Below are 72,089 nucleotides of genomic sequence, written 5' to 3'. Positions count from 1 at the left end.
ATGAAAATTTTTTATTTTAGTTCAGGCTGTAACCACTTACCTATATTTTAATAATCCGTTTGAATTTTTTGATTCCGTCTGTTCTGACTGGAGATATCATGTCAACCAGATTTTCGAGATTTTTTTTTACAGTCGCCATTTCTTCGCTATTAACAACAAAAAATATAGATAGAAATTTTTTTTATTTAGTCTAATATATGTGTAATAATATATAAAAATTTTAAAATGTTTAAATAAATTTCACTATGAAAAAGAAAATTCTTTAAAATACCTGCAAAAGACCCAGACTGCCCCCTTAAGGAGGAGTGACACCTTTGGGGTGTATTTTGAACCTGTTTTTCATGAATTTTTTTAAGACACAGGAATAAAGTAAACAAAATTTGGTTTCGAGGGCTTTATTTGTTAACTTTTTAAGTTTACGAAAAAAAAAATATATATATATATATATATATATATATACTTAAAAAAGTATCAATTTGTTGTCTATAGAGGGCGCTAAAGTTGGTCTCGCTTCTCTGCAGAGCAAATCGGTGGTCAAGATTCCGGCTAGACCGCTTAATCTAAATTAAAAATTCAAAGTTTTTCTGAATCTGTGATAGATTTAGCTTTACAGTACGTAGGATATTTTAAAAATATTAATTTTTGTGTATTTGGCAGCAGTTTGAAGAAAACAGTCGATTTTTAGGGCGAAAATTTTTCAAAAAATCTATGGCCAAAAATAAACAAACGATCCAAAAAAATATCCGCTACATACTCTAAAGCTTTAGTAAATGACGAACTAAAAACACTTTGGCCGAAGTCAATCCAATCAAAACTGTTAGAGCTACACTGTCCACCGATTTGAAAACGTTATTTCGAGAAAAACACATTTGAGGCTCCGGATCTTAAAAGGGGACTTTTACCATTTAAAATAAATGCTGAAAGTGTCTACGTAGAAATATAATTAAATACAGAATATATTATAATAATATATTACAATACAATTAGTATACTTACGGAGTGTCGACCGCAACAGTCTGATCCAAAAGTTATAGTGACATTAGAAGATTTTTTAAAATTAAAAAAAATGTTATCCCTGTAAAATATTTAACAATTATATCAAAATATTTTCAAAATGTCATGCAAAAAGTATAATTCATTCTATAAAATATATATATATATATATATATATATATATATATATATATATTACTAAAATTATTGAACAATATATGTTTATGTAATTAACTTTTGTCTGTTAGTATATGTACACCAACCTAAGAAAGTAAAATATATATATATATTAAAAATTACTTTTTAAAGGATGGAATATGAATGAATGTCAGTAAAATAATCATTAATCATTAATAGTGTTGAAAAATTATTCAAAAAACCTTTAAATTTGATGAAATTAACATTAATATCAGATATGAAAAAAACTACGAAAACGTAGCAACGCTGCATTTTCTTGTATAAAAGTTTCATTTTTCAAGTGTGTGCAGAACAATCTCTGCTTCCTAACCTCAAAAGTAAACAATTTAGAACAAGTTTTATAATCAAAAATCCTTCTGGAAATATTAGTTTATTTATTTATTATAGAAATTTTAATATTACATTTTCAATTAAGTTTACACTATGTAACTGTACAACATAACCATAACCATTTTAAATTTACGCGCGCTTCAGTGAAATAGAAAGAAATGCAGCATTGCTACAGTTCATGGTAGATTGTGAATATTACTGATTTTATTTCATTTTTTAAAAATAAATCAGCTTATAACATTAAATGAAATTTTGGGAATATCTTCTTCAAATGTTTAGGTACAACATGTTTAAAAATCAATAATTTTTGCTCATTATTCGCGTAAAAAAAAAGAAAATTGTGAACAAGTAGACGTCAAATTTTCAATAAAAATGCCTATTCACATTTATTTGTAAAGCCTATTGAAACTTCGGGAGGTTATTCATATTTACATTTTCTGTTGATTTTCAAAATTTGGTACAAATCCACTCACACGGAAAAAAAAGTTCCCAGATATTTCAGGAATTATTTCCTAACTCTTGGATACGTGGTAACAGCTCTGAACTAGCGACGAACATTCAATGGTAATCAATGAATGTTTGAAAGAAATTCGGGAACTGTATTAGAAAAAGCTGTAAATAGTCCAATAGTCTTTTTTTTTATTACTTACTCATGTAAAGTTCATGGCACTGGTCGCAACTGTTTCTAAAATTTTCGGGAACTCGTCAAGGAATTTGGTGCGCAGAAACCCAGTGCGCACCAGTCTCAACAAGTCTCACAGTCAGTAAGACTTGCGTGCCTTATATATTTATTTTATGCTGAGGTATTTAACGTTCCTGTTTAGCTCAGATGGATAAGACGCCGGACTTCTATTCCTCGGGTACGCGAGTTCTGTTCCAGCCGCCGTCGATTTTTCTCTCATATGGTTTTTTCTATTTCAGAAACTTAATAAAAAATAAAAATTGTATGTGACCTTCAAGGATAAATGTGTGTGTGTGTGTGTGCGGACGTGTCAAGGAGGGGAAGTGGGAGGGGGGAAGCAAAATCCAATTTTTTCTTGCATTCGCCTAACTTTTCGATTTTCTTGAACAGTTCCCGACTTTTTCAAGAACAGTTTGCCGAGAAGTGGTGAAATAGTTATAATTTGTAGAGAAATAGTAAATGACATATTTAAACGAGGCAACCTTTAGTTCTCTGTGAACTACCCGCCGTATCCAAGAGTTAAGAACGAAGTTCCCGAATAATCCTCGAACTTTTTTTTTCCGTGCATTTTTAATTTGTGGTCGACACTACTTAATATAATTTACAAAATATCCCGTGTAGAAATTACTTTTATTAATATTTATACTGAGGCTTTAGCATAGGCCTTATCAGAAACTAGGAAAACTGTTTGGGCCTTTGCTAAAACCCTATTTCAAGTGGGGCGAAGTTGGGAAATTTATGCACGGGAGTTAAATAATTCTGCTTTTCTAGTTATTTATTTGAATTAATTTTATATCATTATGTTTCGATTAATGAAACTAAAAATTCCTGTATGCTTAATTACCAAAAGTTTTGTTTCAAAAATTCTCGCAATTTTCATGAGGGTCTCTCCTTGTACATATGAGATTTTATCCGAACATTGATACAAGATGACTTCATTCTGAAAGGCAAAGAGTCGGTCGAAAAATTTATGACATCCTTCGCGGCTCCATTCAAGTTCCGCTTATACATACATAAACATATAGAGAAAGAAAAGAAACCGAAAATTGAATTCAGGTTTTAGAATTGATTCATTCTTGTATATATACTTTTGTCACAAACATTCTGTGGAATCCATATGTTCTTGTTTCGTATAAACAGGTTATAGGCAAAGTGATCTTATCGGCCCTTAGAAAAATGGTAGGCTTTAACATCTTAAGCTAATGGTTTCTTCCTAATATAGTAAATACAAAAAAGGAAAAAGAGAAAAAGTGGGGGGTGTGGGGAATACTAACCAAGCCATTAATAAATTAAGGAAACTATGACTAAATTAAAAAGAAACATAGCTTTTTACAGCTTCTTTCTTCTTCTTCTTTTTTATTTTTAGAAAAGTTCTTTAATGCTGATTGTTATATGAGAGAATCGGTTGAACGACCGTCTTCCTTCTTGTTTATCTCTATTTCATAAAAAGTCGGCATCTTAACTTTTGAAAATATCAAGTTCCTCTCTTAGGCTCTTAAATGTCTTTATGAGTTTCGGTTGTTAAACATGAGAACAGGTCGGAGTGTAAACGTATCAGTTGGATCTCGGTGGTCAAAGAGGGATAAAAATGTCATTGGCGGAAAAGTATCATTCCAAAACTGTGCAGAGATGTTGCCTTGTCTTTTGCTATGTAGAAGATTTAAACCATATGGCAAGATGGAACAAGAATGCTCCCAAGCTATATAATATGAACCAGAAGGAAACAACAGTTTTAAAGGCTTATCGTTTTTCTCCTTTACTCTTTGGCGAAATTCTCTTACATACTGTGTGTGTGTCTTCTATTTCTCTTTTGTGATAATATAATAAAATGTTCCTGAGGCAGGTGCAGGTAATGATCAACCATAAAATGCGTGCGGTTCGGAATCGACAAAAGAACGAAACTTTTATTGCGACCCTGAATTTAACTTAGGCTGCTGTAGAAAAGATTCGATTAACTGCATTCGACGTTGATAGTCCCATGATAATTTAGGGGAATAGCCTTTGCAGATTCTTTAAGGATTCACCCCTCGAGAAATTACTCTTTTTCTTTTCTATAATTTAATTTAAATTGTTTTACTTTTACTCAACTCTCTAAATTAGAATCAGTTAAAAATAATAGTTTTAACTGACAATCAGTGACTGACTTTTCGCTTCTGACTCAGTTAAAAGTAACTGATTTTTAGTGAAGAAATAACTGATTTTTCGTTAAAAATAACTGAAAATGAGTTAAACTTGACTAATTGAATCAGTCAAAAAAAAATCTACTGAAACATCAACAATTTTTAACTACCAAGCAGTTACTTCTAACTAAATATCAGTTGAAATATTACTATTTGAATTAGTGACCTACTTTTTTCTTTTAAATCAGTTATTTTTAACTGATTCTAATTGAGAGAGAATATAGTTTTAAGTATTTTTATTCAATTCAAATAAATCATATTTGACCTTAACTTCAATATTTGAAGCAAAATACAATTTTATTTTATATAAACTATAATTTTTCAAAATCTAAATTTTTTTTTAAATTATTAAGTAATAAATTGATATTAACTGTAGGGGAGAGGTACGCATGTTGAGACGGGTTCTGTTTTTCAGTTATAATTTTTAAAAAACAAAATTTAGCGAAAAATTCGAAATGCTTTCTTAAAAGTATTGTCCATACAACATTGCCAAAGAAAGTTATTTTTTTTGGACAAAATTAAAAAATTTATAGCTGATTTTTTAAACATGTTATTTTTGACCAAAAAAAAGTGGTACGCACGTTGAACACCCATAATAATTTATTTTAAATTGAAACAAAATGAATAATTACGTCAGATTCTAATTGTTTGTTGTTTATTTACTTATTTTGATGGTCTTAGCTCAAAGAAAAAAAAATTAAAACATTAAAAATTAACAAAAAAAAAATAATCAAAAAATAAAATTTTATTTTGCACAAAAATAATTAATCGAAATTTTTATATTCGCAATTTTTACAGGTGAAGAACATGTAAAACGCTTAAAAATTGTGGATTCAAAATCAATTTTAATGACAGTACTATTTTCAAACCGTGAGCGTTTTAACCTGCGTACCACAGTGTGTCTCAACGTGCAGACCTTGCCGTTATTTTTTTAAAGCTTTGAAATTATTTGTAGATGTTAACGTATGTCTAAATTTTCGTCGGAACTTTAAAGTAGAACCAAAATTGATAAGTAAATGTTATCCGCAATTTTTTCTGCCACTAAAAAATACAGTAAATACACTAAACAGAAATTCTAAAAAACACTTTTTTTAACTAAAAAATTGGTTCGCTCTAGTTCTACCGAAAAAACAGGAGTTATTGCGCTTTTTTTAAATAAAAAGTTACAATTTTTAATAAAATATCCTAATATTTTATGGGTAAAGTTCTCTCTTATAGTATTAAAGTTTGTGCAAAAATCAGCCCGATTTGAAGACTTTCGATTTTAAGTTAGGACAATTGAGGAATTTTGCCCCACGTGTTTATCCTTTGTCGTGCCAGCATGGAGATTTTTAAAGACACTTATATTTTAATAATTATCAATAACTATATTGATGTATTAAAAAATTTCATTGATAAAAATTTGAAGCTTTTGAGTTAATCTTTCATAATATTTATTAAATAATTAAAGATAGTTCTTTTTTTATAAGTAATAGTACTTTAAAGTTTGGTACTCAGAGGTAAAGACATATTGAATTGCTGTTTTCCAGCTGTTAAATGTTGTTTTCCACTAAATTTGTGTTAAAAAATTATCGTTTTTTATAAAGGGTATAATAAGTGATGTTTAAATAATATGTTTGTCCAATGTTAATATTTAAATGTTAAGTTTTTTAGAAGATATAATTCAAAGACATGAAATTGCCCACTTTCAGGAGAATCACCCATATACGTACATACATACGTACATACATATGTACATACATACGTACATACATTAAATTTTTTTAGAATATTTTTGGAATCTCTGATGTCCATAATAACTAATCATGTTAACATTTTGAAGTTTTAAGCAATGTACAGACAGACATCTGATTTTATTAATAAGGATTAAAAATTAAATATTCATTTTGTTTGTGAATTTGCACATTATTTATATGGAGTGCCGGAATAAAGCCTTTGAGAAAAAAGGCAGATGAAAAAGCATATAAAGATGACAAAAAATCTTTGACCGTGAATGGAAGCGTGGCGCTCACAGCTTGGTTAAGGGAAAAAAGATAAATATCAAGCCTCGTAAATGCTTCAGCAATTGCCTTATATAACCAAAACGGAAATAAAATAATTATGAAATGAAAACTTCATATAGAGAAAAATAGTAGTTCACGATTCAGTGAAATGTATGTATATTCATATTGTTTATATTGTTTATATTGTAAACATTAGCTAATGCTACTAATGTTAACTATAACGTTAGGCTCAAGATTTTATATATATATACGAGGGTTGGATTTCATGCCACATTTTTAAATGGTTCGCTCTACTAATAAAGATTTTTGAGATAAAATATAACACAGATCCTGATTCTTGTAGTTTGTTTATAAATAAAGTCTTGCAAACGAAGCATTTTTAAATTTAAAAATGTTAATTGTAAACGCAACAATATCATATTTTTTCTACAGAAAGGAAAAATGTATGTAAAAAAATATATAGGTATTATAAAATTTATTAATTTTTTTACTAGTTCGTAACGTAAATAAATAAAAAAAATTACCTTACACTTTTATTTACACTTTTTCACATTATATGTCTAACCAATAATCAACCAAGAATTTGTAAACAAAAGCGCTTTTCCGATTTTTGACTTTTCAATACAAACTGTTACTGAAAATCACGTATCCTAGTAAAAATTGAAATGTAGTCAAAGTCAAATCAAACCAATTTACGTAATCTACCCCTGCAATGAGATAAATCATTCTGATCCGGCCGTCTCTATTCGTCGCCACCACATCTGGTGACTCTCTTAGGAGTTCAGGTGAAGTGTAAGTTTTTAAAAATTCAAAATGGCGCTTCCAATAGGGCGGATAAATTTTTAAAAGTTAAACCATTCTGTGTGAAACTTGATACTCCTGGGTTTTACAGATCGCTAATTACAGTTATAAGGGAACTGCACAAAATAAAAGTTTACTTTTGTTGCAACGCATTTGGAAGTCGGTCTTGAAATGAGTAATCGACAACTTCAAGTGACTCGAAATGAGTAATCGGCAACTTCAAGTGACTAAAAATGAAAAAAAATGTCTAACCTATTCACTACCGTCCGTGAGTATCAGGACGCCCCATTTTTCATGAGTGGAAAAATGCTTAAAACGTAGAAAATAAGAATGACAAAAATTTTTCGTATTTTCTTCCTCAAAGCTAATGAAATTATAAAAAGACTGACACTTGATCGAAGAATTTTCGTTGACTATTCTGTCAGATACAGAAAAAATACTGGATTTTGCATGCTTTTCGTAATTTTTTAATTTCACGAAAAGTAGGGTGAAGGAACCAGTTGTCGAGTCGACACCAGTTTTCGAGTCCTGGTGACTATTTATGCACATAAATAGTAAATTATATTAAATACGTAAAATAATATAACAATATTCCCAATTTAATAAAGTTATTTTTAAAAAAAATGTTTTATATTGTAATGTTAAATTGTTTTTCTTAAAAAAATAATTTTATGTGCATTACTCACGAAATCAGAGGAATGACACCATTTGCTATTTTCATTCGTAATGTGACTAGTGTTATTTTACTTCTAAAAACAGTATATTTTTTAATATTTAAAAAACTTCTTTAATACCATCAAATTCAGAAGAAAACAAAGAGTATATAACTGTTGATAATTACTTTATATGATTATTTATTAGTTTAAATAAAATTAAAACTCGGTAACTGGTACTGAATTTTGATTGCTCTCCAATTGTCGATTTGTTGACTCGAGAAATGGGTTTGGCATATTTTATTATTTGACACCATTTTTCGATTGTCAATTAAAAACGTAAGCATAAATATTATCTGTCATTTTCGTAGATTAATATATGGGTAGGTTTATGTAAACATCATCTAATAACGTAAGAAATGTTCTTTAAATTAAATTTTTGATAGAAATCATTTTCAATTTAAAATTTATTTTTTTGAAAACATTTGTTATGAAATATAATTAATTTCTATTATATGACAAAACAAAAACGACAACTGGGTCAAAAAATCGAGCAATTGGTATCTGAGCCTCGACAAATGGTATTTTACAAACAATTTCTTTTATATTAATTATTTAATATATAATTTATTTTTTTAACAAAATTTTATCAAGTATAATAGCTTAGATACTCCTCTTACTTCAATCATATTTTTTAATTTACATGGATGGCCTTAATTGTGATTAAAAAATGTGTAAATGTTGAACCTCACTATTTCCTCGACAAATGGTTCCATCACCCTAATTAACTTTTTTTAGCGTTCTTGGTCTTGTTTCAATCTCTATTCAATGAAGAATCTAAATTAATTAATGGTATTGTGATATAAATTTTTCCAAAAAAATTTGAAACTGTGAAAGTCGGATAAAAATATTTTGAAAAACAGATTGACACTTTTTCAACAAAAAAAATTTTTTTAAATTAAATAATTAAGTAATTAAAAAGCTTTTTTAAATTTTAGTATATCTATTAAATAAACATATTTTACATTGACCTTTTTGACACTTTAATATTTATGATAATTTTTTGAATTTTTTTAATCCTACTTTTACGGTTTCAAATTTTTTTGGAAAAATTTATTTCACAATACCAGTTAATAATTTAGATTCTACATTAAATAGAGATTAAAACAAGACGAAGAGCGCTGATAAAAGTTAATTAGTTTTTCGAGAAATTAAAAAATTACGAAAAGCATGCAAAATCCAGTATTTTTTCTGTATCTGACAGAATAGTCAACGAAAATTCTTCGATCAAGTGTCAGTCTTTTTATGATTTCATTAGCTTTCAGGAAAAAAATACGAAAAATTTTTGTCATTCTTATTTTTTACGTTTTAAGCATTTTTCTAGTCATGAAAAAAGGGGCGTCCTGATACTCACGGACGGTAGTGTAAATTTGTTTTTCATTTCTCATAAATGCGATAAATCGACTTCAAGTATTAATGTTTTAACAAGTGCAACGTGTTTATTCATTATATAAAATTATTTTAATTCATATTTTTATGAATTATTCCCAGTTATTCCAATGTTATTGTAATTTTATCATAAACCAAAAATAATACCGCTTTTATTCATTTTGAGTCTTTTCCCCAGAAACTCAGAATGAGTCGAAGGGGTATCATTTTTGTTGCACTTCAAAATGAGTATCATATGCTACTCATTTTGAGTTCAGTTCTTTTCTGTGACGCTGATTGAATCAGCTGCATACTTATAGCTGCATAATCAGCGATTTTTCGCTGATTCAAATTTATAGAGTAAAATTATAAACTGCATACGGCAAAATTATATACCAATTAAATTAATAATATTGTATTTAAAAATTTATTTGCTATTAAATTGTATACTATTAAACTGCATACGAGAAAACTGTAAACGATTTAATATAATAGAAATGAATTTAAATATTGTTAATAAACTGAATACATTTCAACTTTATGGAGTCAAATTCTCAACTCTCAATGCTGAGAATTTGGCTGCATACAGTTGAAATGTATGCAGTTTAAATGTATGCACTTTAACGATATTTGTATTCATCTTTATATTAAATCCGTTACATAGTTTAACGGTATGCCAATTAAATAGCAAATGTTGTTGCAATAGTGTTACAGTAATTTCACAGTAATGTTACAAAGAAACATCGCAAAATTTCGTATTTATATTGTTATAATAATTGTAATAATAATAATTAACAATAAATTATTTAATTAATTAACTAATTGATTGATAAGTATTAATGATGTATTAATTGTTAAATGTAATTCTATAATGTCAAGTACTGAAAAAAGTTAAAAATTTATCAAATTGTTTGTAAAATAAAATTAAAATTTTACTTTCACAAGGGAGCGTTCACAAATGATGTCACGCAATTTTTCGGGATTTTAGACCACCCCTCCCCCTGTCACGCAATTTTATGCAATTTCACATGTAAAAACACATTGTGTCACGTTTAGTAGAGACCCCCCTCCCTTCAAAAACGTGACATCATTTGTGAACGCTCCCCAACTTATTATCGAATGTTATTGTTACCCAATGAAAAAATGAAATAATTTTATTAGCGTTGCAAATTACGTTGTTGTTTGAAATTACTATAATTTAGAATTACTTTTAATGAATATGTACGTTTATTTCAATGAACACATATTTATAAGTTGAAACGGGTATTTATATATTAAAATATTACCTAATAATAATCATTTATCTTATTTACCCGCCTACTATATATATATATATATATATATATATATATATATATATATACCCAGATAGCCAAGCGTACTAATCATTATTTTTTAGTACAGCGTATTGGTATCGTACTCATATTGTACTAGCACGAAATAATAAGATATGTACATATTAGTACGATAATAGTATAATAACGGTATGTCATACGGATAGAATTATGAAATTGCCAAAGTACTCCGTACGAGTATAACACTAAGTACAATACCAGTACGCCGAACTAATTGGGATTTTAGGTTATTAATTTACAATGCTTTTCCGTCATTATCTGTACGATATACCAGTACAGTACCTGGTACAGTGCGAAGGTACATGGCTGGTACAGTAATAGTACGCTGGTTATCTGGGTAATTAATTTAGTATAATTTTTATTTCAGAGAAATAGTGCGGAGCTTGAAAAAATAAATACACGGTCAGGTCTCACAAAGTGTCGTACTCAGAAAGTGTCATGTGTCGTTGTGGCTGGCTCACAAAATAAAAAATTTCGAAAAATTCAAACAAATGACTTTTCTCACATAACCACAACAATTAATTTTAAAATAAAAAAATGTAAGAATTTTATGTATAATAATGTTTTTATATTTAAGACGTTTTGCTTCTAATTAAACTTTATAATAATTAAGTGATTAAAAGATTTTTGTAATCTTTTATAATAAAAAAAATATAAGTTATAAGTCATCTTGGTTATGTCTAAAAGTTTTTAAATTGAAAATTCATTATTAATAAATTCTTTTTCTTTAATTTAACGGTGATAGGAGAATTTTTAAGGTTTTTAAAATATTAAGTTTATCTCCTTCTTTTAAAAAATGGATTTATCAGTCTTTAAAAACTTGCTCCTCATATGTTTAATCAAATAATGTACACAAACTTTTTTTATTATTAATTAAAAAAAACAACGAGTATAACATGAGAAATGAAAAAGACTTAGAAAACTTTGTAAATTTACGACCCTGAAATTACCACCTATTTACCGAAGGGGCGTGGCTTAGTGGCAATGACACTTACTGAGACCGATGGTCACGAAAAATCCCAAATTAGGACACTTTGTGAGACCTGACTGTATAAAGACCAATGCACAATAGCTTCGCGAAAGTCGTTCGCGAACGAGACGCATAAGATAGTAAAAGACACAAATATATGCGCCGAGTCAGATTCACGCGGCAAAACTCTTAAAATTCAAACTTTTATAAGAATGTTAATATTGTTCTTGAATTTAGATTCTGAATTTATTTTCAAAGCGGAATCCTCGACGATGATGGCTCGTTTCCGCAGCAAAGAGCTTAGAAGCTCAACTCTCGCGGTGAAGTAAACTGTTAATTTATTGAATTATAATTGTAGGATTATGATAGGCAATTTTCGATTAAATTAGAGACTTCTAAGTTCGTTCTACATTAAGTTTATTTTACTTTTTGAACACGAGTTAATACTTCGGAGGAAATTTCTCTCCTTTTCTAAGTCATGCTTTGCGTTCGCGAAGGTCTTATCGCATTGGCAACATTAAAAGGGCGTTGAAAAAAAATGAAACGACACACATCGCATCGGTGCAAAATGCTCGAGTGAGGGTAAGTAAGAACGCCTTATACAATTTGAACTTGAACGTGGCGGTTAGCAACATTATCATCCTCATTAATTATATAGAGGAGGTTGCTTAGTTCGCACGAATACACATGTTCCCGTCAGAATATGGTCGGTCATTGGAAAGCGTGCGTCTTTCCGATGAAAAAAGGACGAAGTGAAAAAAAGTTATAACTGGGGTGAATGTATTACGCTCAGAAGTCTCTGTAATTTATTTTATATACCCAAAAAAACATTAAATTCAATCCATATGGTTGCAATTTGCTCCGTTGGTCTATTCCCAAGGCGCGTATTTTTAGAAAATAAAACAATAATATGTTATTATTTATTCCATTTCCAGAAAGTAAAATAATTGTCAGTTTTGGCATTTTATACGGTTGATTTTCTCTCTCACTCACAGTTCACGTTGGTGATATTTTGATTCATTTTAAAAATGATGTTGTTGAAAGAAGATTGTGAGATTTCTTGTCAATTTGCAACGCGAAGTTATAGGGAAAAATATATGTATATATAAACTAATAGGGAATACACATGACCCTGTGGGAGCTGAATGTATAAAAGGAAATCGCTTTACTTTAAAGTAAATGGTTCAAGCGGTCTATGTGCGTGTCAGCACTCGTGTGAACCAGTTGTGGTTTCCTTTCATTCAGCAACTTCTTCATCGAGAATTGTCACACGATTGCAAACGCGATTATCTCCCGGTATCTTGACTTCTAACACACGGTAAACCACCACGATTTTCTCCAATTGCAATTTTCCTATTACTTCGAGTCGCATGAGCTTCATACAAGAAACACTCGCGGTTTCTAATTAAAATTCTCACTCAGCCATCATCAACAAATTGCGATTTCGATTGTGTATAGATTATCTTTGTGCATGTACACTCAAACTGTAAGACGAACCGAATTTTTTATCTTCTTTTACTAAGCAAGTTGAAACAATGATTATTTAATATATTCATAACATTTCGATGAAGGTTCATTGACCCGGTTTTCCGGTGTTTGATTACGTAAATTGATTTAATTTAATTTTGACTTCCACCGTATTTCAATTTTGTCACTAGACACGTGTTTTTCAGTGACAGTTCGTAATGTAAATAAATAAAAAAAATTACTTTACGCTTTTATTAACACTCTTTTACATTATATATCTAACCAAGAATCAGTAAACAAAAGCTCTTTTCCGTGTTTTGACGTTTCCACACAAACGGTCACTGAAAAACACGTGTCTAGTAAAAATTAAAATGCTGTGAAAATCAAATCAATTTACGTAATCGACCCCCTGTATAGTACGAAAATTTGTCACCTCTGCACTGTTCTCAGTTTGACTAATCACTTACAATAATCATGTTCGTGATTTTCAATTTTTTATTCCTTTGACGAAATGTTACACAGTGGACACACTTGTCCAAAAAACGTCCTACCCTCTAAATCTGAATAAGTGCATATGTACTTATTTATGTTTTAAAAATCTTCCACGTAAAAAATAAGTGCATATGGGCAATTCCACGTGAGATTTAGGTCGACCTCTTAAAATCGGCCAAAAATATTTTTTTTCTGTTCTGTATCGAAAAAAAACAGATACGTATTTTTTTTATTTTTGTTTAATTGTCCAAATTTTCGAGTTATGAATTTTCGAAATTTTGGACTTTTAATTGTAGACCTATATTCAGTAGCTTATAATTCTAAAAATATTGAATTTAGGAAAAAGTTGTCAAAGTATGAAAGTTTCAGTTTTCTCTCGACTTTTAGGAAATGTAAACAAAAATTTTTTTTATTAACAAATTAATTTTTTTAAACTTTGGGCCGGATTTTTTTCTATTTTTTAAAAATTTATTTATACCTTATAATATAGAGAAGATTTTTCAAAATGTCCCGAAATGGGCCTGATGTGTTAAATGAGTTTTAAAACATTTTCAAAAATCACTTGCAAGCATCACAGTGGGATTTTTTTACAATTAACATTTTAAAACTGTCTACAGCGTATAATTTTTAATCTATTTAAGTGTTTTTTGTTTTAAATCGAAGGATCTACGCTGTAGACAGTTTTAAAAAGTTAATTGTAAAAAAAATCCCACTGTGATGCTTGCAAGTGATTTTTGAAAATGTTTTAAAACTCATTTAACACATCAGGCCCATTTCGGGACATTTTGGAAAATCTTCTCTATATTATTAGGTATAAATAAATTTTTAAAAAAATGAAAAAAAATCCGGCCCAAAGTTAAAAAAAATTAATTTGGTTATAAAAAAAAAATTTTTTTAATAAAAAATTAAAAGAAAAATTTTTTGTTCACATTTCTTAAAAGTCGAAAGAAAACTAAAACTTTCATTCTTTGACAACTTTTTCCTAAACTCAATATTTTCGGACTTATAAGCTACTGAATTTAGGTCTACAATTAAAAGTCCAAAATTTCGAAAATTCATAACTCGAAAATTTGGACAATTAAACAAAAATAAAAAAATACGTATCTGTTTTTTTTCAATACAGAATAGAAAAAAAATATTTTTGGCCGATTTTAAGAGGTCTACTTAAATCTCACGTGGAATTGCCCATATATGTATATACATTTAAAAGAAGTGAAATTTCACTTATGAATAAGTTGAATGTCATTTATTTCCCGTGTAGAAATTGCCATTATAGTCCCTGATAATAATAGGGCTCTTTTGTGGCCCGTCACAGTTTTCCCCAACAAAAAATTATATCGTTTTCCCTATCAGGGCCTATACGGCCCGATTGATGCGACCGAATTCCACATTTTCGAATATAATATGGCACACAAAGTAATTCCCTTATAAGAGTCCCAAACAGAACAAATACGGTCCCTAATATTAAAAGTTTAATTAATTATTTTTTATTATTTTGCGTCTAGTATTATACAATCAAATTGTTAGTCTCAGTTTATTCAACTACTATATTATTATATTATAGTATATTATAATTATTAATTAGTTATTCATTGTTATGAATTTATATTTTTAAAAAATTAAAAAAACAGCTCTTTGCAACATTTTAGTTTATTTAAACAATTTGTTTATTAATGTGGCACGCGAAGTAAATCTCTTTCAACGGTCCCAGTCAGAGGAATAAGGGTCGCTGATTACAAATCTGAAGTCATTTTTAAACATTTCAAAATGGCGGATTCAATATGGCGGTCAAAATTAAAAATTTTATCAGATTCGAACAATATTTGTGAGCCGGGGGTTTTTAGAGTCGCTGATTACGAAGCTGATTTTACTTTTTAAAAATTCAAAATGTCGGATCCAAAATAGATTGTCAAAAAACTTGTTACTCACGGGTTTTTGGAGTCGCTGATTACGAATCTAATATCACTTTTTAAAAATTCAAAATGTCGGACCCAAAATAGATAATAAAATATTTAAATATGATCCAATTCGCTTAAAACTTGTAAAAATAATAAATTATTTACATTATAGATTAGTGAAAGCAAGAATTTCTTAAAAGTGACTTCAAATTTGTAAATAGCGATCTCAAAAACCCTCAAATAACAAGTTTTATGTGAATCTGATCAAATTTGAATTTTTTCCGCCATATTGGAACAGCCATTTTTAATTCGTAAAAAGTGACTTCTGATTCGTAGTCAGCGACCCTCAAAACCCCCGAGTCACAATTTTTAAGAAAACTGCGTCAAATTAAAAATTTTTCCGTCATATTGGAACCGTCATTTTGAATTTTTAAAAGTGACATCAGATTCTTATTCAGCGACCCCAAAAACCCCCGAGTAACAAGTTTCATGCGAATCTGATCAAATTTGAATTTTGACTGCCATACTGGATCCGCCATTTTGAATTTTGAAAAAGTAACATCAGATTCTTAATCAGCGACGACAAAAACCCCCGAGTAACAAGTGTCATGCGAATCTGATCAAATTTGAATTTTGACCGCCATATTTGATCCGCCATTTTGAATGTCTAAAAAATGACTTCAGATTCGTAATCAGCGACTCCAATAACCCCTGAGTAACAAGTTTTAATTACTGATAGAGACATTATTTTTTGTAAATTAATAATTAATATGAACATAAATGTCCTCAAGTATTAAGCTCGCACATTGTAGCGTGCGAGCGTGGTTAGGTGGTTAGGTTGTCGGTTTGTGAATGTTAGGGTCGTGGGTTCAATTCCCGGCGTTTAGGAATTTTTTCTCTGTTAGATGTATTTGTATTAAATATACGAGGTAAAATAAACAAAAGTACGTAGGAAAAAAGGTTAGAAAACGAAATTAAACAATTATTAAACATAAATAAATAAATAAATAATTTCAGTTTACTACCTACTTTATATAATTAATTTAATTGTTTTTTATAGTTGTTTCAACTACGTTTTTTTTTGGGGCCTCCAGGAGCTATGATAATTAATGTTAGAATTATGATATTAATTTATGATAATTATTTACTCATCTTCCTAATTATTTACGCCTCCTGGAACTACAAGAAATAGTCAAAAATGAATAAAAACCAGGGTTTTTTAAGTAGGCGGTCATTTGTAATTAGTAGGGCTTTGATAGGGTCCTGTTAGGCCCTTGTTTGGGGCCACATTAATTTTCCACTGTCGGGCCCTATTACCTTTTGCGTAACGAAACTGGTGAGGTCCCCAGCAATTTGCCCTATTCGGCCCCTAATATTAAAAGGGAAAACTTATACGGCCCCTACCAGTGCCACATTGTAATTTCTACACGGGTTAATGTGGATATGCACTTTTTTTTCGTGGAAGAGTTCTCACTTATTCAAATTTAGAGAAGGACGAGAGAACGTTTTTTTGACTTTGACAAAAGGTATCTTTAAGACGTCTTAAAGACGCCCTAAAAATGTTCCATCTCTTGACCATTGGATGTCTGAAAGACGTTTTATTGTTTTAAACTTTAAAAATAGAAAAATTTTTATAAATTGAAATATTATTTTGTAAGTTGAACTAGGACTTATAAAATGCTAAAGATAAAAGTTATTCGAATTTTCTAAGTTAAATTAATTTTATTGACAAGTGACTTCGTACACTATGTAGAGGTTCATATTTGTTTTTGTCCAAGCGCCCGTCCTGCCGAAAGGACGTTCCGAAAGGCCTTTTCGAAAAGACTCTTAAAAAAAGGGAATTTAATTTTTCCTTTCCGGTACTGCTTGGGATTAAAGTAAACAAAAACCTTGTGAGATGAAATTCGGTAGGGATCTTCAATTTCAAGTGCAGATTACAGGAAAAATATAGCGAACCCAATTGACGGACATATTTGCGAACAAGGAGGAAAAGAAATTGAATTTTTACGAAAAAATTGCAAAAAATGACCCTGTCCCCCCTTATTAATTTTTACAAATCTCAACCTGGTGAGTTGAAATTCGGTAAGGATCTTCATATATATGTATGTAAACATCTTAGACGTTTAAATTTAATATCTCAGATGTTGGAAAAATACGTGTTTAAACATAACCTTACATTTGGGTCAAATCATACCTAACAAATCAAAGTTGTCCCTCAGGTCTCCGATTTTTGTGAAACTTTGAGAAATTGTAAAGGAATATATGCAAATAAAAATTCCAAAAAAGATTTTCGAAAATTTAAAAAATTTGTGGTTGTTCAGGGTTTTTAATTTTTTTTTTTTTGAAATTTTGAAAACGCAATATCTCAGAGACATACGGATGGATTTTAATGATTTTTTTAGAGATTACTTATTATTTACAAACAATTAAAATGAAAAAAATTGCAAAAATTTTTTTTTTGTTTTAAATAAAAAATTTAAAAAATATTGTTTAAACAAATTTTTTGTTTATAAGCGTATCTTTAATTTTATTCTTATAGCGATATTTTGATTCCTTTGGATTTCAAGAGTATTTTGACATAAAGAAATCGATGGAGACTCTTAAACTTTCGGAGATATTGTATTTTTTGTCTTTGCGCGCAGGGCCAAAAAGCGCACTGAAGCAAAGGCTCTGTGTACAAGGTAACGGTCAAAATTACCTAATACTCGCGTAAATTTCAAACAAATTGAATTCTTTCTTTTTTAAATCAATTAGTAACATTTTATTAATAAATAAATAATAAATGAATAATATTTAAATAATAAATAATTAAATAATAAATAATTAAATAAAAAATAAAACTCGTAAATTTCAATCGAATTGAATTCTTTCTTTTTTAAATCAATTAGTAATATTTTATAAATAAATAAATAATAAGTTATTAATAAATAAACAAATAATTTGTCTGCGTAAAATAAAATAAACAAATTAATGTAAATTAAAAAACAGTTCCTAGCAGATTATTTGACTACTTTTTAACTACTCTGATTTGTTCAACAAGTCCTACATTAAATTAAAAAACCTGTTTCAATCATCAAAAAGTAGTTAAAATAAATCAGATAAATAGAAAAATAAAAAAGTAATATATGATGGAAAAGTAACATTTTATTCGTTTACATAAAGCGAAGACCTAGTTCGCGAATCGAATAATTCTTTATATGAAGAGTGCGCATACGTACACGGAAAAAAAAGTTCCCAGATATTTCAGGAATTATTTCCTAACTCTTGGATACGTGGTAACAGCTCTGAACTAGCGTCGAACATTCAATGGTAATCAATGAATGTTTGAAAGAAATTCGGGAACTGTATTAGAAAACGCTGTAAATAGTCCAATAGTCTTTTTTTCATTTCTTTCTCATGTAAAGTCCATGGCACTGGCCGCAACTGTTTCTGAAATCGGGAACTCGTCAAGGAATCTTGGTGCGCAGAAACTGTGCGCACCAGTCTCAACGTCAGTAAGACTTGCGTGCCTTATATATTTATTTTATGCTGAGGTATTTAACGCTCCTGTTTAGCTCACGTGGATAAGACGCCGGACTTCTATTCCTCGGGTACGCGAGTTCTGTTCCAGCCGCCGTCGATTTTTCTCTCATATGGTTTTTTCTATTTCAGAAAGTTAATAAAAAATAAAAATTGTGTGTGATCTTCAAGGATAAATGTGTGTGTGTGTGTGTGTGCGGACGTGTCAAGGAGGGGAAGTGGGAGGGGGGAAGCAGAATCCATTTTTTCTTGCATTCGCCTAACTTTTCGATTTTCTTGAACAGTTCCCGACTTTTTCAAGAACAGTTTGCCGAGAAGTGGTGAAATAGTTATAATTTGTAGAGAAATAGTAAATGACATATTTAAACGAGGCAACCTTTAGTTCTCTGTGAACTACCCGCCGTATCCAAGAGTTAAGATCGAAGTTCCCGAATAATCTTCGAACTTTTTTTTCCGTGTAGACTCGACTCGGATAACTTCGTTCAGTCTCGTGACGCGATTGCGCGTCGGGAAGAGTAGATTTGTCAAAGATGGGTTTCTAAGAGTCTCATTTTTAAATCAGCATTCGTTCGAGCTCCCTCTATGTTTGTAACAAGTGATAATTGTAGAACTAGGTGTTTTTAATAGTCTTTTTCGTAGTTAAAAAGAAATTATAAATTCAAACCTAAGGAAAAAATTAAAAAGAAACGCAAAGAAACTTATTTACATTTACTTAAACCTAAAAAAACAGAAAACTCAAATCAAACAAACAAACCTTAAACCACAAAAATGACACTGAAAAACATGCAATAAAACCTGAAACTATGAAAAAGACTATTAAAAAGACCTAGTTCTACAATTATCACTTGCTACAAACATTGAGGGTGCTCGAACGAATGCTGATTTAGAAATGAGACTCTTAGAACCCCCTCTTTGACAAATCCACTCTTCCAGACGCGCAGTCGCGTTACGAGACTGAACGAAGTTATCCAAGTCGAGTCTACGCATGCGCGCTCTTCATATAAAGAATTACTCGATTTGCGAACTAGGTCTTCGCTTTATGTAAACGAATAAAATGTTACTTTCCCATTATATATTACTTTTTTATTTATCTGATTTAATTAAATACTTTTTGATGATTAAAACAGGTTTTTTAATTTAATGTAGGGCTTGTTGAACAAATCAGAGTAGTTAAAAAGTAGTCAAATAATCTACTCGGAACTGTTTTTTAATTAACATTAATTTGTTTATTTTATTTTACGCAGACAAATTATTTGTTTATTTATTAAAAACTTATTATTTATTTATTCATAAAATATTACTAATTGATTTAAAAAAGATAGAATTCAATTCGATTGAAATTTACGAGTTTTATTTTTTATCTAATTATTTATTGTTTAAATATTATTCATTTATTATTTATTTATTAATAAAATGTTACTAATTGATTTAAAAAAGAAAGAATTCAATTCGTTTGAAATTTACGCGAGTATTAGGTAATTTTGACCATTACCTTGTACACAGAGCCTTTGCTTCAGTGCGCTTTTTGGCCCTGCGCGCAAAGACAAAAAATACAATATCTCCGAAAGTTTAAGAGTCTCCATCGATTTCTTTATGTCAAAATACTCTTGAAATCCAAAGGAATCAAAATATCGCTATAAGAATAAAATTAAAGATACGCTTATAAACAAAAAATTTGTTTAAACAATATTTTTTAAATTTTTTATTTAAAACAAAAAAAAATTTTTTTGCAATTTTTTTCATTTTAATTGTTTGTAAATAATAAGTAATCCCTAAAAAAATCATTAAAATCCATCCATATGTCTCTGAGATATTGCGTTTTCAAAATTTCAAAAAAAAATTTGAAAACCCTGAACAACCACAAATTTTCAAAATTTTCGAAAATCTTTTTTGGAATTTTTATTCGCATGTATTCCCCTACAATTTCTCAAAGTTTCACAAAAATCGGAGAACTGAGGGACAACTTTGATTTGTTAGGTATGATTTGACCCATTTACATATTATACTATTAAATATCTGAGATAATAAACCATAACATCTAGATGATATGCATTAACATCTTTTCTTAATATCTAGTATATTAAATTTTTTAATATCTACTTTTCTCAGTGTACGGCACTGAACTGAAACATATGTGCAGTGGTTATTAATTCTCAGTATCCATTGCGTTGAACAGCCGAGTGCGTTAAGCGGTGCGACTTTAGTCCAGCGGAACCCGGGTTCGCTCCCCGTTACCCCCCAAGATTTTTTCGGTAAAATTGCGTTATCGTTTTACGGTTTATATAGATTATAATTGTTTATACTAATAAAAAATATTTGTTTTAGTGTTATTGTTAATAATAGTGCATTAAAAAAATGGTAGTTGTTTGAAAACAGTTAATATTTAGGATATTCGAATTTAGAATTTTTTTTTAATTGAATTAAAAATCAAAAAGTAATATAGAAAATTACATGTAATAATTTACTATTTACATTATTTTTATATAATAATTCAACTAATTAATTAAAAATTATAAAATATTATATAATTTTTATTCTATTCCATTTATTATGTACCGTCAACTGGGGCTATTTTGTGCATCCGGGGGCTATTTTGTGCACGCGAGTTTTTTAATGAAAAAAATTATTAAAATGAATTATTTTAATCTGCTATTTTGTAAAATGAAAGTTTGATTACATGACAATAGAGAGCACTAAATGTTATTATTTAATTCTTTGGCAATTAAGAGAAAAAAATTCCTAAAAACGGAAAATTTGTTTAAAAAATTTTGAAAGTTCGGAAAAATTATACCAGATCTTCTAGAGTTTTAATGTGTCTCATAAACTGTGTTAGATATTTGTTTTCAATTGTGTTATGATGATACATACGTAATGCGCTAACTTTTTATTCATTATTTTAAGAGAAAAGTGGAAAAAACTGAAAAACCAGGATTCCATGGGGCTATTTTGTGCACTTAAAAAAATCAAATATTTTTCATAAATATTTTATTTAGTAAGTAAAGAAGATTCTGTTTATCATTTTTATACATTTTTGTCTTACTTTTCTGTCAAAAAACTGTAAATACGTTAATTAAAATCATTAAAACGATTAAAAGCTCTACCGGTGCACAACGTAACCTCAAAAAATGAACTTTAATTAATATTTATAAGTTTTTCAAATTAGTTTTAAAACTATTTTCTCGTTTCTCTTAAAATAACTTGAAAATCATATTAGATATTAAATTGTTATATATTTAACCTTAAAAATATTTATTTCAAGTTTTTTAAAAATACCATTCAAAACCATTAAAAAAGCTCCTATTGAAATGATGTTTTAAAGTTATTTATAAGTGTTTAAACGATCATTTTATAATTATATTAGTGTATTATTATAAAATATATATTAAAAAAGAAAAAAATTTTATTTACTAACTGCGTAATATACAATTTAAAGAAAGATTGTTAATTTTTAATAAATCCAGATTTTAGCAAAATTTTAGTGCTTTATTTTACATTTTTTGTATAATATATCTACAAAAAACATTTTTCTAGGTCATTCTTTTTTTAATTTACTCTCAAATATATACACAAAAGATTTCATGAAGCAGAAACGATTAAAAAAATTGTTTACGCAACATTATAGAAAAACAAAGTTCGATGCACAAAATAGCCCCATCCCGGGAGTTATTGTGTTCACGACTTTCAATGACTATAACTAAGACAAAAAAATTTTTTTCTTTGCAAAATTTATAGGAAACCTTCAGAAGGATGTCCACAACATATATCAAAAGTTGATTTTCTTTATTCTCTTAATTCTAAATTTAAATAAATCTTTGAATCAAAAAAAAGCTATTTGGTGCACAAAATAGCCCCGGTTGACGGTATATATTATAATGGATTCAGAAATTTTCCAAAAATATTTTTTATTGAATTTCTTTGGTGCTAAATAGAAATTTTATATTAAATGCATGAAATAAATGTGTTAACTACAGTAAATCTTAATATTAAACAAATTTTCAGTATTTTAAAAGAATTAATTTGTCTCGTTTTTCTACAGAACCGTTGACCAGAATTTATAAAGTTGGGCTAGATAATAACTTGATGAAAAAAGCGTGACACTCCATTCCAGTTATTAGCCAATTGGCTTGTAAAGTAACTAGACAATTTCAAGCGCGACTGGACAGTTCCTTTATAATAACTAGGACAAATTTCTACTAGGGAAACGCGTTTTTCTCGAAACAAGATTTTTCAAATGGTGGGCATCGTAGCGTCTAAACTATTTAATCAATTGTCAACTTTTTAACTATTTTATAGGTATAACCTATTCCTTAGGATGTCATCTTTATAAAAAAAATTAAGTTTTTGTTTTAGACTAAAAATTGCGCTGTGTAGAATGCCCACCGTTTTCCATATGTAGATTTTATTTTAGATGCGCCATATTAGCTGACATTTTGCATTTTTTTGAAAATGAAATATATGTTTTAAAAATTCAAAAATGTATCTTTATTTAAAAAAAAACTACATCGCTAAGTCATGGCCGTTCTTCGCAAAAAATTGTCAAAGTTTGTGTTTATTTTGGCCTTCGCAAAGAAAACCTCCCCACACTAAAAAAAAGTGCTGTTGAATCAAATATCTCCATGCTATTGAATTCCCCGTCATAGATTCAATGACACATTTATTAATCGAAAAGTATATTGCTTAAAATGAAAAAATGAAACTGTTTAAATTAAAAGTACGGTACTGTAGAATTAATGATATTGTGCAAATTGTTTCTATAGTTCATCTATATATAGCAACAGAATAATTTATTGCTTCTTTGACATTATTCATTTGAAGCATCTAATAGGTAAATTTGAAGAAAATGCGTGTAAATTTAAATCAAATGAAAAATTGTTTGCTCTAAAGAAGCGCGCTCTGAAAACGAAAGCATATGCTTTCGTTTCAATGAGTGGTGCTATTGCGGACTGCCTATAGCATATGCTATAAAATTAAGAACACTATGTTTTGAGACATTGACAGGTACTAAATTTATTGAAATACTTACCCACATATATTTATATGTTTATTAAACCTGTCGTTTTTGAGATTCCAATAGAAAAAAGTATTATTTAAATTCTTTTAATTAATTAATGACTAGTTAAATATAAATTCCCTATATAAATTCCCTTATATACGCGAAAAATCTCGAGCACGGTATTTAACCACAAAGTAAGTGCCCAACGTTGAGAAGCGGATGTATTACATTGCAGCGCGGCGGTTCTCGTCTATCACGGAAGTTAAGCGTCGTTGGTCGCGGTTACTAAATGGATGGGTGACCGCTTGGGAATAGCCGTATTTTTCTGACTAAAAAAGATAAGTGTGTTTGAATGTGTATGTGTGTGTGTGTTTAGCCGTTGGGAAAAATGAAAATAATAATAAAGATGTATATGTTAGTGTGAAAAATTGAAAAAAAGATGTGTATAAAAAGTGTTGTGTTAATAAGGTGTGAGAATTAATTATAGTATATAAAAAACATGTGAACAAAAATTCCCTTTTTTCAATTTATCGTTGGTATATATTTAACCACATAAAAGAATTGAATTAACAGTATGGTGTTATTCAATCGATAGCAACAACTAAAAAAATTAAGAGTACAAATTTTTGATTCATAAAAATGATGCTTTTAAATTTAAAAGTTATAGTCATTGACTCAAAAGCATATACTGTTAAATTAAAAAATTTTGTTTATTGATTCAAAAGGATTCACCTTCGAATTAACATAGTATGCTGTCAATTTGAGAAATATGCTTTTGTTTCAAAGAAAGTGATACTATCGAATCATTAGAATCGGTGCTTTCAAAACAACAGCATATACGTTAGGCAGCCCGTTATGACACTATTCAATGAATCAAACCCATATGTCATTGATTCAACAGCATTTTTTTCTCCGTGCATAACATTAACATTTAAATAAAATATAAATTTGTTTTTCTTAAACAAAATGGTTCATAAAATTCAATGTTAAGTTTAAAATTTATTGGAGCAGGAGAAAAAGAAAAAACATTTAGAAGAACCAATAGAATCTATCACTTATTGTTTTGGGACTGCCACAACTAACACTTTTCTTTTTAGCACTTGAAATACCCACACCTAAATACTCTGCCGCTTGCTTAAGCTGCGTATCGACTTTTGCCTTTTTAGTTTGTTCTAAAAGTATTTTTTTGCACCTGAGAAAACAAAAGAAGGCATCATTAGTTTTAAAAGTTTATATGCATGAGGATTTTTAGGCGTTACCCTACTAAAAAATAATGACAAAACATCAGAAAAATAATCAGAATTTCTGGTGTTTTTGAGCAGTTTTTCTTACAATTGCAGCTCAAAAACATGAAAATTTATATTTAACTAGTCATTAATTAATTAAAAGAATTTAAATAATACTTTTTTATATTGGAATCTCAAAAACGACAGGTTTAATAAACATATAAATATATGTGGGTAAGTATTTCAATAAATTTAGTACCTGTCAATGTCTCAAAACATAGTGTTCTTAATTTTATAGCATATGCTATAGGCAGTCCGCAATAGCACCACTCATTGAAACGAAAGCATATGCTTTCGTTTTCAGAGCGCGCTTCTTTAGAGCAAACAATTTTTCATTTGATTTAAATTTACACGCATTTTCTTCAAATTTACCTATTAGATGCTTCAAATGAATAATGTCAAAGAAGCAATAAATTATTCTGTTGCTATATATAGATGAACTATAGAAACAATTTGCACAATATCATTAATTTTACAGTACCGTACTTTTAATTTAAACAGTTTCATTTTTTCATTTTAAGCAATATACTTTTCGATTAATAAATGTGTCATTGAATCAATGACGGGGAATTCAATAGCATGGAGATATTTGATTCAACAGCACTTTTTTTTCAGTGTAGCATAGCAAAAAATCTTTTTTGGGGATGTATTCTTGTGTTCCTTTATGTAGAAAGGTTGTCACGCCTTTTATAACTTAGGTATAAAATCGAAAAACCATTATACATTTTTTAATGTTTAAAATCATTTTTGTTTATTTCAACATTATATTTAATGTTTATAAACTCAGATTATTTTGAAGACTGTTTTACGTATACTTTATACTCTCTTGGCTTAAAATTCAAAAATGATATCAGTTTTTACATATCAGTTATAGTTCACGAGATAGCTTATAATTTCTTCAAAATGAAGGTTTTGAGAATAAATTTTAGATATTTGGAAACATGAAATATCACAGATTCTAAATTTTTAAATTATAAACTTCCATTAGTTAAATTGATCAATTTTCAAGTAATAAAATTTTTGTTTAAACAATCATAAACCTTCAGAACAATGCCTTTTTTGGTCGCTCGACTCAACTCAGTCACAATGACCAATTCGCTACGCACCTTTCTTTAACAATAGATTTCCGAGTCTATTATGATGATTTTAAAACAAGAATTTTATAATTTAAAACTTCTGCATTTTAACTAATGCAACTTTGTAACATAAAAATTTAGAATCTATGGTATTTTACGATTCCAAATATCTAAAATTTATTTTAAAAATCTTTTTTTTAATTATCACCCAAACCTTATAATTTATTTCAACAAATGTTTTTTAAAATAAATTTTAGATATTTGGAATCGTAAAATACCATAGATTCTAAATTTTTATGTTACAAAGTTGAATTAGTTAAAATGCAGAATTTTAAAGTTATAAAATTCTTGTTTTAAAATCATCACAATAGATTCGGAAAATCTATTGTTAAAGAAAGGTGCGTATCAAATTGGTCATTGTGACTGAGTTGAGTCGAGTGGGCAAAAAAAGGCATTGTTCTGAAGGTTTATGATTTTTTAAACAAAAATTTTATGACTTGAAATTTGTTTAATTTAACTAATTGAAGTTTATAATTTAAAAATTCAAAATCTGTGATATTTCATGATTCCAAATAACTAAAATTTATTCTAAGAAACTTCATTTTAAAGAAATTAAAAGATACGCTTCAAGTATAGTCAGCCTGGTTTGTGAAGTGAAGTGAGAAGCTGATAGAGTTCTCACAAAACATCAAATCCATACTAAAAATTCTGTCAGAAATAATCAGAAAAATGACAAATCATCAGAGTAAAAAAGAAGCATCAGAAAATCTGACGAATAATCAGAACTCTGATTTTTTGTCATGATTACTCATTATTTTTTTAGTAGGGTTTACTCTTTACGCAGAAAAATCCGATTGAATATTGTGGAGTTCAGCGCTAGTAACTTAGATTTCATTCCCAAACTTGTCTACCTTTGCGGCTCCAGGATAGAAAACAGGGAAATGAATCGTAAAAGGTTTAAAGCACGTCAGTAGGCTTAAAATGTTTTCGTTCTTATGCACACTTATACGCGAAACAAAGCAGACTAAACACATTGATAGGCGCTTCTGGGCGGAGTCCAAGGCAAGTCTAGTGCCGAGTCGCATACTAAATATAATGTGAGCAGATCTTCTAGTGACCTACATTATTACTTTTATTTGTCAAAATATTTACTTTTATTAGGATATTCAATTTGAAACTAAATATAAAATCGAAAAATGAAACAACTGAAAATATTAGAATACTTTGAATTTTATAAAACTTCTCACTGGGATTTTTATTATTCTTTAGATATTTAAACGTAGAATCTCTTTTAAAATTAAATACAAGTCCTTTGCCATTTTTACTAAAATGATCTGTTTTAAAATGTTTAAAGAAAGAGATTTTATTTAAATATCTACAGATTAAATAAAAATTCCAATGCGAAGATTTTTAAAATTCAAAGTATTCTCTATTTTTTTAAATATTATTTCATTTTAGACTTTACATTTAGTTGCCTAAATTAAACATTACAATAAAATATAATAACAATTAGGCATTGCATAACCGGCTAAAAACAAAATAAACACACACCTAACCTCAAAATGAGATCAAACATTTCACATAGATATTCTTCTACATTCATTTGTAACACTAGAACTTTATTACAAAACTGCACTCACTATTATATTTAAAACTAAAATTTTTATTAATTGAAACAATTAATACACTACGAACTACACCGAGACTTCCGTGTATATCAAAAACGAAGAAACTGAACAAACGCGGGCGCAGGCGCGCCACAGAGTTTCGCATTCCTAAAAACTGTTTGGGAATGAATCTAAGGACTTTGCACAGAACAGTCCACGTTTAAGTGAACGTTGATACAAAGTTTGTAACAATTGAGTAGCTGAATTAAAATAAATGCAAATAATAATAATAATTGTACCTAATTCTTTTCACCTTTGAATTAATTACGGAATCTGATTGCACTTGTTGAAAGAAGACTATTGGCGTTTATTAAGATATTTAGCATTGATCTTCATTGAAAATCGTTACTAAACTTTTTAGGATAGAGAACCAAAATTTAATATTTCTTCCTATGATAATACAAATCATTCAAATTGTTTTATATTCAGTCCGAAATCTGAATTTTCATTTTTCTCCGTGTTTAATCAACCGCGTAAAGCTCCTCGTGAAATGCCAAACTCCATGGCTGCGCTATATACACTACTGCCTTTTTTCACGGCACAAAGTGCTGGCGACATTCCCATTTCATTTAATTTTGCAGTATTGCGAACATAAATATGCACCACAATACTAAAACACAAAAAGACAAAAAATTTAGCGTTGTTTGCTTGCTCTGCATGCTTCTGCCCTCTACTGGCCACTGGCTATAAGCACTTTTTGCAGCCTGTCAATGTTACTTTCCAACCTTACCAATTTTTCATTTTACAATCGCGTTTCTGCATGAATTTAAAAAATCTTTTCGATTATTGTAATTTAGAATGTGCTTGCCCGTTGTGCGTTGGCAGGTTTTGTAAAAAGTGTGTCTGTGTTTCAGAGAAATATTAGTTGGAAAATGTTTGTTTACCTATTTCACGTCATTCCTTTTGTTAAAATTTATTTATTTAAAGTATATATTTTTTATATTAAATAATTATACAGGGACAAATAATAGGTACAGTGATTTAATCAATAGTAAATTACAAATTATTAAGTAATAAATATTATATAATAGGTATTTAATTGTTAAAGTAAAGAATAAACTATAAGACGATAAGAAAATCTATTCTTTATACATATTTTATTAAGAGTAGTATATATTATTTTTAAATATTCACCAAATGATGAATCTAATCATTACCCTTTACCGATGACGTGTAACACCCCCCTCGTCTAAAGTAGGACTTTGTGCTGTGTCCATTTATTTCTTGGGTCCATGGTTCTCACTTACAGAATTAAGGAGACAAATATATTTGCGAATCGCGCAACTATTAAGAGTACACTGTAAAAAATTTGGGGAACATTCACTAACTTTTTATGATGAATATTACACATTTTTTGGGAAAAGTACTTTTCCCCAAAAAATTGGTGAATATCTCTTAAAATTTGGTGAAAATTTTACAAAATTCTAATGAATATAATTTTCCCCAAAAAGTTTATGAATATTCCCCAGATTTTAAGGAATACTTTTTATAAATTGGTGAATATTCACTAACTTTTTAGGGAAAAATATATTCAACAAAATATGAATTAATTTTCAACAACTTTTTATTTAATTAAAATTACTTTTATTTGATTTAATTTTATTTACATATTTTCCACCGAATCCTAAAAAAGTCAGCCAAGCTTCTCGAGTTAAGTTTTTAGAGAAATAAATTATTACTGAATATTTATTGCCTTTAAACTTATAATTATGTTAACATTATTTAATTAAATTACATAATATATCCAATAGTTTTTTCAAAATAAAATTTGTGGATTAATAAAATATGAAAGTTAGGAAAAAAATACTTTTTGTGCATTTTTATTAACAAAGAATGTTTACTTATTTCATTGTAAAATTGAATGAGTTTCAAAAATTAGTTATGTATACTATATTTTGTAAATATTTTCGTTTTGAAGAAAAAATAAAAGATGCTTTAGGGAAGAATATTCGCTTTTTAGAAAATATGTTTAACATGTGGTTTCTTAGGATGACCAACTATACTGGTTTCTTGTTACAAAAGGGTCTATTGTATGAGTTTTTCGGTGCCTGTTTTTTTCGTATAGTTTTATTGAGATAGAAAGATGGGGGATTGAAAAGTGCAGAAGAAAAATTTAGAGATCTCAAATATTTTTCACAAAATTTCCGAATGTCAGCATTCGCCGCGTCAGTTGCTCTTAAGCATTTGCTAGAGTCGAATCTACATCTTTCGTGCTAAAAATTTTTTTTGTGTAAGTGAAGTTTTAAAATTGTGAAAAATTTATGGATTATCTTTAAAGAATACGTATTAGACAGGTAAATAATATTTAATAACAATAAGTTAATAGTAACTGCGCTCCCTTGATCGTAATGAGCGAAATGGAATAAGACTAATTATTGATTTAATAAATCTTTTAACAACTTTTCAGAATGTTATTGGATATTAATCTCATGAAAAGACAAGAAAGTGGATGAAAAATACAAGAAAAATGGTCAGCGATGCAAAGTCTGACTGATTGATAAATAACATAATAGATTTTAATGGAAATTTTTGTACTTTAAAAAATATTTTATCATATATATTATAAGAAAATAAAATAATATTGTATTATATTATTTGTATATTATTATTATTATTATTATTATTATTATTATTATTATTATTATTATTATTATTATTATTATTATTATTATTATTATTATTATTATTATTATTATTATTATTATTATTATTATTATTATTGTATATAATAGTGTATTATAACTTAAGATTACCTTAAGTATTGCAACTAATAAAAAATATATATTAGTTTTCATTTAAACACATGGTTTCATTTTTAAGTAAATATATAATAAAATTTAATTTAATCCACATAATCCTGAAGAAAATATACCAAAAATATAGTATAACAATTACAAACATTTGTGAAATTTCTCTAAAACTCTAGTAAAAATCCATCAAAATATTGTAGGGAACATTCACAAATATTTGAGGAAATTTCATTTAACTTGATTGAAAATTCACCACAAAATTTTAGGAAAACGTTACCAATATTTGTGGATTTTTTCAAAACTGTTGTTGAAAATTCACCAACAAAATTACAGAATATTCATAAAAATTTGTGAAATTTCCACAAAATTTCCTGGGTAAACTTTTCACCAAAATCTTGGTGAATATTTCACAAAATTTTGGGGAAAATTTTCCCCAGAAAATTTTGGGACATATTCCACAAAATGCCTTCAAAGTTGCGTCAACAGAATTTTGGGGAATTTTCACCACAAAATTTTTTACAGTGTACTACTTAGAAGCGTTTTTCCGAATTTAGCTATAGTCAGTCGGGTCTAGAACCACACCATGAACGGTCCGATTATACTATTTGTCAACGATCTATTTTTGAAGAACAAAGTTATATTAATAAATATTTATCACTGGTTAAATTATTGTGGAGCGGTAATTAATCGTGGGATACCTTCTGATTGTGAAGAGTAATAATTACAATATCATACTTCCGAAAGCGTTATTGCTGAAGCCCATCTGTTAGCAACTAAAGTAAACTACCATAAGCACTCTACATTATCGACGGCGCACGATTTAAAAAAGCGATGCAGAAATAAGAAGCGATTGGCTCCATAGCCCCGTTGGCTGCCTCACCCCGTTCTAGTCTACTTAGAATTTATTTCGTATGTATTTGAATTTATTTCGATTTTAATAAAGCGACATGATGATGGTGTCAAACCTTGCCTTTGAAACGTCGCCGTTATAAAAGTAAATATTTATTTATTAATTTATACTCCTGTCTTAAGCTCATCAAGCTATACAAGTGTTTATATTGGTACATTTTCTGTTTACAATATTATTTCTATATTTATATATAATACTAAATTTTGCGCCTACAGAACGACTTGAAAATAGGAGTACTCGCATTTGCCTGAACCACACGTATAATTCTCGACAGAGAAAAGGGAAACTGTAGAAAGCCTCTCCTGAACACAATCGGTTTATGGACAGCCGAGTTCTTATGGTGTGTACCAGACAAAAATCGACAGTGCACATCATTATACCTCGACGTCAAACATCCAGCTTGATATATTACGAAAGTGGTGAGAAACACCGGGCTATAGCGAGAGTCGAAGCGCGGTCACCCATCCAAGTACTAACCGCATTGGACGTTGCTTAACCTTGATGATCGCAAGCCACGGGGTCTCGCCACCGTAATTCACCATCGGTGTTCGAGCGCATGATAAGTACGAGAGGCGCGTAACGCATGTCTTTCCGTATTACTCATTTTGTATATTAATTTATGCATGATGAAAGTGAGTTTTCTTGGAAAACTACAGTTTTAGAACAGTCTGTAAGAGTGTGTAATCGGAAAGAGTCACTCAGATAATCTCTGTTTTTCATCACTAATTTATTATATATTTTAAATGTTAATTTTTATGTCCTTAAGTGTTATTTTAAATTACCTAGTTGTGAATGGTTTAGCTGCAACATTAATTGGTTAAGGGTATGTGGAATCAGCCAACTTCAATTAATACATGTATTAATATTCCCACCGGTTTTCTAAAAAAATATTTTATAAATCTTGACAAAATATAAGAAAAATAATATTTTATTTATTGAGGCATGGATCTCTAGTCCAATTAATACAAAAATTTGCTTTTAAATATTATTTTCCATTTAATAAAAAGTTTAATATTTTTTGAGAAAAAAAGACAATCAAATACAAATTAATATTGAAAAAAATGAATAAATTTATATTTTTCTATTCAAACTTTCATTTTTTTGACAATTTTCGAGAAAAAAAGACAATCGAATACAAATTGCCATTGAAAAAAATGAATGTTAACATAGAAAAATATAAATTTATTCATTTTTTTCAATATTAATTTGTATTTGATTGTCTTTTTTCTCAAAAAATATCAAACTTTTTATTAAATGAAAAATAATATTTAAAAGCAAATTTTTGTATTAATTGGACTAGAGATCCATGCCTCAATAAATAAAATATTATTTTTCTTATATTTTGTCAAGATTTATTAAATATTTTTTTAGAAAACCGGTGGGAATATTAATACATGTATTAATTGAAGTTGGCTGATTCCACATATCCTTAAATAAACAATTTATTGCATATTTTAATCGGTGTTTGTTTTGTTAATGTTTTAAACAAAATCGAACCAACCTAAAGATTATATTTTTACAAGAACATTTTTAACTGAAAAATAAACAATCGGTATATATAAGTGAATATGATTCATTCACTTATCTTCCAAAAATTGATATTAATAATTATTATATTTATTGTATTTTTCTTTTTAATGTAGATGATAAAACGATCGACTATAAGAAGGCATTTATAGAAGTGGAAAGTGGTGTTGCCAACTGTCTGCGCAAAACTGTCATTGCTTGCAAGATTAAAAAATTGCATGAAAGAGTAGAAGTAATAAATATTTAATATTAATAATAAATATTAATTTTTTTAATTGCGGTTAAGAGGTTTTAAACGAAATTTATTAATTTATGATAAATAAATTTTAAGATATTAAATGTACATGCATTTTAATAAAAAAATTAGTGTTTCTTTGTGAGTTTTTTTAATTAAATTATACAACATTTATTATTTTTTAAACAATTTTTGATACTTTTCCTTCGTTTGAAAAAAATTTTAAAAATGATCTTCAGAACACTATGCTATAAATAATGCTTTATTTTTTCTGCATTTAAATATGAACCTACTATTATTTTTTTAATTATTAATATTAATAAATTAAGGAAGAAACTTTCAATTCCTTTTGATACAAGCGTGAGAAATTTAAATTTCTGCAATTTTAAAAATTGAAGGTTATATTGAATAAAAATTATATTCTTTTGGCCATAATAAATTATTTAAGTAACATAACCTAAAGTTTAATTAATATTTCTTATTGACAGAAAATTTTAATTTTTATTCAAATGCAAGTTTCAATAGTTTTAAATATTCAAAATTAAATTCTTCGCCTTTCCACTTATAAATTACAGCGGTTTAAAATAAGAGAAATAATTTTACAAATGTACTATTTTGTAAAGTAGAATTTTCTATTTGTCATATTATTTTTAAAAATTTCCACATCTCTCCAGCTCGTAATTCATACTTTTTTTTTATTAATAATATTTAAAAAATTGAAGTGCAACAAGAAAATTGTTCAAGATTTGTGCAAAAGGGTGTACATAAGTTTTACTTTAAAAATATTAGTGTTTATGTGTGTTGTTTTAAGTTTACTTGTAAAAAATAATTGATTAAAGAATTTTTGATACCTTTGCTTCATTTATAGTAAATTGTACAAATTATTATGTGTTTATAAACATAAAAGAGGATTTATTTTTTATTTAAAACTTATTTGATAAGTGAGGGTACATATTAAATTATTACTAAAAATATTCTTCTTCTCTAATTATAGTTTGTAATCGAAATGATTGACCGATTTCACTTTTTAGAGGTTATTATTATTATTTTAAAACATAGGTTTCCTTTCCATTTTCTAAAAAGGACAACGGTCATGTCGAAACAAATAGAATTGTTTTTATATTTTTGGATGTATTAACAACACAGGCACACAAAAAAATAAAAAAGTCAAAACCCAGAGGTCACACCCCCCTATCCCCATGTTTTTGGGGTCGCTGAAACCGAATATGACCATGAAAAATTTTTTTTATCGGCCATTTTCCCGCTACCACCCCCTTACACCTGCTCCCGGGGGTTGATATTTCAGTTTAAAAAAAAGTGGAGTAGGGTGTCTATTCCTATGTTTTTTGGGTCGCTAAAACCAAAAAAGACTACCAAAAACAAATTCTTCCCTCCCTTAACCCCCTACAACCCCCTTAACATCCGAAAGGTGGGGGGTCGAAATTAGAATTTTCACGAAAAGTCGATTACGGTGTCTAAACCTACGTTTTTTGGGTCGCTGAAACCAAAAAAGACTACCAAAATCAAATCCTTTCCTCCCCCGACCCCCTACAACCCCCTGCAATAATTTTTTTCAAATAAATCGAACCGATTTTTGGGAAATTGAAAATTAAATATTAATTATCAAAAATTATTGCAGGGGGTTGTAGGGGGTCAAGGGTGGAAAGGACTTGATTTTGGTAGTCTTTTTTGGTTTCAGCGACCCAAAAAACGTAGGTTTAGACACCGTAATCGACTTTTCATGAAAATTCGAATTTCGACCCCCCACCTTTCGGATGTTAAGGGGGTTGTAGGGGGTTAAGGGAGGGAAGAATTTGTTTTTGGTAGTCTTTTTTGGTTTTAGCGACCCAAAAAACATAGGAATAGACACCCTACTCCACTTTTTTTTAAACTGAAATTTCAACCCCCGGGAGCAGGTGTAAGGGGGTGGTAGCGGGAAAATGGCCGATGAAAAAAATTTGTCATGGTCATATTCGGTTTCAGCGACCCCAAAAATATGGGGATAGGGGGGTGTGACCTCTGGGTTTTGACTTTTTTATTTTTTTGTGTGCCTGTGCAATTATTAAAATTACCTATATATAATAAATACAATTTATTTTGCTCTTTAGCTTTATTTTTTTTAATTAAAAATGTGTGTTAAATTAAATTAAATTTTTTTGACACTGATAATTCTTCTTTTTTCCGCCATTTGAATATTACAGTTTTTATTATTTGTACAAATAATTTATTTAAAACATTACTAACATCATTAATTAATAAATCTTTATATCGATAGAGCTTTTCACACAGAAATCACTCTTGTTTTTTACCCCATTTTGTTTGTACCCGTGAAAAAATGCATAATTATATTTTGTATGATATTGATAAATTAATTGAAAATTGGTTACATGAAATGATTAACATTAACCTCTATAAAAAACATAAATTAAAAGTACAATTTTTAAAACAATAACTTTACAAATAAAGTTACGAATTACTGTAGTATTTTCCAAATGTTATCCCTTTCTTACACGGAGAAACTTTTAATACCACTAATTCTTAAAACTGGTGAGACATTTTAGTATGTTAGGTTAGATTCAAGGGAAAAACGACATAGGTTATAGAAATTGCTATTGAGACTATCAAAAACACTCATTCAGTATATATTTTACAGTTCTTCATAAGGAAACTAACGAAAATTAGTATGTTGTTTTAGAAAGAAAATAATAATTTTTGCAAAGTTGGGAAAGCCATGAATTAAAAAGAAACACAACAAATTAATTGTCTATAGATACTCATAGAGACGATAGTGATACTTGGATCTGATGGTAGATGGCATTAGTGAATGTCACTGTAACTGTAGGTAAATATATTTAACACGACGTAAGAACCTAACCTATATTAATAACGCACACACGCACACGCAAGTAAAGACACGACGATTGGTCACGGAAACCGAAAGATCGCACGATTCGTTAGAAGTACACAGCTGAATCGTCCTTATATATTAAACGAGTGGAAAAATATGTGCCTTCGAGAGAGAGCATTTTTTAAAATAACTTACTAATCAAATTATGTAAATAAGTAAAAGTCGTGAAAAAAATTATGTTATATTGAGGAACAGTTCTTGAATTTAATTTGGCATGAGGAGACATTCACGTTTATTAATAAAAGGTTTTTTTCTTTCATACACGTGTGAATTTCAACTTCGAAAACATTAGGGTTAGTTCGCGACGTCAGGTGATGGACTCGGTGATGCTCGGGCGAAATCGGTTAAGTCCGCCCGCAGTCCTTCCAAAATTGGTATGTTACGTTAGAATGTCTGTTATATATTCTATCTATATGTGGAAAAAAGGTTAGAATTACCGTATTATTTCACAAACAAAAACTAGCATTTTATTCTTTTCTAAAGAAAAATAAGACTATTTCTAATGCAGATAGTAATTTTTGTAAACCGAAGGTTGCTTAATATATAACGAACTTATCATATTTTCGTATTAATGTTGAAATTATTAGCACAACGCACGAAAAATCCTCACATTCTAACGTACTTTTAGAATAAACATAACCAAATATATTTAATATTATAAGAAAAAGTTTCTCCGTGTAGTTTATTGCCTCTTGACAACTTACTCACCTTCATAGTATTTTTAAAAGAGGCGTATCTTTGTATAAGAAATTTTCTAATTTCTTTCCTAATTTCTTTTCTAATTCTTTCTAATTTCTAATTTTCTAATTTTATTTTCTAATAAGAACTACTGAAATAAATTAGCATAAAATAAAATTAAAATCTAAGCATGTGAATTTTGAGGTTAATGGAAACACCGTCAGCAAAGATGGATATGTTGAATTGAAAGAGGTTTTAAACTAATTTTTAAATGGTGCATTCACAATTTTGTAGGGAAAAAATGTCGAAATTTTGTTCACATATCTAGATGTAAGCCTGTTTCCACAATAACTAGTAAATCCATTTGGTTTTAAGTAAATTTATATTCTGCATATAAGTTTATTTTAGTTAAGTGAATTGAAATTAAATTATCGTAAATTACCTGCAGAATATGTAGTTACTGTATATCAAAAAAAGCAAATATATTTGAAAAATATTGTAGAAACCCCTTTACAACTACAGGTGTAAAGGCAATGTCAACATTTTTCTAATGGGCCTGTTCGGGATTGATCAAGAAATATGATTGGCTAATCTAACAGAATGTTTGGAAAAGTTTGTGCTGATTGGTCTTTATTTGCTGGTTCAACATTATCATTTATATATACTCAACGGTGGCATATTATTGTGTATAACCTCAAATTCTTGCTTAAATTTTGCATTTTAATACTTTATAATAATTTTCTTGTCAACGATTAAAATATTATGTCGACTTATACAGAAAATGACATAAATAAGATTTTTTTAAATATTATACAGACTCAAGAGTGGACTTATGATCCAAAAAAAAAAATTGATAATGAAAAGAAAAAATTCGAAGAATGGGAAAATATTAAAACAATTTTAAAATGCTACGATATAGACATTGCTGGTAAGTTATTGCTATATTGATTCTAATTTAAATGCCATTGCTATAACAAGATTATAATTACAATCATATCTTTAAAAAGTAATATTATCAAAAAATATAATAAAAATGTAAATTTTTCAAAACCCTTTACATGTCTGTAACCAACTGACAAAAAATTAATCAATAACATGCAAAAAATAAGTAATTTTCTTTGTTATAGATCCCAAGGAAAAGTGGAGAAAAATGCGAGAGGCTTTTGTGCGAAAACACAAACGTGGTAAAGAACATCAATTGAATTACTGCAGTGATATTCAGTTTTTAGTGCCGTTTATTAATCATAAAAAGTATGTTTTTTAGAAGTTTAATATTTGTTTTTTTTGTTTACTTTAAATTATGTCCAATTAAAAAATAAAATAATTAATTCCAGTGATTCCCGAAGTATGATGTCCGTGAATGATTCTGGTGAATGTTCTGAACTGTTAGCACCATCTGATTTAAGTGTTAGTCAGAACAATGAGGTTATGTTAAGGAATACAGAGGCTAATCAAATAATGGAAATAGAAGAGGATGTTATGATGGATGAAAATTTTTCTCAAATAAATAATAATAGTTTTAAAAACAGTTGCTCAGGTGGAAATGGAATCGATTTACAAACCATGCATTCAGTTGAATCTGATCATTTTTCAATTGTCTCGGATTCTACTAACTTGTCGTCGACTGTTTTTCCAATCAAAACATTCCAAATTTTAGGACAAACATCAAAAACACCTCCATCACCATCAGGAAACCACTCAGGCCTATCAACATGTTTACAACATGTGTCTAAAAATTTTTCCTCGGGAAATGCGCCTACAATTTCTACATTACACAATTCATTAGATGTTTCCAATTTTTCGTCAAATGAGATTTCAACATTGACCTCCCCTTCTGAAACTTCTTCATCGCCAACATCTGTTTCAAAATTATCGCAGACATCATCTTTCTTGAGTACAGAATCATCATTTTATATTCCAAATGCACATTTAAAACCTGTGCCTGTATCTATGTTTACAATCACAAAAGTTCTGGATGATAATAGAAAATCAAAAACTTCAGCAGGAATATCAAGATCGTCATCAATTGCCTCTATTGGACAAGTTCCAAAAAATGGAAAAAATGTAAGACCCGGCAAATTCAAATCAACAATTATACCACCATTGGATGATTTCGCAATTAGAAAAAAGAAAAAGCAAGATGATTCTTCCAATGTAGCTTCAGAAGCTATGTCGGAAATTTCAAAAAATATGACAGAAGTATCCACAAAGTTGAGTGATTATATCTCATTAAAGTCAAAATTGTTAAATTCTCAAATGCAATCCGACAGTCAAGATGATTTATTTAATATTATTAAAAGAGAATTTAGTAGTCTCGCTTTAAGTGACCAGAGGATAATATTAAAAACAATCCGTGACGAAATTGATTTTTTTTAGAAAGTTAAAGGAAAAAAAACTTCAAAAAGTATTTTAACCGACTTTATTGCACTTTTAAATTCTTATTCTTTATTTAAAAAAATATTTGTAAGTGTTCTCACTTTAATAATCAGCATTTTATTGTTATTTATAACGTAGAGTGTTTTCAGGACCTTAATTTTTGTCAAATAAAATTGTTTATATTGTGGCCTTGGGTCCAAAAGATTTGAGAAAGTTGTTAAAAATCAGCAATTATTACTTTATTTCATCGAATGCATTTTCACTGTGAACACAGCTCATCAGGACTACAGAAAAAATATAAAAAAGTTGAGTAAATAGAAAATATGAAATCAATAGCAACATTGTGTGTGGAATAGACCTACCACATTGTTCAATGATACAAATTTATAAAACTTTTAAAAAATTTAAATTCGAAAAGTTTTTAAAGGCCAACATAACCTCAAAGTCGAGACCTGTCAAAAAATGGAATAAAATTTGTTCGGATTTTATAAACTTATTTGTTTAAATTGTTTTTAATTGTTTTTAATTGTTTCGGATTGTTATTTATAAACATTTCAAATGTTATATTAATAATTTCTAAACATTTTGAAATTAAACTACTATCTTACAGTATTTTATAAAATAATGTTAGTTAACATGAGCTTGTATCAATAAATTCGTATAAAAGATAAAAGAAAGTGTCTATTTTTACACAATCCTAAACTAATAAAACAAATAATTCTTTTTAAATATTAATATTTGTTTAACAAATTTTTTTTGAAACGCACAAAAAAATAAAACTAAATAATAATAAAAAAGTCATACGTAAAAATCTGTTATTTTTGTTAGTAGGATTAACTTACCTTCTTCGTGTAATAATTCAAATATAAAAACTGATTTTTCCCATTGAATAGTAATACCAAACACTTTTTACAAATTAATTCTTTAGTAAGTAAAAAAATTGTAATGCAATAGTGTTAAAGCTTAAAGAATATTTATTTCTTAATAAATCTTAAAACTTTAGTAGCTTTACATATATTTGAAATTTTTATCTTAGAGTATAAAATTTAAGAAACTATTTGTTTCAGTATTTATAAATGTCCTTAATTTCTTTTACAGTAAACAAAAATTATTAAATGAGTAATTTTTTGATTAAAGGAATAATTTGAATGAAAGCAGGATAAGAACATTGAAAGCAACTGTGAAAAAAGTTACCCCGAAAATTTATTTTTTTTTCTTTTCGTAAATGATGTTCATTATATTCTCAAAGCATCTTCTCCTCTTGAGCTTGGGAACTTGGTCCCATAAGTCTTTGATCATGGCTAAATAATCTTTCGTTCTTGTTTCAGCAATCAAAGTTTCATTTTCTTTCTCCCGAACTGTGTCACCATCAACTGAAACATATATTTTTCAATAATGTTATACTCTTGAACTACGTCGATTATAATAATATTTAAATGTGTGTAAATTATGTAAGTAACAATACTTGGTCCTGAATTGTGATAATCAGCAGCATTTGGAAATTTGTGGTTTTTATCTTGATTCAATAAGACATTGCTTCTGTTTTTTAAATCTGTATCATCATAATCACCATTATCGTCTTCTATTGCATCATAATCATTACCATCGTCGTCGTCATCAGAAGTATCAGTGTCAACAGCATCATTATCATTATTTTTGGTTCTCACTAGCTTACAGGAACTGTCTGTTCTGTTACATATGAACATTAGTCATAAAGAAGAATCATTGCATAAAATGGTAATTACTTATTTTTTTATTTTTATTGTTCAGACCTATCTTAATAGAATTTACTTAATTTACTTTACTTATTTTTAAACATATTCAGACGAAAAAGGATTACATCATTTTCACAAAGAGATTATTTTATTCATTTTAGAAAATATATACCCTACGATGGAAATTGCGCATTCGCTATTTTCCAATAACTATCAAATAACTTTTAGCTTAAAAAAATAGATACAACTGATAATATTCTGAACAAATGACTCCTTAAAGAAATTAGGTTTTTCTTTTTAGATATTATATTTTTAAAGTTAGAATTTATTTAAGTCTTTAAACAATTTACGGTTTCACAGTTAACACTCGTAGTGTATACTTTGAAAATATATACGTAATTAAGCTAAAAAAATTAAGCTACTTTTTTAAATTATACTTTGTTAAGAAACTGTTTGTGTTTAGGAAAAATATTTGTGAATAAATAGTTTTAAATTTAAATAATCGTTGGCAGGTTGTCTACTGGTCCTGTAATTAGAAAAAATGTCTTCGAATGTCCCGGATTTTCTACATTTGTCCTTAAATTTTCCATAGTTTACCTTAAAATTTATATTAATAATCGTTGTGTTACTATCTTAATAATTCTCTTTTTCAATATTTTTAATTTTCAAATGAATGTATTTAAAATCATCGAATTCATGCAAAAGTTTGAAAAGTTTTAAATTCCTTTAAAGAATTTTATTATTTATGAAAATAATTAAATTCTCAAGAAGAATTATTTAAAAAAATTTGAAAATCCTAATTAAATATTTTTGAAGTATTATATCCAATTTTTTTTTAATAATTGAGTTTCTTTAATAATCTTAAATGGAAATTTTGAATGTATACACGGAAAAAATAAGTTCAGCAGATTTTACGAAACTAATTTCGCACTAGCGGATATTTAAGATTCCTAGACGAAGTTTTTCAAAAACCCAGAAACTTTCACTACTTTAAGCAGAACAATTGTCGAGAAACTGCAACCAGTGTTGTAATTTATAAAACAAGCTTGAATGTAGAAATGTTTCGTATTTTCTGGTGAACATTTTATCAGAAAATGGTAAAAATATTTCGTGCAATCTAAAAACGCGTGGTTTGAGTTTCCACTTCGCTGTCTATCGTGAATTCTCGAACACAAAGTTTCGTAAAATTCTATACGGGGTGTACCAAAAGTCGCGTTATAAATAGATATGTTGAAGCTTGTCTCGTCGCGTCGGTATTAACTTGTCTGCTGTATATAGATATAATGTGGAAGGAAAAAGAGAACTGCTTTACCTGCCGGTAACATTTGGATAATTGTTTTCTTTTACGTATTTCACATTTCATTGTTCCAAATTCGTAACATTTTTTATGTGCTTTTGTAATCCAAACTTTTAATTATTATTAATTTCTTTTAATTTACAGTCCAATAAATTTTATAGTTTATCATAATATTTACCGATGACAATATATATATTAATTTCTCAAGTTTTAACTGTTATTACTTCAAATTTTAGACAATTTAATATAAACATTTTTTGAGTTTGAATTTAATTTTGAAAATTTTTTGTCAATTTATTTATAATTTAAAATTAAGAATAAAATTATTTTCTAAAAATTGAAAAATTTTATAGAGATTTTATAACTAATTATAATCAAAAAATGTTATTTTAAAAACCATAAAATATTTTGTATAACTTTTAAAAAAATGATTTTTTTAAAAATTAATATTCAGTATATTGACATTTCTCACAAGCGCAGTTTTAATCTCCTCAGTTAGTATATAAAGAAACTCAATTCTTTCATCTACAAGTGCGAGTTATATTGTATGTGCGTTGCGTCAGAATTCGTTTATATGTATGCGTATTTCCGTTAAGTTAGTGTCAGAATAAAATAAGTCAATCCCAGGAAGGAAGAGTAAGGAGACCAAACTCTGCTTCTACAAATGTCTGAGAAATATGCACGAAAAGTGCCAGACTCACTGTGTTCTAGTTGATCACCAATTAAGTCGATCATGCGCACTGAACTAAAGTTCAGTGTTGACATAGATGAAAAGTGTGGTTATGTCAAGGTAAATATTATATAGTTTAAAAAGTGTTAATTTTAAAAGCAAATTTATTTATTTGCAATTGTGATATTATTTAGATTTTCAAAATAATAAAATTTAATAATATATTTATAAAAAGGGAAAAATTTTGCGAAAATGGTTAAGAAGAATTGTGTTTATAACTAGAGTATATTTACATACCGTAGAAGGATAGAAGAGACTAATGTTTTTAGACTCTTTTTCTTTCTTTACATCCTGGCAGACAACACGACATTTTTTAAATAAAATAAATAAATAATTATTAAAACGAAATGTATTGTATAATTATGTATGTATCTCACTAAGACCGGCTAAATGTAAACATTAGATCTTACATCTCACTCGCACAATTTTTACGAGAAACAGAGACACAACACAGCTTATGCGCATGATCAACTTAATTGGAGGTCGACTAGAACGCAGTGAGCCTGGCACTTTTCGTGCATATTTCTCTGAGATTTTTAAAGCGCTTTCTACACAGAGTTCGGTCTCCTTACTCTTCCTTCCTGGTCAATCCAAGCGAACCATTGCGTTGTAGAGGGCAGTCACATGTGTCGAACCAATCATCTATCTCCTATAGAAGACGAGAAAAAATGGTCTTGAGAGCTCATTGGTACATTAAGAAATTCTTTTTTCTGCTTTATTCGTTTTTTTCTCCGTGAATATTTTTTTCCGTGGCGCATGCGCTTCAGGCTAAACATTTTACAAAACTCTTGAATTAGAACGTCCAACCGATCATTTGTGAATTCCATAGAATTTTTTTTGAGTTTTCGAGAAACGCAGTCATCATATATTACTATTGATTCTGTTTTATCTTATACTAAACTCCTCTCCGTATCCGCTATTCCAAAATTAGTTTCGTAAAATGTACTAAATTAATTTTTTCCGTGTAATAAAAATTAATGGATAAGATTATGAAAACGATTTTATTGTTTATAAAAGTAATTTAATTTTGGCGATTAATTTTACTATAACATCTAAATATAATTGAACTGTTTCGAAGGATTTATTAAAAATTAAAAAAAAATTAAATTCTTTCATGAAATTCTATTAAAATATTATTGAAAAGTATTGCAAATTTTTGCAAAACATTTTATTACTTATACATAAAAATTTAAATTATTTCGAAGAATTTAATTATTTATGAAAATGATTAAATTTTACTATTTATAAATATGATTCAATTGTTCCGAAGGATTTATGGAAATTTTATCAAATAATGGAATTTTTTCAAAATATATTATTTTAAAAATTAAAAAAAATTAATTGTTTCATAAAATTTTAGAAAATAATTGAAGTTTTGCAAAGATTTTACTATTTAAAAAAATTAAATTTTTGCGAAAAATGTTATTATTTATAAAAATAATTGAATTCTTACAAAGAATGTTATTATTTATGGAAATAATTGAATTCTAGCGCGAATAATTTTAATAAACATTTGAAATAAATAAAGAAGAATAATTAATTAGTAAATTACTTAATAATTAAATTTTTTGAAAGTTTGAATCTGAAATTATTGGAAAATTTATATTTGAAAATAAAAAGGTTGCTGTCCTGGAAAAAAAAATCTGTCCTGGAATGTCCTGAAAATGTCCTGGAATTTTAAATCATAATTTTCAGTAGACACCTTGGTTGAAAAAAAAATGTTTAGAATTTTTATGTATAATTTAATGTATTGAGAAAAAATCTGACGCACATTTAGAACAAAAGTTACTTCAATATCATTAATTTGCATTTAAAAAAAGGAAAACTATATTGTAAATTCGTTTTAGTGAGAGATTAAAGGATTCAATTCTTGATATTTTAAACTATTAAAAAATTTGTTGTAAAATATTAAAAATTAAGTTTTCATACTTCTACCATAAAGGGCTTAAAATGAAATTTATCTTCTTTCTTAATTGACATTGTGACCTTGCATTAACCTCTCTTTCGATCGTTTGATATATTATTTCTAATAAAAGTATATAACATTAAAGAGAACAATTTTAAAATCATTCACAATCTTACAGTGTTTAATAGCAAAATCTTTTAATTACCGTCAACCGGGGCTATTTTGTGCACCAAATAGCTTTTTTTTGATTCAAAGATTTATTTAAATTCAGAATTAAGAGAATAAAGAAAATCAACTTTTGATATATGTTGTGGACATCCTTCTGAAGGTTTCCTATAAATTTTGCAAAGAAAAAAATTTTTTTGTCTTAGTTATAGTCATTGAAATTCGTGAACACAATAACTCCCGGGATGGGGCTATTTTGTGCATCGAACTTTGTTTTTCTATAATGTTGCGTAAACAATTTTTTTAATCGTTTCTGCTTCATGAAATCTTTTGTGTATATATTTGAGAGTAAATTAAAAAAAGAATGACCTAGTAAAATTTTTTTTGTAGATATATTATACAAAAAATGTAAAATAAAGCACTAAAATTTTGCTAAAATCTGGATTTACTAAAAATTAACAATCTTTCTTTAAATTGTATATTACGCAGATATTAAATAAAATTTTTTTCTTTTTTAATATATATTTTATAATAATATACTAATATAATTATAAAATGATCGTTTAAACACTTATAAATAACTTTAAAACATCATTTCAATAGGAGCTTTTTTAATGGTTTTGAATGATATTTTTAAAAAACTTGAAATAAATATTTTTAAGGTTAAATAGATAACATATTAATATCTAATATGACTTTCAAGTTATTTTAAGAGAAACGAGAAAATAGTTTTAAAACTAATTTTAAAAACTTATAAATATTAATTAAAGTTCATTTTTTGAGGTTACGTTGTGCACCGGTAGAGCTTTTAATCGTTTTAATGATTTTAATTAACGTATTTACAGTTTTTTGACAGAAAAGTAAGACAAAAATGTATTAAAATGATAAACAGAATCTTCTTTACTTACTAAATAAAATATTTATGAAAAATATTTGATTTTTTTAAGTGCACAAAATAGCCCCATGGAATCCTGGTTTTTCAGTTTTTTCCACTTTTCTCTTAAAATAATGAATAAAAAGTTAGCGCATTACGTAAGTATCATCACAACACAATTGAAAACAAATATCTAACACAGTTTATGAGACACATTAAAACTCTAGAAGATCTGGTATAATTTTTCCGAACTTTCAAAATTATTTAAACAAATTTTCCGTTTTTAGGAATTTTTTTCTCTTAATTGCCAAAGAATTAAATAATAACATTTAGTGCTCTCTATTTTCATGTAATCCAACTTTCATTTAACAAAATAGCAGATTAAAATAATTCATTTTAATAATTTTTTTCATTAAAAAACTCGCGTGCACAAAATAGCTCCCGGATGCACAAAATAGCCCCAGTTGACGGTATTTAAGTAAAACTTTTCAAAAAAGCACAAATATATTATAACCTCAGTTTTCAGCTTTGAAAATATAACTTTTTGTAACATTTTTCATTTCATGCTAATAACAATAAGGAATTTACTACAAATAAAATATTTTACAATACTTACTCTCGGTGAGCGATATAAGGTTTAAGAAAATCCATACCATTGAAATACTCAAAATTATTAATTTTATTGCTGGCAGCTGATCCCGATGGCATGTAACTTGTAATATTTCTGCGAGCCTGTGTATACTTGTCTTTCAAATATTTCCATTTACCTTTCGCTTGCTTGCCTGTAAAATAAAAGAAGCATGTAGACTTTAGTGTAAAGAAATAATAATATTTTTTATTCATATTATATTAAGAAAAAAAAGGAAAAAAATCAACTATACATATTTTTTCAAAGTTCAAGAGATGTTGCATAACATTTCTTTTCTCATGTTATTTTTGCAGGTCGTTACTTTCATTATTACTTGTAGTATTATTTTAATCATAATTGTTATTATTGTTTTTTTATTATTAAAAAGAATTCCATAGAAAACAAATATGTTGAAGTTAATCCCTGCCAATTTTAAAAAATCGAAGACCAAATTTAGTTCACACGTAAAATTAAAATATTTTTCGCCTAAAATGAAAATCATCTGTCGAGGGTTTTTAAAATGAACTCGATTTTTCTCGTTTTTTGTAGGTTAATTGCTGTTTTTCATTAAAAATTGAATATTAAATTCTTTTTTATTTCCCTTCTTAAAGGTCTCGTGAACAATTTCCTATAGATGAAGACTTATTTTTGTTATTAATTGTGGTTAAATTAAAAAAAATTCTCAAAAAATCATGTTTCTTTGAGATTTTTGGGTTATTTCTTAAAATTACTTTAATTATTCAACACTTGTAGTAAGTTTAATAATTTTTTTTATTTTGAAGATAGGAATACGTAATTTAAACACATTACAATAGTAAGCCAGTTTCTACATGTATTTTAATAAATAACCCAAAAATAGCAAAGAAACAAGATTTTTTGATAATTTATTTTAATTTAACCACAATTAATAACAAAAATAAATCTTTATCTATAAGAAATTGTTGATTCTAAATCTTCGAATAGTTTGAATTCGAACCTTTTTAGTTCGAATTCGAACTTTTCGCACATCTCTACCATAAATATATATATATTGAGATTTTAACCAATTCAATCACTTTCTAGAATATTTTACATGTTCGTTTAAATGTTTAGGCTCTATTCTTATCTAAATATTAAAAATTCCAATTTTCCTGTAAGAAATTTAAATATTTTGAAAAATACGAAAGATATTGAAATTTTCTGAATTATATATCAGGATTTAAACTCAATTAATAATGTTTTAGAATATTTTACATATCCGTTTAAAATTTTATGCTCTACGTTTGTCTGAATGTCAAAAAGAGTTATACGATTTTATTTATAAACATTCGATCATTTGAAATATATTCGCGGTTTTTATTTACCGGTGATTCTCTACCGCGAATGTTGATAATTAAATTTATGTTTTTTTAAATAAAGTTATGAAAATGTTTTATACTTTCTGCAGGTTCCGTGAGCGACATTTCAGCTTGGCAAAACACTGATTTATATACAGCCCTAGAGAACAACGAAATTGATTTGCCACCAAATTTTCCTTTGCCTGGGACAAACATTGAAATGCCTTACTGCTTCATCGGAGATGAAATATTTCCACAAAAAAGATATTTGGTGAAGCCGTATGCAAGAAGTCGAGGATTAGTTGAAAGACAAAGGAACTTAAACTATAGGTATACTCAGAAAATAATTATGTTAACAGGATTGCCATAAACCTGGAAGACATAAAACACTTTACATTTTCATGAAATTTTTCTCCTATTATGAAAAACTTCGAAAACCTGGAAATGTTAGGCATATTTATGATATCTTTTTCAAAAATTTAACTTCTTCTATTTCAATCGCGAAAATATAATGTTTAACAGTTAAAATATAAATTATAGGATTTAAATTTATTAATGATGGTTAAAACAAATATAAAGTTTCTAAATCTTAGTATCTGTTCAAACATATTCGTTTCCATAATTGTAAATTTTCAATTTAATGCTTATGAATATATTTTATAAATCCAACTATTTTATTCAAACTCTTTACAAATTTTTTTGCTTGATTATGAGAAATTCGTTAACTTGAATAAATGTATAGAGGAATTAAACATGAAAAAGAAAATACTATAAAAAAATAATTCAAAAAGTAAAAATTTTGAATTGTTTTTATTTCATTCTCATCAAATGAAAAATTTTTGCTTTATTTATTCGTTTATTTAAAAGCATATAATATCTTTAATTAAATTTTAATTATTTATTGTATTCATAAATTAGTTTGATTATAATTTAATTAATTAAAAGACTGTTTTTTTGATCGCAACTAGGGTAAATGCACTAGTAGTCGGACACTTAAGGATACAATCTTAAATTATGCTTTTTTTCTTGAAATAGCAAATATCTACTGTGTTTATAAGCACATTATCAATTAAATGAGTTCTTCAGGATTAAAAATCATATAAATTTGTTACAAATAGTTGAGTATTTAATAAAATATAAACATTTTAATAAAAAATTACGAATGCTTTAGTAGTCGGACACTTTTTCCCCTTGTTTCTATAGTCGGACATCTGTCAGATATTTTGGATTTATAAAGTAAAACAGATAATTTTTTAATTGCTATCTGCTGGAAAATCGAATTAAAGCATATTAGAAGTTATTAATATAATATTTAAACCCTATAAGTTTTAATATTTATGATTAATTATCAACAAAACTTTGTGCCACTCATCGCGCTACTCGAAAATGGTTGTATCTATAGTCGGACACCATGATTTTTAAAACATTAAATAAAATATTTCTTGTTTAATTATTTTCGAAAATAACACTATTTTAATAAAATATAAACTTCACACATTCGTCTAGTATACTTTTTAAAGCAATTATCACAATGCATTATTATGTATTTGTCAAAAAACACGAAAGTGTTCGACTACTAGTACTGTCCGACTATACCCGCACTTACCCTATATGAAAATCCAATCTATTAATTTCAATTTCAGGTTATCCAGAGCAAGAAATTGCATTGAGGATACCTTCGGTCTTTGGGTAGCCAAATGGCAAATTTTGAACAAAAGTTTGAACATGAAATTGAGTAACTCCATTGCTGTCGTAAAAGCACTTGTTTGCCTACACAATTTCCTCATAAGTGAGGAGTTACTTACAAATGAGGAAGACAGATTGTATGTTGAAGAGAATCGAAATAGAGGTAGAAATGTCAATGAAAATAAAAACAACCAGGAAGGAGAAGTCGAACCTGCCCCTTTTCATGTTTTGCAGCAAAAAGAAGTTCTAGCTGACTACTTTATGTCAGATGAAGGAGCTTTAGAATAAAAAGCAAATTTTACTTTTAAAAGTAAATTACTGGCTCCCTGTTAAGTTTAAATGTTTTCGCTCTTCAAATTTTGGATTTAAAAGTCAGTTACTGTCTCCCTGTGAAGTTTGGATTTCTTTGCTCTTTAATTTTTACTTTTAAAAGTCAATTTAGAAATTATTTTTTCCACTTTTTTAAACATTACTTTCCAAAATTGCGACTTTTTCTACTTTTATTTTCAAGCATTGTAAGAAAATACCACATTTTTAAAATAAATTGCAACTTATTTTAATTTTTTTATAGAGTGAATAACAACTTTTTTCAATTTTTTTCAGACTATTTTCAAAGAATGAGACTATTTTCAATTTATTTTTAAAAATTGGTACTTTTTCGACTTTTTTCAAATATTCCAACAAAATACTACTCCATTAACCTCAAAATTCACATGCTTAGATTTTAATTTTATTTTATGCTAATTTATTTCAGTAGTTCTTATTAGAAAATAAAATTAGAAAATAAGAAATTAGAAAGAATTAGAAAAGAAATTAGGAAAGAAATTAGAAAATTTCTTATACAAGATACGCCTCTTTTAAATATACTATGAAGGTGAGTAAGTTGTCAAGAGGCAATAAACTAAGAAAGGGATAACATTTGGAAAATACTACAGTAATTCGTAACTTTATTTGTAAAGTTATTGTTTTAAAAATTGTACTTTTAATTTATGTTTTTTATAGAGGTTAATGTTAATCATTTCATGTAACCAATTTTCAATTAATTTATCAATATCATACAAAATATAATTATGCATTTTTTCACGGGTACAAACAAAAAGGGGTAAAAAACAAGAGTGATTTCTGTGTGAAAAGCTCTATCGATATAAAGATTTATTAATTCATGATGTTAGTAATGTTTTAAATAAATTATTTGTACAAATAATAAAAACTGTAATATTCAAATGGCGGAAAAAAGAAGAATTATCAGTGTCAAAAAAATTTAATTTGATTTAACACACATTTTTAATTAAAAACAATAAAGCTAAAGAGCAAAATAAATTGTATTTATTATATATAGGTAATTTTAATAATTGCACAGGCACACAAAAAAATAAAAAAGTCAAAACCCAGAGGTCACACCCCCCTATCCCCATGTTTTTGGGGTCGCTGAAACCGAATATGACCATGACAAATTTTTTTCATCGGCCATTTTCCCGCTACCACCCCCTTACACCTGCTCCCGGGGGTTGATATTTCAGTTTAAAAAAAAGTGGAGTAGGGTGTCTATTCCTATGTTTTTTGGGTCGCTAAAACCAAAAAAGACTACCAAAAACAAATTCTTCCCTCCCTTAACCCCCTACAACCCCCTTAACATCCGAAAGGTGGGGGGTCGAAATTAGAATTTTCATGAAAAGTCGATTACGGTGTCTAAACCTACGTTTTTTGGGTCGCTGAAACCAAAAAAAATACCAAAATCAAGTCCTTTCCACCCTTGACCCCCTACAACCCCCTGCAATAATTTTTGATAATTAATATTTAATTTTCAATTTCCCAAAAATCGGTTCGTTTTATTTGAAAAAAATTATTGCAGGGGGTTGTAGGGGGTCGGGGGAGGAAAGGATTTGATTTTGGTAGTCTTTTTTGGTTTTAGCGACCCAAAAAACATAGGAATAGACACCCTACTCCACTTTTTTTTAAACTGAAATTCCAACCCCCGGGAGCAGGTGTAAGGGGGTGGTAGCGGGAAAATGGCCGATGAAAAAAATTTTTCATGGTCATATTCGGTTTCAGCGACCCCAAAAACATGGGGATAGGGGGGTGTGACCTCTGGGTTTTGACTTTTTTATTTTTTTGTGTGCCTGTGTTGTTAATACATCCAAAAATATAAAAACAATATAGGAAAGGAAACCTATATTTTAAAATAATAATAATAACCTCTAAAAAGTGAAATCGGTCAATCATTTCGATTACAAACTATAATTAGAGAAGAAGAATATTTTTAGTAATAATTTAATATGTACCCTCACTTATCAAATAAGTTTTAAATAAAAAATAAATCCTCTTTTATGTTTATAAACACATAATAATTTGTACAATTTACTATAAATGAAGCAAAGGTATCAAAAATTCTTTAATCAATTATTTTTTACAAGTAAACTTAAAACAACACACATAAACACTAATATTTTTAAAGTAAAACTTATGTACACCCTTTTGCACAAATCTTGAACAATTTTCTTGTTGCACTTCAATTTTTTAAATATTATTAATAAAAAAAAAGTATGAATTACGAGCTGGAGAGATGTGGAAATTTTTAAAAATAATATGACAAATAGAAAATTCTACTTTACAAAATAGTACATTTGTAAAATTATTTCTCTTATTTTAAACCGCTGTAATTTATAAGTGGAAAGGCGAAGAATTTAATTTTGAATATTTAAAACTATTGAAACTTGCATTTGAATAAAAATTGAAATTTTCTGTCAATAAGAAATATTAATTAAACTTTAGGTTATGTTACTTAAATAATTTATTATGGCCAAAAGAATATAATTTTTATTCAATATAACCTTCAATTTTTAAAATTGCAGAAATTTAAATTTCTCACGCTTGTATCAAAAGGAATTGAAAGTTTCTTCCTTAATTTATTAATATTAATAATTAAAAAAATAATAGTAGGTTCATATTTAAATGCAGAAAAAATAAAGCATTATTTATAGCATAGTGTTCTGAAGATCATTTTTAAAATTTTTTTCAAACGAAGGAAAAGTATCAAAAAATGTTTATGACAGGTTTGCGCAGACAGTTGGCAACACCACTTTCTGACGTCAGCACGTTCACGTTCGCGTTCGCGTTCACGTATACGTAAGCCAATGTTATAGCCACCTTAATGGTCGTCACACAAGGATCGCGTGTCGCCAGTTGCTACCAAGGCCCGCGTGAGACTAACAAGACCTACCCCATCATTATAGCGTGTCCGATGCAATATTGTATTCCAAATGAGGTACTTGAAGTAGTATAGTTTCCATTTTTCTTTTTCTTGTTCTTCAATCTGTCGAATTATTTGCAACCGCATTATATTTCTCATCCTTACAATTTTTGGTGCGTGATATAAAGTCAAATATATATATATATATTTATTTATACACTCGTCTTTTTGCCTTAATCTAGCGTTACAAGTGTCCCCGTGGAATTTTTCTTACAAACTATACTTATATACTCAAATTTGCGCCTACAGAGCGACTTGAAAATTAGAAGTACTCGCATTTGCCTGGACCACCCGTCTAAGAGGCATTATTCCTGAACTGCCCCAAAAATAAAAAAAAGTTCTTGGATTTCCCTTATACTTTGGAAATATGTTACCCTAGTAGGTACAAGTTACTACACCAATTTACAGGTCCAACCCCCCACCCCAATCAAAAGGGTGGGGGGTTGAAATTTCAACTTCAACTCGAACATGCATTCTTTAAACATTTGTAGTTTCTACTTAAATTATTCAATTAAAAAAAGTAAGTAGTGTTTTAGAAAGGTTTTTTTGTGTACTTTTAAAATATTTTATTTATATAATAAAAAAAAAAATTTTTTTGCAAAAATTTTTTAAAATAAATAGTTTTTTGCAATTTTGTGCAAGTTCGGTAGTTTTTATTTTCTTTTTAATAATCTCAAATGAAAGCTTGGGAATTCCCCTAAAAGAAGATATAAGTCTGAAAATGGGCCGAAACAATTTGCCAAAGATATAGTGTAATAAGTAAAATTTGTCCGTCCGCTCGCGCACTCCAGCGCGATGAACAGTGGGATTTTTTTTCAACTTACTATTGAAAATTGTCTAGAAACTACAAATTCTATCGGATGTTGATGTTCTTGATTTAAAATTACTAAGAGATCCATCAAAGTCGATTTTTGAATTTTTAATTGTTTATTTTTTTCTTAAAATTTCTTTCTTTAAATTGTTGCAAACAATGTTAATTAACAAATAGATTACTTCGGACCTTCTTCATAAAAAAAATTGGTTTTTTTGCAGACAAGTTAAAATTTATGTCTAATTTAGTAAAAAACTATTTTACAGTTAAAAATTATCATTAATATTAACAATTATATAAACAATAATCAACTTCCTTTTGTATTTGTAAACATTTTCGTCATTTTTTAAACTTTAAATATTTATATCATATGGTATATATATATATTATATATATTATATATTATACATTATATTATTATATGTATATATATATATATATATTTATATATTTCAAAAACATAAAAAATTATAAGCTAAAACAATTACATTTGTTATAAACAAACTTTTCATTTTTAAACAAATAAGTAGCTTTTTTCATCAAACAAAATTTTTTCCTTTTTTTTATATTTACTATCATAAAAAAGAACTCCTTAATGAAATGGGAATACTATAAATTATTCATTTAATTCTAACGAACATTATAAGTTAAGAAATATTTATATTTTTAATGTAGTAAACCATTATTCAGTTAAAACAGTTTACATTTAAATGCATATAAATAAATATATTTTTTCTGTGAAAAAAGAACAAAGTTAAATATTTGTTAACTTATAATGTTTATTAAAATTAAATGAATAATTTATAGTATTCCCATTTCATTAAGGAGTTCTTTTTTATGATAGTAAATATAAAAAAGGAAAAAATTTTGTTTGATGAAAAAAGCTAATTATTTGTTAAAAAATGAAAAATTTGTTTATAACAAATGTAATTGTTTAAGCAAATAAATTTTTTAAGTTTTTGAAAGAATGTACATATGATATAAATATTTAAAGTTTGAAAAATGACGAAAATGTTTACAAATACAAAAGGAAGTTGATTATTGTTTATATAATTGTTAATATTAATGATAATTTTTAACTGTAAAATAGTTTTTTACTAAATTAGACATAAATTTTAACTTGTCTGCAAAAAAACCAATTTTTTTTATGAAGAAGGTCCGAAGTAATCTATTTGTTAATTAACATTGTTTGCAACAATTTAAATAAATTGTATTATGCTTTATTAATTGTCCGGTGGTCATACTAGACTAATTTAAATTGATTTCGATCATGTGTAATGGAAAAATAAAAAAACTAACATGATTTTTTCTAAAAATATTGTAATTTGTCAAATTTTTGAGTAACAAGAAAAAAATAAACAATTAAAAATTCAAAAATCGACTTTGATGGATCTCTTAGTAATTTTAAATCAAGAACATCAACATCCGATAGAATTAGTAGTTTCTAGACAATTTTCAATAGTAAGTTGAAAAAAAATCCAACTGTTCATCGCGCTGGAGTGCGCGAGCGGACGGACAAATTTTACTTATTACACTATATCTTTGGCAAATTGTTTCGGCCCATTTTCAGACTTATATCTTCTTTTAGGGGAATTCCCAAGCTTTCATTTGAGATTATTAAAAAGAAAATAAAAACTACCGAACTTGCACAAAATTGCAATAAACTATTTATTTTAAAAAATTTTTGCAAAAAAAATTTTTTTTTATTATATAAATAAAATATTTTAAAAGTACACAAAAAAACCTTTCTAAAACACTACTTACTTTTTTTAATTGAATAATTTAAGTAGAAACTACAAATGTTTAAAGAATGCATGTTCGAGTTGAAGTTGAAATTTCAACCCCCCACCCTTTTGATTGGGGTGGGGGGTTGGACCTGTAAATTGGTGTAGTAACTTGTACCTACTAGGGTAACATATTTCCAAAGTATAAAGGAAATCCAAGAACTTTTTTTTATTTTTGGGGCAGTTCAGGAATAATGCCTCCTAATGGGTTTTCTCGCCAGTGGAGAGGGAAACTGTAGAAAACCTCTCCGAGTACAACCGGTTTATCGACAGTCGAATTCTAATGGTGTGTACTGGACAATAATCGGCGGTGCACATCATTATACTTCGACGTCAAACCCCCCGCTCAGATTATCTCATGTGCCGGAAAAATCCCAGGCTAATGGGCGCGAACCAAGTACCCTTGGTCCTAAGCGTCTGCCGAGCCAGGCATTTATCCAATCGAGCTAATCTGTCGGTTTATATATATATATATGTGTACAACGCATAGTTTGGGACACCCATTTTTTCCTGCGTCAATAGGTTTGTCAGGTGTTCAACAATGCTCCCTTAAAATAGTTTCAATAGATATTCATAAATAAACAATAGATAACCAAAAAACCGAAAAATGCATACTTTGAGGACCTGAGTTTTAAGGCATAATTTGGGAACTGACCCCAAAATAAGCGTTGGACATAGTAAAAAAGTTACGACTTTCAAGACCTCAAAGTATGCGTTGGACAAGTATGTTCTTCTTATGTACAAAGCATAGTTAGAGAACCAATATTTCCATATACAGCGCATATTTTGGGGACCAAAAAATACATTATTTTTTCGTTGCCTGACTAGAAATGTTAAGTACTTAAAGTATGCATTGAACATAGTTCTAATGCTATAATTATATACACAGAGCATAATTTGAAGACAAAATAACTTTTTCTCTACAACATTACAAAATGGAATTCCTCAAAATATGCTCATTGTTTTAGGATAAAATAAACTGTATACCTAAGTTGGCGAGAAGTACGCATGTTGAGACACTCTTAGATATTATATCCTAAGTATCTGATAATATCATACAATTTATTGACATTTTGTCGAATCATTAATATTAAACTTTTTATTCAATAGAAGCGCGATAACTGCTTTTTTCGTAGAGCTAGAGCGAACCAATTTTTTAGTTAGAAAAAGTGTTTTTTATTATTTCTGTCTAGTGTAGGGTAAGTGTACCAATTGCCGAGGGTGTTCCATTTGTCGATGTTACACTGTTTAAATAAAATTCAAAGTTTGTTTACTCGACAACAGGAACCATCCTCGACAATTGGTACGTTTACCCTATTTAGTGCATTTTTTATTGTCAGAAAAAACTGCAGATAACATTTACATAACAGATTTAGTTTAGGTTTTAGTTTAGGTTGAGACACTCTGTGGTTCGCTAGTTGAGACGCGCACGGTGTGACAATATTATTATCATTAAACTTCACTTTCAATCCTCAATTTTTAAGTGTTTTACATTTGCTTTACCTGTGAAAGTTGCGACGATAATGATTCCAATTAATTCTCTGTGGAGAATAAAATAAATTTTATGTTTTTCTTCTCTTTTTTAAGATAATAATTTTTAATACGTTTTTTTCTTTAAGCTAAGATCATCAGAATGAATAAATAAACAATAAGCAATTAGAATCTGACGTCATAATTCATTTTGTCTCAATTTAAAATAAATTACTCTGGGTGTCTCACCGTACGGACCACTTTCTTTTTTTGTAAAAAATAATATGTTTAAAAAATCAGCTATACATTTTTATTTTTGCCCAAAAATATTACTTTCTTTGACAATGTTGTAGTCCTGGACAATACTTTTTGGAATGCATATAGTATTCGCTAAATTTTGTTTGTAAAAAATTATTGATGAAAAACAAAACCCGTCTCAACGTGCGTACCTCTCCCCTACAAAGTTCAAGTCCTTGAAGTATGCATTGGACATAAAACATCTTTTTATGAAAAATCCATATTTTTAATTAACAGTTGTGCGCAATAGTGTCCAGTAGTGTCTTGTCACTTTAAAAAATGGGGTACCTTTTTGTAATTGACTGTTTACAGAGAACCAAACGAATAAATCGATTCCACTAACCATCAGAATTCTTCTGTGTACTCGTAAATTTAAGAAAATTATGATAATAGCAGAACATTTTTTTTTAAATCTTAAATTATGTTTTGTAATAATATTATAAATTACCTCACAATTTTTATAAATGACCACATAAATTACCATAAATTACTGCATAAATTTCCTGAATTAGATTTCTAAATCCTGAATTAAACAAAAAACATTTCTATAAGTTGAACTATCAATTTTGTAAGTATAACAAAATTATGGCAACTAATTATGGTACATGGATGCGTGAACAGATATAATGGTTATAATGGTTACTTTATTGACTGCTGGGTTATAAGGGGGAACTTAGCACGCGCCTGTACAGGTAGATAAAGTGACCATAATACGCCTGAGTTGTATAATAGTTATTTTCGTATCAAGGGCGCAAAATAGGTGATTGCGACGATGGCAAAATGAAGGGACCGAGGGGACACAATTTCGCGCCCGAGGCGAAGCCGAGGGAGCGAAAATCATCGTAAACAAATTGGCTGCCTTTATTCCCGTGTTACTTACGATATTTTTTATTCCTAATGCACAAAAGTGGCGATTTCAAATAGCAGACGACAGGGAGTAAAAGTCATTCACTTGTTCGACTTATATGAAAATGGCGGCCGCTTTCTCCCAAGGGCAAAAATAACGCATGGGATCAGCTGTTATGTTTGCCTCTTGGGAGAAAATGGACGCCATTTTCATATGGTCGAACAAATGAGTGACTTTACTCCCTGTCGTCAGCTATCTAAAAGCGCCATTTTTGTGCATGTGGGATAAAAAATATTTTGCGCCCGCTTCCCCTACCCCTGGGTGGTAATGAGTTACACTACCGGTCAAAATTGAGAGACTACCCATTTTCAGGCGAATAAAAAACGTTTTAAAACATAAAAATTATTGAAACTAAAATTTTTTTCTGTTCATTTTTTGAAAGATGATAAAATTTTGAAAAGAAGAAGATATTTCAGAAGTCGTTTGGCCAGTAATTTATTTAGATATTTTTAATAAATCGTCATTTTCAATGTTTTACAAAAATTTACATAACTTCTAAAATAATGAACGCTTTTTAATGATCTCAGGCTTATTTTAAAGGTCCTTAGCTACACTATAAGAATTACTTATAGGCCTTAACGTGTAATTTTTTTTCTTAGAAAATGCAGGCCGTCAAACTTGGACCAAACAAATTCAAAAAGTTTGGAACAATTTTTCTATACTGAAAACTATTTTAGAAAATATATAAAACATCATATGGTGTAGATTTTTCAAGAAAATTTAATAAAAAAAATAAGTTTGAATTTTAAAAATTATTTTTCTATCAATAAGATTGTTTCAAATTTTTTAAATTTGTTTGGTCCAAGTTTGACGGCCTGCATTTTCTAAGAAAAAAATTACACGTTAATGCCTATAAGTAATTCTTATAGTGTAGCTAATGACCTTTAAAATAAGCCTAAAATCATTAAAAAGCGTTCATTATTTTAGAAGTTATTTAAATTTTTGTAAAACATTGAAAATGACGATTTTTTAAAAATATCTAAATAAATTATTGGCCAAACGACTTCTGAAATATCTTCTTCTTTTCAAAATTTTATCATCTTTCAAAAAATGAACAGAAAAAAATTTTAGTTTCAATAATTTTTATGTTTTAAAACGTTTTTTATTCGCCTGAAAATGGGTGGTCTCTCAATTTTGACCGGTAGTGTACTTTGCGCCCGCTCTAAGTGCCCGAAATTACATACTTTCCGTGCTGGTAGGACAAAATAGTTATTTTCGTATCAAGGGCGCAAAATAGGTGATTGCGACGATGGCGAAATGAAGGGACGGAGGGGACACAATTTCGCGCCCCAGTCGAAGCCGAGAGAGCGAAAGTTTACCTGAGGTCCCGAAATTTCGCCAGAGTCGTAATCACCTTTGCGCCCATGATGCTAACATAATTTTTTGTCCTAACTGCATGGAAAGTATGTTATTGAGGGCACGAACGATTAAACGGTCATAGTTAAAAATTAAACTCTATATAAATGTTAACTCTTTGAAGTCTATAATGATACAAGTTATAATATAGAAATAAGACAACAATGTATTCTGGAAATATAGTAATTGCCAATTTTTATAACCGAAATGTGAACAAAACCAAATGTGTACCTCCGCTCGGAGGTAGAGGAAGCGGGCGCAAACTATTTTGCGCCCGCTTCTTCTACCCCTGGGTGGTAATGAGTTACTTTGCGCCTGCTCTAAGTGCCCGAAATGACATACTTTCTGTGCAAGTAGGACAAAAAAGATATTTCATTCTTTACTATCATACTTAAAATTTACATTGGCTGTTTTCGGCACTCGCCCCGGGTTAACTCAGAGTTAACGACTATCCAATTATCATTGACATTCTTTTGGATCTAATCAATTACCGTTAACTCGGAGTTAACTCGAGCGAGTGCCGAAAACAGCCATTATGATTTTTATTGAAAATAAAATTCTAAAATAACAATAACTAAATTGTCGGTTTTGTGAAGAATTACCCAAATGCAAACAAGAAGTAGGATTCTTTATTATTATGAAAAAACAAGTAGTATTTATTAGAATTTAACAAAAAACATCAATAATGAAAAATGTCGATATATCAATAGTGAAACATCGATAGTATGAATGCCTCGAAATAAAAATAATGTTTTTAAGTAATTAAATAAAACAGAGTAGCACCCGACTTGGCCCCACACTGGCTGTTTTCGACGTTCAACCGGTTCACTGGCTGCCATTTTCATACAAGTCGAACAAGTGAATTACTTTTACTCCCTGTCGTCTGCTGTCTGAAATCGCCTCTTTTGTGCATTAGGAATAAAAAACATCGTAAGTAACACGAGAATAAAGACAGCCAATTTCTTTACGGTAATTTTTGTGACACGAGTGGAGAATATAGTACTCCATTCTGCCCACACTGCATATTACAACAAAATGTAATGTTTCCCAGTTAATTGAAAACAATTTAACTATCTATCCTATTAAAAATTACTCCATGATAAGAACTGAAAATGACCCCATACTTGCCAAATTAAATAGATTATCCCAAAAAGTTTTGTAAGCCCATTAATTTCGAAAAACATTCATATTTTTTTGCTTAAAACTTTAAAGTTGTATAACATTTAGAAAAAAAAAATTTCGTAGTGTCTTTATAATTAATACCATTTTCTTATCGATATGAATGATATATATCGAGGATAAAAAAATTAAAAGTGCCTATCATGGAAAAACAGGGGTACCCCATTTGATCCGTCTACCCCATTTTGTCCCAGTCTCCCCTACACATCCTCAGTAGTGTTTTGCTACTTTTGTGCTTGCGCAGAATTTTGTCACAGCAATATTGAACAACAGTGTGAATATTCTTTGTATATTGACGGTATTGGCCAAGAATATTCTTAAACAACTAATACTAAAATCTCTGGAACTTCTTGAAGCGTATATGTTGCTATCGGGGCATTTTATTGAAGTATAATTTAATATTTTCAACACATTTTCTTCTTCACATTGTTTTCAAATTTTACCTGTAGTAAAACAATAACTGTAGGGGAGACAGGAGTAAACACGCTCACTAGCGATTTGACGCTATGAAATCGACTTAAGATGGAGATATTCGTATTGTGAATAGTACTTGACATTCCTCATTTAAATATACTAATTACTTATTGCTGAAGCTAAATTAAAAATTAGCTCTAAAGGTCCTCAAACAATGCTATTCATATTTATTGCACTTTTTAAAATTTTCAGATATCTTTAAAATAATTTAAAACATTTTATAATTATAAATATCCAAATGAGGACGCTTAGAATTTAAATCAGATCATGCGGCATTTGTTATTAAAAGTCACTTTTATTTTTAAATATTTCAATATCAATATTTGAGGTACCCAAAGTATACTTATTACATTTTGTAGATTTCTTTTCCTTTTGAATTCAAATCTATTACTAAATATTCATATTTTTAACAATTCCTGTCAGTTAATGGTAAAATCAAATTCCTGATTTGAATATACTAATTACTTATTGCTGAAGCTAAATTAAATATTAGCTCTAAAGGTCCTGAAACAAAGCTATTCATATTTATTGCTCTTTTTTAAATTTTCAGATATTTTTAAAATAATTTAAAACATTTTATAATTATAAATATCTAAATGTGGACCCTTAGAATTTAAATCCCATCATGCAGCATTTGTCCACAAAAGTCACTTTTATTTTTAATATTTCTATACCGATATTTGAGGTACCTAAGTATACTTATTACATTTTGTATTTTTCTTTTCCTTTTGAATTCAAAGCTTTTATTCAATAATCATTTGTTAATACTATTTCTGTCAGCTGATGATAAAATCAAATTCCTGATTTAAATATACTAATTACTTATTGCTGAAGCTAAATTAAAAATTAGCTCTAAAGGTCCTCAAACAATGCTATTCATATTTATTGCTCTTTTTAAAATTTTCAGATATTTTTAAAATAATTTAAAACATTTTATAATTATAAATATCTAAATGAGTACCCTTAGAATTTAAATCCCATCATGCGGCATTTGTTATCAAAAGTCACTTTCAATTTTAATATTTCTATACCGATATTTAAGGTACCCAAAGTATACTTATTACTTTTTGTAGTTTTCTTTTCCTTTTGAATTCAAATCTATTATTAAATACTCATATTTTAATACTATTTCTGTCAGCTGATGATAAAATCAAATTTTTGATTTAATTATACTAATTACTTATTGCTGAAGATAAATTAAAAATTAGCTCCAAAGGTCCTTAAACAATGCTATTCATATTTATTGCTCTTTTTAAAATTTTCATATATTTTTAAAATAATTTAAAGCTTTTTATAATTATAAATATCTAAATGAGTACCCTTAGAATTTAAATCCCATCATGCGGCATTTGTCATCAAAAGTCGCCTCTAATTTTAATATTTCTATACCGATATTTAAGGTACCCAAAGTATACTTATTACTTTTTGTAGTTTTCTTTTCCTTTTGAATTCAAAATATATTATTAAATACTCATATTTTAATACTATTTCTGTCAGCTGATGATAAAATCAAATTCCTGATTTAAATATACTAATTACTTATTGCTAAAGCTAAATTAAAATTTAGCTCTAAAGGTCCTCAAACAATGCTGTTCATATTTATTGCTCTTTTTTAAATTTTCAGATATTTTTAAAATAATTTAAAACATTTTATAATTATAAATATCTAAATGAGTACACTTAGAATTTAAATCCCATCATGCGGCATTTCTTATCAAAAGTCACTTTTAATTTTAATATTTCTATACCGATATTTAAGGTATCCAAAGTATACTTATTACTTTTTGTAGTTTTCTTTTCCTTTTGAATTCAAATCTATTATTAAATACTCATATTTTAATACTATTTCTGTCAGCTGATGATAAAATCAAATTTTTGATTTAATTATACTAATTACTTATTGCTGAAGATAAATTAAAAATTAGCTCTAAAGGTCCTTAAACAATGCTATTCATATTTATTGCTCTTTTTAAAATTTTCAGATATTTTTAAAATAATTTAAAACTTTTTATAATTATAAATATCTAAATGAGTACCCTTAGAATTTAAATCCCATCATGCGGCATTTGTTATCAAAAGTCACTTTTAATTTTAATATTTCTATACTGATTTTTAAGGTACCCAAAGTATACTTACTACATTTTGTAGTTTTCTTTTACTTTTGAATTCAAAGCTTCTATTCAATAATCATTTGTTAATACTATTTCTGTCAGCTGATGATAAAATCAAATTCCTGATTTAAATATACTAATTACTTATTGCTGAAGCGAAATTAAAAATTAGCTCTAAAGGTCCTCAAACAATGCTATTCATATTTATTGCTTTTTTTAAAATTTTTAGATATTTTAAAAATAATTTAAAACATTTTATAATTATAAATACCTAAATGAGTACCCTTAGAATTTAAATCCCATCATGCGGCATTTTTTTATCAAAAGTCACCTTTATTTTTAATATTTCTATACCGATATTTGAGGTACCTAAGTATACTTATTACATTTTGTATTTTTCTTTTCCTTTTGAATTCAAAGCTTTTATTCAATAATCATTTGTTAATACTATTTCTGTCAGCTGATGATAAAATCAAATTCCTGATTTAAATATACTAATTACTTATTGCTGAAGCTAAATTAAAAATTAGCTCTAAAGGTCCTCAAACAATGCTATTCATATTAATTGCTCTTTTTTAAATTTTCAGATATTTTTAAAATAATTTAAAACATTTTATAATTATAAATATCTAAATGAGTTCCCTTAGAATTTAAATCCCATCATGCGGCATTTGTTATCAAAAGTCACTTTTAATTTTAATATTTCTATACAGATATTTAAGGTACCCAAAGTATACTTATTACTTTTTGTAGTTTTCTTTTCCTTTTGAATTCAAATCTATTATTAAATACTCATATTTTAATACTATTTCTGTCAGCTGATGATAAAATCAAATTTTTGATTTAATTATACTAATTACTTATTGCTGAAGATAAATTAAAAATTAGCTCCAAAGGTCCTTAAACAATGCTATTCATATTTATTGCTCTTTTTAAAATTTTCATATATTTTTAAAATAATTTAAAGCTTTTTATAATTATAAATATCTAAATAAGTACCCTTAGAATTTAAATCCCATCATGCGGCATTTGTCATCAAAAGTCGCCTCTAATTTTAATATTTCTATACCGATATTTAAGGTACCCAAAGTATACTTATTACTTTTTGTAGTTTTCTTTTCCTTTTGAATTCAAATATATTATTAAATACTCATATTTTAATACTATTTCTGTCAGCTGATGATAAAATCAAATTCCTGATTCAAATATACTAATTACTTATTGCTAAAGCTAAATTAAAATTTATCTCTAAAGGTCCTCAAACAATGCTGTTTATATTTATTGCTCTTTTTTAAATTTTCAGATATTTTTAAAATAATTTAAAACATTTTATAATTATAAATATCTAAATGAGTACACTTAGAATTTAAATCCCATCATGCGGCATTTCTTATCAAAAGTCACTTTTAATTTTAATATTTCTATACCGATATTTAAGGTACCCAAAGTACACTTATTACTTTTTGTAGTTTTCTTTTCCTTTTGAATTCAAATCTATTATTAAATACTCATATTTTAATACTATTTCTGTCAGCTGATGATAAAATCAAATTCCTGATGTAAATGTACTAATTACTTATTGCTGAAGCTAAATTAAAAATTAGCTCTAAAGGTCCTCAAACAATGCTATTCATATTTATTGCTTTTTTTAAAATTTTCAGATATTTTTAAAATAATTTAAAACATTTTATAATTATAAATATCTAAATGAGTACACTTAGAATTTAATCCCATCATGCGGCATTTCTTATCAAAAGTCACTTTTAATTTTAATATTTCTATACCGATATTTAAGGTACCCAAAGTATACTTATTACTTTTTGTAGTTTTCTTTTCCTTTTGAATTCAAATCTATTATTAAATACTCATATTTTAATACTATTTCTGTCAGCTGATGATAAAATCAAATTTTTGATTTTATTATACTAATTACTTATTGCTGAAGATAAATTAAAAATTAGCTCTAAAGGTCCTTAAACAATGCTATTCATATTTATTGCTCTTTTTAAAATTTTCAGATATTTTTAAAATAATTTAAAACATTTTATAATTATAAATACCTAAATGAGTACCCTTAGAATTTAAATCCCATCATGCGGTATTTTTTTATCAAAAGTCACCTTTATTTTTAATATTTCTATACCGATATTTGAGGTACCTAAGTATACTTATTACATTTTGTATTTTTCTTTTCCTTTTGAATTCAAAGCTTTTATTCAATAATCATTTGTTAATACTATTTCTGTCAGCTGATAATAAAATCAAATTCCTGATTTAAATATACTAATTACTTATTGCTGAAGCGAAATTAAAAATTAGCTCTAAAGGTCCTCAAACAATGCTATTCATATTTATTGCTTTTTTTAAAATTTTTAGATATTTTAAAAATAATTTAAAACATTTTATAATTATAAATACCTTAATGAGTACCCTTAGAATTTAAATCCCATCATGCGGCATTTTTTTATCAAAAGTCACCTTTATTTTTAATATTTCTATACCGATATTTGAGGTACCTAAGTATACTTATTACATTTTGTATTTTTCTTTTCCTTTTGAATTCAAAGCTTTTATTCAATAATCATTTGTTAATACTATTTCTGTCAGCTGATGATAAAATCAAATTCCTGATTTAAATATACTAATTACTTATTGCTGAAGCTAAATTAAAATTTAGCTCTAAAGGTCTTCAAACAATGCTATTCATATTTATTGCTTTTTTTAAAATTTTCAGATACTTTTAAAATAATTTAAAACATTTTATAATTATAAATATCTAAATGAGTACACTTAGAATTTAAATCCCATCATGCGGCATTTCTTATCAAAAGTCACTTTTAATTTTAATATTTCTATACCGATATTTAAGGTACCCAAAGTATACTTATTACTTTTTGTAGTTTTCTTTTCCTTTTGAATTCAAATCTATTATTAAATACTCATATTTTAATACTATTTCTGTCAGCTGATGATAAAATTAAATTTTTGATTTAATTATACTAATTACTTATTGCTGAAGATAAATTAAAAATTAGCTCTAAAGGTCCTTAAACAATGCTATTCATATTTATTGCTCTTTTTAAAATTTTCATATATTTTAAAAATAATTTAAAACTTTTTATAATTATAAATTTCTAAATGAGTACCCTTAGAATTTAAATCCCATCATGCAGCATTTGTCATCAAAAGTCGCCTCTAATTTTAATATTTCTATACCGATATTTAAGGTACCCAAAGTATACTTATTACTTTTTGTAGTTTTCTTTTCCTTTTGAATTCAAATATATTATTAAATACTCATATTTTAATACTATTTCTGTCAGCTGATGATAAAATCAAATTCCTGATTTAAATATACTAATTACTTATTGCTAAAGCTAAATTAAAAATTAGCTCTAAAGGTCCTCAAACAATGCTGTTCATATTTATTGCTTTTTTTAAAATTTTCAGATATTTTAAAAATAATTTAAAACATTTTATAATTATAAATATCTAAATGAGTACCCTTAGAATTTAAATCCCATCATGCGGCATTTGTTATCAAAAGTCACTTTTAATTTTAATATTTCTATACCGATTTTTAATGTACCCAAAGTATACTTACTACATTTTGTAGTTTTCTTTTACTTTTGAATTCAAAGCTTCTATTCAATAATCATTTGTTAATACTATTTCTGTCAGCTGATGATAAAATCAAATTCCTGATTTAAATATACTAATTACTTATTGCTAAAGCTAAATTGAAATTAGCTCTAAAGGTCCTCAAACAATGCTGTTCATATTTATTGCTCTTTTTTAAATTTTCAGATATTTTTAAAATAATTTAAAACATTTTATAATTATAAATACCTAAATGAGTACCCTTAGAATTTAAATCCCATCATGCGGCATTTTTTTATCAAAAGTCACCTTTATTTTTAATATTTCTATACCGATATTTGAGGTACCTAAGTATACTTATTACATTTTGTATTTTTCTTTTCCTTTTGAATTCAAAGCTTTTATTCAATAATCATTTGTTAATACTATTTCTGTCAGCTGATGATAAAATCAAATTCCTGATTTAAATATACTAATTACTTATTGCTGAAGCTAAATTAAAAATTAGCTCTAAAGGTCCTCAAACAATGCTATTCATATTTATTGCTTTTTTTAAAATTTGCAGATATTTTTATAATTATTTAAAACATTTTATAATTATAAATATCTAAATGAGTACCTTTAGAATTTAAATCCCATCATGCGGCATTTGTTATCAAAAGTCACTTTTAATTTTAATATTTCTATTCAGATATTTAAGGTACCCAAAGTATACTTATTACTTTTTGTAGTTTTCTTTTCCTTTTTAATTCAAATCTATTATTAAATATTTATATTTTAATACTATTTCTGTCAGCTGATGATAAAATCAAATTCCTGATTTAAATATACTAATTACTTATTGCTGAAGCTAAATTAAAAATTAGCTCTAAAGGTCCTCAAACAATGCTATTCATATTTATTGCATTTTTTAAAATTTTCAGATATTTTTAAAATAATTTAAAACATTTTATAATTATAAATATCTAAATGAGTACACTTAGAAATTAAATCCCATCATGCGGCATTTCTTATCAAAAGTCACTTTTAATTTTAATATTTCTATACCGATATTTAAGGTACCCAAAGTATACTTATTACTTTTTGTAGTTTTCTTTTCCTTTTGAATTCAAATCTATTATTAAATACTCATATTTTAATACTATTTCTGTCAGCTGATGATAAAATCAAATTCCTGATTTAAATGTACTAATTACTTATTGCTGAAGCTAAATTAAAAATTAGCTCTAAAGGTCCTCAAACAATGCTATTCATATTTATTGCTCTTTTTAAAATTTTCAGATATTTTTAGAATAATTTAAAACTTTTTATAATTACACTGCAAGCCCGATCAGCGGTCACCCGATCAGTGGTCACTTGTTTACGTCGTTTGTAGATAGGGCGGGCGAGGGGCCATGAGGGAGTCGAAAAGTTGTGGCAGTAGCGTATACATTAAAGACGCTCTGGCCCCTTAAAAAAAAATTCAGTAGTCAAGTAATGGTAACCCATCATAAAACAGTTCGTACGGTCCTATATGTTTACGCCCGATCAGCGGTCAAGCACCCCCGAAGCTGACCGCTGATCGGGCTTGCAGTGTATAAATATCTAAATGAGTACCCTTAGAATTTAAATCCCATCATGCGGCATTTGTTATCAAAAGTCACTTTTAATTTTAATATTTCTATACCGATTTTTCAGGTACCCAAAGTATACTTACTACATTTTGTAGTTTTCTTTTCCTTTTTAATTTAAATCTATTATTAAATATTTATATTTTAATACCATTTCTGTCAGCTGATGATAAAATCAAATTCCTGATTTAAATATACTAATTACTTATTGCTGAAGCTAAATTAAAAATTAGCTTTAAAGGTCCTCAAACAATGCTATTCATATTTATTGCTCTTTTTTAAATTTTCAGATATTTTTAAAATAATTTAAAACATTTTATAATTATAAATATCTAAATGAGTACCCTTAGAATTTAAATCCCATTATGCGGCATTTGTTATCAAAAGTCACTTTCAATTTTAATATTTCTATACCGATATTTAAGGTACCCAAAGTATACTTATTACTTTTTGTAGTTTTCTTTTCCTTTAGAATTGAAATATATTATTAAATACTCATATTTTAATACTATTTCTGTCAGCTGATGATAAAATCAAATTCCTGACTTAAATGTACTAATTACTTATTGCTAAAGCTAAATTAAAAATTAGCTCTAAAGATCCTCAAACAATGCTATTCATATTTATTGCTTTTTTTTAAATTTTCAGATATTTTTAAAATAATTTAAAACGTTTTATAATTATAAATATCTAAATGTCGACCGTTAGAATTTAAATCCCATCATGCGGCATTTTTTTTATCAAAAGTCACCTTTATTTTTAATATTTCTATACCGATATTTGAGGTACCTAAGTATACTTATTACATTTTGTATTTTTCTTTTCCTTTTGAATTCAAAGCTTTTATTCAATAATCATTTGTTAATACTATTTCTGTTAGCTGATGATAAAATCAAATTCCTGATTTAAATATACTAATTACTTATTGCTGAAGCTAATTTAAAAATTAGCTCTAAAGGTCCTCAAACAATGCTATTCATATTTAATGCTCTTTTTTAAATTTTCAGATATTTTTAAAATAATTTAAAACATTTTATAATTATAAATATCCAAATGAGTACCCTTAGAATTTAAATCCCATCATGCTGCATTTGTTATCAAAAGTCACTTTCAATTTTAATATTTCTATACCGATATTTAAGGTACCCAAAGTACAGTTATTACATTTTGTATTTTTCTTTTCCTTTTGAATTTAAAGCTTTTATCCAATAATCATTTGTTAATACTATTTCTGTCAGCTGATAATAAAATCAAATTCCTGATTTAAATATACTAATTACTTATTGCTAAAGCTAAATTAAAAATTAGCTCTAAAGGTCCTCAAACAATGCTATTCATATTTAATGCTCTTTTTTAAATTTTCAGATATTTTTAAAATAATTTAAAACATTTTATAATTATAAATATCCAAATGAGTACCTTTAGAATTTAAATCCCACCATGCGGCATTTTTTTATCAAAAGTTACCTTTATTTTTAATATTTCTATACCGATTTTTAAGGTACCCAAAGTATACTTACTACATTTTGTAGTTTTCTTTTCCTTTTTAATTCAAATCTATTATTAAATATTTATATTTTAATACTATTTCTGTCAGCTGATGATAAAATCAAATTCCTGATTTAAATATACTAATTACTTATTGCTAAAGCTAAATTAAAAATTAGCTCTAAAGGTCCTGAAACAGTGCTATTCATATTTATTGCTCTTTTTTAAATTTTCAGATATTTTTAAAATAATTTAAAACATTTTATAATTATAAATATCTAAATGAGTACCCTTAGAATTTAAATCCCATTATGCGGCATTTGTTATCAAAAGTCACTTTCAATTTTAATATTTCTATACCGATATTTAAGGTACCCAAAGTATACTTATTACTTTTTGTAGTTTTCTTTTCCTTTAGAATTGAAATATATTATTAAATATTTATATTTTAATACTATTTCTGTCAGCTGATGATAAAATCAAATTCCTGATTTTAATATACTAATTACTTATTGCTAAAGCTAAATTAAAAATTAGCTCTAAAGGTCCTGAAACAGTGCTATTCATATTTATTGCTCTTTTTTAAATTTTCAGATATTTTTAAAATAATTTAAAACATTTTATAATTATAAATATCTAAATGAGTACCCTTAGAATTTAAATCCCATTATGCGGCATTTGTTATCAAAAGTCACTTTCAATTTTAATATTTCTATACCGATTTTTAAGGTACCCAAAGTATACTTACTACATTTTGTAGTTTTCTTTTCCTTTTTAATTCAAATCTATTATTAAATATTTATATTTTAATACTATTTCTGTTAGCTGATGATAAAATCAAATTCCTGATTTAAATATACTAATTACTTATTGCTGAAGCTAATTTAAAAATTAGCTCTAAAGGTCCTCAAACAATGCTATTCATATTTAATGCTCTTTTTAAATTTTCAGATATTTTTAAAATAATTTAAAACATTTTATAATTATAAATATCTAAATGAGTACCCTTAGAATTTAAATCCCATCATGCGGCATTTGTTAGCAAAAGTCACTTTCAATTTTAATATTTCTATACCGATATTTAATGTACCCAAAGTATACTTATTACTTTTGTAGTTTTCTTTTCCTTTAGAATTCAAATCTATTATTAAATACTCATATTTTAATACTATTTCTGTCAGCTGATGATAAAATCAAATTCCTGACTTAAATGTACTAATTACTTATTGCTGAATCTAAATTTAAAATTAGCTCTAAAGATCCTCAAACAATGCTATTCATATTTATTGCTTTTTTTTTAAATTTTCAGATATTTTTAAAAAAATTTAAAACATTTTATAATTATAAATATCTAAATGTCGACCCTTACAATTTAAATCCCATCATGCGGCATTTGTCATCAAAAGTCGCCTTTAATTTTAATATTTCTATACCGATATTTAAGGTACCCAAAGTATACTTATTACTTTTTGTAGTTTTCTTTTCCTTTTGAATTCAAAGCTTTTCTTCAATAATCATTTGTTAATACTATTTCCGTCAGCTGTTGATAAAATCAAATTCCTGATTTAAATGTACTAATTACTTATTGCTGAAGCTAAATTAAAAATTAGCTCTAAAGGTCCTCAAACAATGCTATTCATATTTATTGCTCTTTTTAAAATTTTCAGATATTTTTAAAATAATTTAAAACATTTTATAATTATAAATATCTAAATGAGTACCCTTAGAATTTAAATCCCATCGTGCGGCATTTGGTATCAAAAGTCACCTTAATTTTTAATATTTCTATACCGATATTTGAGGTACCTAAGTATACTTATTACATTTTGTATTTTTCTTTTCCTTTTGAATTCAAAGCTTTTATTCAATAATCATTTGTTAATACTATTTCTGTCAGCTGATGATAAAATCAAATTCCTGATTTAAATATACTAATTACTTATTGCTGAAGCTAATTTAAAAATTAGCTCTAAAGGTCCTCAAACAATGCTATTCATATTTAATGCTCTTTTTAAATTTTCAGATATTTTTAAAATAATTTAAAACATTTTATAATTATA

The 72,089-nt window shown here is 27.5% G+C and overlaps 1 protein-coding gene and 1 long non-coding RNA gene across 2 annotated transcripts; both read right to left on the bottom strand.

The window, feature by feature from the left end:
* Positions 1-39,538: 39,538 nt before the first annotated feature.
* Positions 39,539-39,799, bottom strand: LOC122498314. Its single transcript, XR_006301222.1, has 2 exons — positions 39,738-39,799; positions 39,539-39,659 (listed from the first exon to the last, which is right to left on the bottom strand). It is a non-coding gene; the product is annotated as an uncharacterized LOC122498314 (long non-coding RNA).
* Positions 39,800-40,459: 660 nt separating this feature from the next.
* LOC122498312 (SAGA-associated factor 73-like) lies at positions 40,460-46,742 on the bottom strand. The gene is made up of 3 exons (XM_043605994.1): positions 46,679-46,742; positions 40,841-41,064; positions 40,460-40,748 (listed from the first exon to the last, which is right to left on the bottom strand). Exons 1-3 carry the CDS (start codon positions 46,711-46,713, stop codon positions 40,579-40,581), a joined length of 429 nt encoding a protein of 142 aa, XP_043461929.1. The 5' UTR covers positions 46,714-46,742; the 3' UTR covers positions 40,460-40,578.
* Between the last annotated feature and the right edge of the window lie 25,347 nt (positions 46,743-72,089).

Source organism: Leptopilina heterotoma, unplaced genomic scaffold, assembly GCF_015476425.1.
Source record: "Leptopilina heterotoma isolate Lh14 unplaced genomic scaffold, ASM1547642v1 Lhet_146, whole genome shotgun sequence".
Classification (NCBI taxonomy): Eukaryota; Metazoa; Arthropoda; class Insecta; order Hymenoptera; family Figitidae; genus Leptopilina; species Leptopilina heterotoma.
Note: the sequence above shows the minus strand (reverse complement) of the source record. Positions and strands in the feature narration are given on the sequence as shown.

Bases quoted from the DNA above. Each gene is read 5' to 3' on its own strand.
- LOC122498312 (XM_043605994.1), bottom strand. From the start codon at position 46,713: ATGGATTTTCTTAAACCTTATATCGCTCACCGAGA. The intron at 41,065-46,678 runs GTAAGTATTGTA...CATATGTAACAG, and splicing joins CCTTATATCGCTCACCGAGA to AACAGACAGTTCCTGTAAGC. The intron at 40,749-40,840 runs GTATTGTTACTT...TATATGTTTCAG, and splicing joins TTATCACAATTCAGGACCAA to TTGATGGTGACACAGTTCGG.